This window comes from Meles meles, chromosome 11 (assembly GCF_922984935.1).
Source record: "Meles meles chromosome 11, mMelMel3.1 paternal haplotype, whole genome shotgun sequence".
NCBI classification, from domain to species: domain Eukaryota; kingdom Metazoa; phylum Chordata; class Mammalia; order Carnivora; family Mustelidae; genus Meles; species Meles meles.
This window is the reverse complement of record NC_060076.1, coordinates 97,181,644-97,242,591: the sequence shown is the minus strand read 5'-3', so window position 1 is coordinate 97,242,591 and position 60,948 is coordinate 97,181,644. Positions and strand designations below refer to the sequence as shown.

Genomic DNA, 60,948 nt, shown 5'->3' with positions numbered 1-60,948 from the left:
AGGCCAAAGGGAATGGCAGTCCCGTGGCTGAGGCTGGATTGATGGAATGTTTAGTGTCTCCGTTGAAAGTCACTGCATCAGTCCAAGCACGCCACCTTCGCTCTCCTAATAGTGACCGCCGCACCTGCAGAATGGGTGTCCCGGGCCTAGCGTGTCTACTTTTCCCATTGGCCAGGCTGACCACCTAGAGCTGTAGATCACATCACACACCTTCTCCTTCCAAAACCCTCCAAGGAAGACGGGCGTGAGGAGGACGGAGACGCAGGCCGGCAGGGACAGCAGGACACAGAACACAGCCTGTGTAGCCCGCTAGCCATGGAAGGACACTCAGCTTCACTGGGAGGTCACATTACGGCACTAAGCATGGGCCACTGCCCCTCAGAACAGCAGAACTGAAGTGACCATCACGATTATAGGTAAGGAGCGGGAGTGGCCCTGGGAGTGGCCAGGGACGCAGTGGTGGGAGACCGTCAGTAAAAAGCTGAAGTTTCCACGATTTCCTGTTACCTTAAAGAAACAATGGCAGAGAAATACTTTCCTTTCATTTTAAAATAATTTCCTTCTGTAAAATAAAATAATTATTTTAAAAATTGGACCTGTCCTGTAGGTGTGGGCACACATCTCGAAACATTTGTTTGTGTATAATTAGGTGAGCAACCAGAAATGTAAGAAAAGATACTCACCAGGTTATTAATTGAGCAATTCTTGCAGAGCACTGACTGGCGGCTGCTGGGCTGGGTGAGAGGGACACCAGTGAAATGGGCTCAAGACTTTAAGAGTAAACTTTCAGTCACAAATAAAGAACGGGGATGACAATGACAATCAATGTAATTGATAATATTGTCATAACGCTGTATGGTGACCGATGGTAGCTAGAGTTAGCGCCTGTGTGATTGTCAAATCACTATGTTGGACACTCAAATGAATACAATCTTAAGATAATTTTGTGTGTCCACATACTTGAATTATAAAAAAAAAAAAGGAAACTGCTCTTGTTTTTCAGAGAAATGATTGATTCTCAGATTCAAGAAGGAAGGACAAGAAGCTGAGGCAAAGGATCTTGGAGGGTGAGAAGGTGGTGAAAAGTACCCCAAAAAGCTGAGGCTACCAAGGCTATGCCTGTAGTCCTTCTGCTGCCACAGGCGCGCACAGCGGCCAGAGCTGGACAAGGTTCAGCAGTAAAGTACAATAAAGTCGTGTGGGATCATAACCCGAAGGACGTAGTGATTATCCATGAGCGTACACGGGTGTAAGTGGTCTCGTGAGAAGCAGATGAGCAGACACACCCGTCCCGTGTGGAGTTCCGGGGATTTGCGGGGACCTTGAACTCTGGAGGACGTGGAGGGGTCGCCGTGAGTCTCAGGAATGGGCTGCACACAGATGCCCCTACACCGTACAGCATGGGGAGTGGGAACCGGAGTCCCTTTAGGGCACAAAGGTCGGCCACACCGTGTGTCAGCTGGGGCATCGGCGTCACCGTCGGTGAGAGCGGGTCAGGTGCAGACCACGTAGCTTGATGTGACCGAAACACAATCACCCGCTTTGTTCTTTTGTCCAGATTCCGTCACTCTAGTCTACACGTGAAAGAAAGACAAATCCAAATTGAAGAATATTTTATGAAACACCAACTGGGGTTCCTCCAAGCTGTCATGTCCTTCAAAAGCAGCAAACCCAGAGACTGTGCCCTAGTCCGTGGAGGCTGGGACAGCAGGAGGCTGAGTGCCAGCTGGGAGAGCGAACAGTGTGTTAGCGGAGCAGAGAGCAGGAACCGGCCTTTGGGGCTCTGTCCACCATCAAGGTGTTGTTTTATAAATGTGCACCTGTTCAAAAAGGTTCAGTAAAATTTTAAAATTTATGTATGTATTATATGCACATTCATATATCTATGTATCCTCATTAGCATGTAACCATGCGAGTATCCGGACATCCTCGTTAGCACGTAACCATGTGAGTATCCACACATCCTCGTTAGCATGTAACCATGGGAGTATCCACACATCCTTGTTAGCATGTAACCATGTAAGTATCCACACATCCTCGTTAGCATGTAACCATGGGAGTATCCGGACATCCTCGTTAGCACGTAACCATGCGAGTATCCGGACATCTTCGTTAGCGTGTAACAATGCGAGTATGCGGACATCCTCGTTAGCATGTAACCATGGGAGCATCCGTAATCCTCATTAGCATATAACCCTCCACACATCCTCATTAGAATATGACCATGTGAGCAGAGAAAGTCAGGAGAAGATACTTAGCAGGTTATTAATTTAGTGCTGGTTCAGGGAAGGGGTGAGAGGGAGGGAAGATATGATAAGCGAGTAAAAAAAATTAACCTGCATGTTTCCAAACAATATAAGTGACATGTTATTTGGAAGTAGAAACTCTTTTCATTTGTCATTACATGTATCATAAATGTATAGTATATGGAGTATGAAATATAGCATATATACTATGCATGGATATATAAATACATAGTATAACCAGAATATAAATGTGTAGCCTAAGTATATAGTGTATACAGTATAAATACAAGGTATAGATACTATGTAATAAGCATGTGAATATATAGTATGAAACACTATAAATATACAGCATAAGTATATATGTAAACACATCGAACATAGAGTATAAATGTATACATGTGTGTGCACACGCACACTCATGTACACACACGTATACACACATACATATATGCATGCACGTGTGTGTGTGTGCAAAAATGTGTGTTCTACCATTAGAATCTGGTACAAGTGATACTGGGTGACTTCTGAAGGCAGGCCACAGAAGGTCAGGAAACCTTGGCCTGGCCGTCTCGGAAAACGCACCCTTAAGCAGCTTCCTCCTTGGGGTTCCCCCGCTTGGAGCGACTTCTGAGAAGCCGGAGTCACGTGGGACACCATCAGCATCCAGGGTCCCGGCCCAGACTCCAGACCCGTGAGCCGCCGGCTCACCCCAGCTTAGGCCCAGAGGTCACGCAGCCGACAAGTCGCCTTCGGGTTCGTGTGAAGTCTGAGCCCCAGGGTCCGTGGCACGCTACAGGGGTGCACGTTTGGTGCCCCTGAGCGTGGACTGGTTTGTTTCACGGTGATAATGACAGGTGGAACTGGAGAGGCCACGTGGACAGTGAGTGTGCAAGCCTGGCGCCCGGCAAGTGGTCAGGACCGGGATGTTAAAGGCATCAGGGGACACGAGGCATTGCACGCTGTGAGGGGAGGCGCGCTCGCCCAGGGAGCGTGCGGTCAGCCTGGCGCTCCTCGAAGACAAGCCTCTGGAGGCCATAATGGGGGCAGGGGGCAGCGAGGCAGATGTGAACTGCAGGAGGGTGGGAGGTCAGCCTTCTGCAGGTGCTGGAAAGCAGGTAAGATGCCTTGATGGGATCAGCACCGTGGGAGGTCCCAGGAATCCCAGTGGCGGAGTCTCAGGGCCCCAGTGAGGCAGCATTTGAGAGACGGCAGACGAAGCGTGCACAGAACACAGCGGCCCGGGGGCGTCCCTGGAAAGAGGTTTCCCACAAGGAGAAATGGTGGGTGAGAGCGGACTGTGAGCGAGGGCCAGGGGAGGACTTGGGGTCTGAGCGGAGGGCTGGATCGGCCGCAGCTTCCACCCAGCAGAACCGGTGGGCACGAGTGTGCAGTCCTGCTGGGCTGAGTGGGCCGCAGCTCCCTCCTGCAGGCTGTGCTCTGGGGCTGGGCTGTAGGCACCGACACAGGGCCACCGGCTCTCCCGGGACAACCTGCAGGTGGGCGCCCCCTTCTGTGGTCGGGGCGTGTCCCGTCTCTGCGGCCCCCCAGCTCTCCCCTGCTACCGGAGAGAATGAAACCCTCCCCAGCTCTCTCCTGCGGACGGGAGAGGGTTCAGGGCTCCAGGGCCCTGGGCCGCCAGCACGCCAGCCCCCACGTTGAACAGCTTTCTGAAGTTGTGGGTGGGGTGCGGACTGGCGCTGTGCTCAGGCTGCAGAACTCTGCAGAATTGATAAGGGGTCTTCCTGTACCTCGTGGATCTTTTGCACTTGCCTTCATCCTTGCTAAGAAGCCCGCTGGAGCTACCTCGAGAGCAGCCTCTCCAAGGGCTGGTTCCTCTCTACTCTCAGCAGTCACCCCAAAACCCTCTGCCGCCTCTTCATAGCATGCGTCCCATCCCCCGTTGCCGCACCGCCATCAAGGCAGCTGAACACAGCCAGGGGCAGAGTGGGCGTGCAGAGCCAGCGCCCCCGAACCCAGGAGCCCTGGAGGCCCCCATCTCCCACCCGCATCCCGCGCAGAGGCGCTGCTTGGAGCCATAGACCATCTGGCTGTTTGCACCTGCTCCTGTCTGTCTGTCCTCACCTCCCCTTCCTCACCGCCCACCGCCCAGATCAGAGATTCCTACTCGAGGCGCCGAGCCTCCCTTACATCACACCCGGACTTCGTTCCTCCTCAGAGCTTATGAGAAAAGCCAAATTCAGCCTTTCATGATGAAAGGGCAGCTTTTACAGTTCAAAATCCCTTTCTTTCTGTCTCAAAACTTTGTGGGGCCAAAGAGCTAGTTACCAAGAAGAGCCAAGCTGAAGACCCGCTCTGTCCACTGCGAGTTTGTGGACCTTATGAACATCACCCCCTTTCTCTGGACCTTTCCTCTCTTTGTAAAATCCCATACCTGGACTCACATGGAACTCACTGAGCAAATCGAGTGTGTAAATTTGTAGTGACCTATAGCTGCGCAAGACTCCACGTGACTCCTTACGGCTCCGAGGAACGCTTTTGACAGTAAATCAAAGGTAAATTAAGAGAAGCCAGGGAAGCTGTTCTAAGTTAGGAGAAATCTGAATTATTGAAGAATTGTATAGAAATAGGGTGAGGATACAGAGAGCGGATGTTAAGAAAGATACAAGTTTTGGTGTTAGTTAAAAAAAAAAAAAATCCTTTTAACAGTCGGCTGTGTCCAGAAATGGAGTGAGCGGTCCCCGCGGGGGGTCGAGGGCCCCCAACTCAAGACAGACTGTCCTGACCTTGGCACACACTGGGCCAGAGCACAGAGGCCCACAGGGCGTATCTTTGCACTTAAATATTTAAAAGAAATAAATCAAGCCGACAAACTATTAAATAGAGCACGTTTCGGCCTCCGACCTTGAAAACGAAACCCCTGTATGCTTCCAGACTCGCGCTGAGATTGAGAAATTCTTTTGGGTCCCCCTTGGTGGATTTTTGGCACAGGGACTGTCATGGGCCCCTGCTCGCACCCGTGTTCCTCTCTGCACCCTGCCTACCCGGGGAGTGAGGTCCTGGGGCTGGGGGCCCCCGGACATGCCGGCTCCCTTGTCCGAACTCTGCACAGATGCCCTCAAGAAGCTGCTTCTGAAGGATCACAGCCGCTTGTCAAAGTTCTCACAGGAGAGCCTTGTGCGCAAAAGAAGGGGCTCAAATAATTAATTGACCTTCTGGGGCCTCTTCCAGCTCGGGCTTTCTATGAGTCTGTTATTCGCAAACATTGTACAAAATGTGAGCTAAGGTATAAGTGGGTTCCTAAGAACTGAACGAGTTCCATTTTCAATTTACAGCTCAGAGTCCTGTTATCAAGTCAGGCGTCCTTCACGCAAGACAGGCGTTAAAACACCTCCCAGCTGAAGCATCGCCCCTCCTGAAAGGACAGGGCTGAATCCGACCAGCTATGAGGGACCAGGGCAGAACATCTAAAATTCATGCTAATATTGATCTTAAAATCATCGTAAGTAGATCCGAGTTTCCCCAGGACGGTTCTGGGTTTCACCTCCTGTCCTGTTGTTAATATCACTCTTTTCAGCCTCAGAAGTGTCCCAGTTTGGTGATAAATTATGTGTCCGCCTCACTCATGGACAGCAAGGGACACCTTCTAGCTATCTTTTCACTGCCGTGAAGGCACATGGCAACCAGAAATAAAGATTCGCATATAATCAAAGGATTGTTTTCAGTGAGACTGTTTCTAAGGTCAGCCTATAGGAGCTGCCCCCTCGCCCTAAATGAGGATTCTCAGGCCCAGGGAAGTTACCCAAAGCCTGAGGGTTCAAGTAGTGGATCCTTAGAAGGTCCCCAGTCAACTCCCGGGGGCCTCCAGGAGAGCGGGGTGCCGTCGGCGGTCAGGAACCCGGGGTTGCCGAGTGAGGCCAGCACCCGTGGAAGCCGGCAGGGACAAAGTCAGGAGAAGAAGTCACACATCAGTGGGGTCTAGTCCCCATCCAAGACCCAACCGGCTCAACCTCTCTCTCTCCAGGACTAGTGGGACGCGAGCAGACACGTCTGTGGAACCCGGCGGTCATCGGAGCGCACCTATAACTTACCCGGACACCACACGGGAAAGAATGGTATCTAGAAACGAATCCACGTTTTTCTCCCAGCCTGGAAGCATCTTTCCTTCACTATTTCTGATCTTGGGCACAACCAAAGGTTTCAATTCTGAGAGCCCAGGGTCACACAGATTCTTAGATGCTTCAGAGCTGGGCCATTCCCCGCTAGGTGGGCCCTAGGATGGACTCCCAGGGCTGTTGAATATCTCTGACTGCTCTCCCTGGAGGAGTGGTCCTGGAGGCTCTGCAGGGAGGTTGGTTGGGCTGTGTTTACGGTCCAGGTGGGCTGGGCGGGCCGTGTGGTGCAGCTGCCACAGTTCTGTGGCCGTGTTTCCCAGAAGGGCAAGACAGAAGGCTATCCTCCAAGGTTGGGTGGAAGTGGGCAAATTTGCCCTCCTGGCTGGGCAGGGCGGGTAGATGGACTTCATACCTGTACGGGCCATTGGCTGAGGATTCACATCAAGCAGAACTGCTGGCCAAGCCCTCTGTGCATGTGCTGGGGTCCCTGATCAGCCACTGCTGAAAGCCACAACATGTGGACCCCAAGATCTGAGCACGGATTTCTATAACTCGATCTCCCCGCTGCCGCTGTCTGGTCCTAGTGCTTGAACTTGGCACATTCTCCTGGTGGTCCTGGTGAGGTGAGACCCCAGGGGGCCTCCCAGGAAGAATCCCATAATTCTGGGGAAGCCAAATGGACATGGGGTTCTCTTTTTCCCGTTGGAGAAACCAGAGGCCAGGGGAGCCCTCTCCTTCTGTCCCTGGGCCAACCCGGGGGAGGAGTGATGCGGTCAGAAGGTCGCTATTTCTCCCCCTTCTACGAGGTTTGTCTTGGTCTCTGTTTTCCAGAGGGAAGCTTCGGCCTTAGCCACAGCTTCTGAAATTTTCACAGTCTTGCCTAGTGGTGAGCTGGTCTCTGGAGATGCACTGCAATTGGCAATGTCCTGTGCTACCACGTTGGTGACGCCCCTCCCCCATCTCTGAATGCGACTCACTTCCGGTACATCAAATAACTGGGATCATGCCACAGATGCTTCTGGGTCGGACTTGCCCCATTAAGCATAATGCGCCCAACGTTCATCCATGCTGTAGCATAGAGCCCTCTTCCTTTTCAAGGACGCACAGCACTCCATTGCATGTATATATCATACCTTCTTTGTTCATTTATTTGTCATGGACGTTTGCATTCTTTTGCCTTTGGCTACTGTGAATAACGCTGGTGTGAACTTCAGTGTACAAATATCTGTTTGCGTCCCTACCTTCAAATACTGGGGCATACATACGGAGGTGGGACTGAGAGAGCATTTAATAATTCTGTTTCTAATTTCTTGGGATCTGCTCTGGGTTTTACATTCCCACAAACACTTGCCCACATTTTCACGAACACTTGTTACTTCTGTTACTAGCCATGTTACCAGGTGTGAGGTCATCTCTCTCTGTGGTTTGATCTGCATTTCCCTAATGACTAGGGATGTTGAGCATCATTTCATGCCGATGCTGGCCCTTTGTATATCTTCTTTGGTGAGGTGGTTATTCAAATCCTCGGTCCATTTCTTTTTTTTTCTTTTCTTTTTTTAAATTTTTTCTTTTTTAAAATTTGTAACAGTATTCATTGTTTCTGCACCACACCCAGTGCTCCATACAACATGTGCCCTTCCTAATACCCACCACCTTGTTCCCCCAACCTCCCACCCCCTGCCCCTTCAAGACCCTCAGGTTGTTTTTCAGAGTCCATAGTCTCTCATGGTTCACCTCTCCCTTCCAATTTCCCTCGGCCCATTTCTTAATTGGGTTGTTTTGTTGTTGTTTTTGATTTGTGGGAGTTCCTTATATTTTAGATAGTAACCCCTTATCAGGTATATGGCTTGGAAATATTTTCTTCCATTCGATAGGCTGCATTTTTACTATTTGATTGTGTCCTTTGATGCACAGAGATTTTAAATTCTGATGTAATCAGCTTTCCTGTGCTTTTGATGTCATATCTATGGGTGTCACTGGCAAGTCCAATATCATGACAGTGTTCCCTATAGTTTCTTCTAAGGATTTTATTTTTTTTAGATCTTCTGTTTAGATTTTTGATCCATTTAGAGTCGACTCTTACATATGGTATAAGTTAAGGTTAAACTTCATGCTTCTGCATTTGGATGTCTAGTTTTCCCAACACTATTTATTACAAAGACTCTCATTTCCCCAATGCGTGATCTTAGTACTTTTATTTAAAATCATTTGACCACACCTGTGAGGTCTATTCCATTCTCTTAGCCCATGTGTCTACATGTGTCTATCTTTATGGCTGTGCTACATTCTTTCAATTGTGGTAGCTTTTGGAATAAGTTTTGCAATTAAGAAATGTGAGATCTCCAACTCTGTTCTTTTTTTTTTTTTTTTTTAAGATTGTTCTGGCTATTCCTGGTTTTCAGGGGACCTTGAGGTCCATACAGATTTTAGGATTGATTTGTGTGTATTTTGAAAGGAACCGTACTGAAACAGTGGATTCCTTTGGGTTAGTGTCAACATCTTATAATATTCATTCATCCAGCCATGACCATTCCACTTATTTGTGTCTTTAAAAATTTTTGCAGCAACGTTTCATGGTTTTCAGGGCATAAACCTTGCCTCCTTGGTTAAGTTTATTCATAAATATTTTGTTCTGTCGTATGCTATTGTAAATTGAATGGTCTTCCTTAATTTTCCTTTATAGAATTTGCATCCTTAGTGTATAAAAATGCAACTGAATTTTTTTAACTGAAGTATAGAAAATGTAACTTTGTGTATTGATTTTGTATCCTGAACTTTGCTGAATTCATTTTATTTATTTACTTCCTTATTTATATTCTATATAAATAAGCTTCATTCCCAGCGTGGGGTTTGAACTCATGATCCTGAGACCAAAATTAGCATGCTCTACCGACCAAGCCAGCCAGGCACCTTGGCTGAAGTCATTTATTAATTCTAAGGTTTTTTTCTGTGTGTGTGTGTGTGTGTGTGTGTGTGTGTGTGTGTGTAATTTTTAGTTTAGTTTTGTTTTTATAGATAAGATCATATTTTCTGTAAAAAGAAATAATTTTACTTCTCCCTTTCAAATTTGCATTTGATTTCATTCTCTTGTCTGATTGCTCTGGGCAGAACTTCCAGGACTATATTGATAGAAGTCATCAAAGCTGGTATCCTTTTCCTGATCTTAGAGGAAAATCTTCCAGTCTTTCCCCTATTAAGAATGATGTTAGCTGTGGGCTTTCTGTGTCTGGCTTTTGCCATGTTGAATTATCAGGGGAATGTTGGCCTCATAGAATTATAATTTGTCTCAGTGTGAGTCTCTGGATTTATTTTACTGAGAGTTTGCTTTGCTTCTTGTATTTATATATTCATGTATTTTCTCAAATTTGGGAAATCTTTGTCATTACTTCTTTGAATAATCTCTCTGCCCCTTTTTCTCCTTGCTCCATCTGGGACTTCTCTCACGAATATATTAATCTGCTTCCTGGCTCCCATAGGTGCTGTTCACTTTCCTTTTTTTTTTTCTTTTTACTTCTCAGTCTTGTTAACTTACAATGACATCCCTTTAGGTTTGCTAATTCTTTCTCTTGTCTGTTTGAGTTTGTAATTGAAGCTCTATCATGAGCTTTCAATTTTTTAATTGTATTTTTTAGGTCCAAAATTTGTCTGGTTCTTTTTGTAATTTTGATCTCTGGTGATATTCTCATTTTGTGCATAGGGTGTTTCTGTGATTTCCTTTAATTCTTTGTCCATGTTGTGCTTTAGTTCTTGAGTACTACAAGGCAGTAGTTTAAAAGTCTTTGTCTAGTAAATCTGAAGCCTTATTTCTTTAAAGTCTATATCTGGAGATTTATTTTAGTTCTCTAAATGGGCCATCTTTTCCTAATTCTTTTATGCTTTGTGAACTTTTGTTGAAAATTGAGCATTTGGAAAAAAACAGCTATCGTTCCCACTCTTTGCAGACTGGCTACGTGCAGTATCAGACCTTTACTAATTAGCCTGGTGCAGGCTTAACACCTTCTCGGGTCTTTTCTGGGCATGTGTCTTTCCTGGGACCGTGCATGTACTTTATCCTGAGTCTGCCCTATGCCTGACTGCTTTTAAATGCCCCAGTTTCCCTGAAAGATTTACCCCAGCGTTTTCCCAAGGCCATAGATGTTCTACCATGTTCCTCTGCCTCTGATCTCAGCTCCCAGGCACTCTGTATCTGTAGTCTCCCTGCAGTTTTCAGGTGCTGTGACACCTGCCATGAATTTCAGCATCCTCAGACCTGATGTATGACCTCTGTTGCTGTAGGGGATGAAATTTTGCTTCTATATTTCTATGTTCTGCAGCTGGTCTGAGTATTACATGGAAAGAAGCCAGACTCATGGAGAAGAAAAAAAAAGTTTTCATTATACATGTGTGCATGGGAGTTTCACAAAAATATAAAATTTGAGGTGGAAGCTAGGTGACTGAGACTTCTCTATCAGAGATTAGGGAAGGCAGGGGTTTGGAGTGTCTAGGTGGGAGTGAGGAGAAGAAGTTATGGGAATGTGAGGGAAGAAAATGTAAGTAATAAATATTGCACTTTTATGCAATAAGACTCTCTCAGGAAAAAGAATTGTCTCTGAGAATAGCTCTCTTCCTGGTACAGGCTCTTTTTCTAATGGGAATTTCCCTTATAGATTTCCTTTGCAAACAGGGAAAATTTAGACCTTACTTTAGGCAGGTAAGGGGCAGGTAAGGATGTTTTCTTGAGTTTTCTAGTTCTTGATTGCCTTCAGTTCAAAATAATCCCTATGTCAAAGTGACCTGTTTTGGGGTGCTCTGAACCCTTTCACCATAATTCCCATATGAGTCAGGCCAGACAGAAGCCTTGTCCTTCAGGCAGCCTGCCAAAAGTTGAGAACACAACAACCAAACAGCACTCATCCTTCTGTCCCAGGGGAGGTACTAGGAACTGGGTGGCTTCCTCTGGACCGCAGCCTGCTCAGAGGAGCTGGGGTCAGGGTGATCGGAACAACAATTCCTGCTGTTTCTAGTGTGGCGTTTTCTTGATTGGGCATTCACTGGGTTGCCACAGATCCTCGACTGGTTTCCAGAGTTCTCACAGAGATATTTCGCTCAGACTGTTGTCGTTTACTTGGTGTTTCGGAGCGGAACAAGGGCCTGGGGCTCCCCGGTTTGCCATCTTGCGTGAGTCTTTGGACTCACGTATCACCCTCACTCGTCCAGAACTGGGTGGGGCGGAGGGGGCATTTCTGCACTCGCCCACTCAAGTCTGTTTCGGCTTAAGGTACTGGGACTGCGATGAATGAGACGTGCATGCTGCCCTCCTTCGTCTCGCTTACGAGCTAAGGGGGAAGGGGAGATGAACGAGTAAAAGAGCTAATAAACACAAAATGGAGACTCATTCTGCTCTAGGTTGTGGAGGAAGCAGGATCTGGGGGCTCGGTGATGGGAGATGTCAGAGTTTACTGTAACCAAATGCTCCAGGCTGAGAGATCAAGAAACAGAAATCTGTTGCCTCCCAGTTCCGGAGGCTAGAATTCTGGAAACTGGAACGCACAGGTCTGGGGGCTTCATGCCATTGTCAGGACCAGGCTCCGTTTGAAACCCGGCGGAGTGATCTTGCTTCTGGTATTTGCTAGAAATTCTTGGCATCCCTTGACTTGTCGATGTGTCACTCCTGTCTCTGGCTTCATTGCCCCACAGCTGTCCTCTCCCTGTGCTCCCTCCTCTCCTTAGAAGAACACGAGTCAAATGGAAGTAAAGCCCACCCTCCTCCAGTACGAGCTCATCTTAACTATTTCTGCAATGAACCCATTTCCAAGCAAGGTCACACTTTGGGTTATTAGTAGGAGTATGTCACTTGTATTTTGGGGGGAGGGCACAATTCAGCTCTTAGCAGGGGTTGCAAGTTTAAATCGGGTGGCCGGGAAGGCCTCCTCGGAGAACACATTTAGCCGTGGGTTTGAGTGGAATGGCCTGGGCCTGATGAGCCCACAGAGCCGATGAAAACACGTGCAGCAGCCTTGATGGGAGGAAGGCCTTGAAGCATTTGGGGAACTGAGAGGAGGCCAGTCAAGCTGACCCTGAGAGCAGAGGAAGAGGGTAGGAGAGGAAGCTGCAGTGCCTTGTGAGTCGACATCAAATCCGGCTGGAGTCTAAAAGCTCTGGGTTGCCAGTCCGGGGTCTGCCTGCTCCGCTCCTCCTGCCTGCTGGCGGAACAGACTGGAAATCATGACCAGCGAAGAGGAGTGGCTCAGGCTCACCAGGGCCATCTTTAATCTTTTTGGCTCTTCAGAGAGGACAAGAGTGAGGGGGGACAGCAAACTTGTTTCTCCACATGTTCTGTGGGTAGAAAAGGGAACATGACGTGTGGGAAAGGCGGACACTTACAAGGAAGGGGACACAAGGAAGGTGATCCTGAGCTCAGGGCAGGACGGGGCCTCCCGAGGAGGAGGGAGGGCTGACAGAGGCAGAAGGGGGTGTGCTGGAAGCTGGTTTCCTGTTGTCCTGCGATTCACCCCCGCACCCGGCGGGCAGGATGCGGGAGAGAAGAAAGTCACTGGAGACAAGGAGACCAGGGACATAAGAGAGCAGAGAGTGGGGTGACCGGATGGTCCTGGATCCACACGGAGAGGAAGCCCACTAGACCCAAAGCATGACAGGTGACGCAAAGGACAGCAAGATGAAGGGAAAAGGCTGATATAGTCCAGAAGGAGGTGGGATCCTGCAGGTCCAAAGCTACGGCTTGGGAGACACGGCTCTGGGATTAAGGAGCTAATGAAGCACGGAAGGAGAGACTGTCTCTGCTTGAGAGGCTACAGGAGGTGCGGAGACGGGTCCACAGCCAGGGCTTCATGAGGCCAAAGGCTGGCCGGCTTCTACAAAGAAGTCTGGAGTGCAGGGAAGCTTGATGGGTAAGACGCAGGTGTCTCAGAAGACGCGGTGGAGGGTTTGGGGGGAGGGAAAGCTTGGGTGTTGGTGGGCTGCATCCAGGGACAGGCAGGGCAGGTTAAGAGCACAGAGCCACATTTCATGGCTGTCCTCATCTGTGTGTGTTCACTAGTATTTCAGGAGACCTAGAGAACGAGGTCAACCTTAGATAAGGCAGGGATGAGAAACTCTCGAGATTACAGGGAACAGACGTCAGCTTTGGCATCTCTGTAGCCTCGGGAGGCTGAAAAGATTAGGAACAGATAGGAAGCGGGATGCCTGGGCCTGTCACAGCAGCACTGGGGGTGGGAGGAAGAACAGAGGCAAAGCCTCCTTAGACTTAAAAGCACCCAGGACAGCTGGGTAGAGCCTAAAGGGGATGAAATATAGGGAACCAAGGTGAAAACCAAGGGAATAACGAAGGAGCCTCACCCTCTGTGAAAAAGACCTGCCTTTGAAATTCTTCACTCACAGAGAGGGGACGCCCGTCTCTGGACATCATCCCTGGATGCTGAGGTACTGCTGCAGTGCGCAACAATAGCCACAGTCCAGGACTGAAGCCTGGCGCTCCCGCGTTCAGCGTCTTGCTCCGGAAGGCTCTCAGCTGACTTCCTTCCTGGGAATGGCCTCAGAAAGGGCCTGGAGGAGGACAGCCTGTGATGACTAATCCCACAGCAGTTCTGGATGTGGGACATCTCTCCGAAGGGCCAACCCAATGTCAGGGCCAGTGAACTCATGGACAAAAATCAAAAGAAAACTTCATTTTCTTCTTGCCTTTTGTGGGAAGACTTCATTTTCTGGGGCCCAGGCTTCCCTTTCTCTGAGTAGATATACAAGGCTTTTTACACTGCAGGGCTAGGGACTTAGTAGGTAAGGTCTGGCCCGCTCAGGGATCAGGCTTCATGGGAGGAAGTCTGGATTGGAGAGGGCCAGGTCTGCACGTGGACGCCCTGACCACTGGCATGGCCACTGGGAGACATGGTGTCCTCCCTGCGGCGGTGTCCTGCACCCCACCCTTATGTGGTAAGCCCTTAGAAGGGACAGCTGCATGGACCGGGGCCTGAGGGCTGCGACCCTGGGAGACCCCTGCAAGGTCAGAAACATCAGGGGCGGAGGGCGCTGGGCTAGCACATTCCATCCAGGCGCCCCCTTTTCTACAATTTTAAGGAGATCGGTTGACATGGCGCTCGTTAAAAATATGATCAAGCGCGTACGTTAGTGCAGCAGGTTTCAAACTACCACTGGCCCCGGGGGCCCGGCTCGTCTGGTAAGCACGTGCCGCAGCCCCCACCTTCAGCTTCTGGGTCTGCGGGGGCTGAGATGCGCAAGCCCCTTACCTTCCCAGCGGCCCACACTGCTGCGCCCCGGCCGGTGTCTCAGAGAAAACAGGAGGAAAGTGAGCCAGTGACACACGGAAGGAGCACTGTCCCAAGGTGTGTCTTTTCATTTTCATTAGTGTGCTTGCCCAGCAGCCAACCCCTGGGACATCAGCTCCTGGACGGAGCCAGGCTGGCTTGGGGGAGGAGCAAGGGGGTGTGGCCCCTTGGGCGGTTTGTGTAATGCACAAAGGTGACCAGCAGAGGGCGACAGTGAGGTTGGGTTGGGTTCAGCGGGTGCCCTGCGCCCACCCTGCTGGGAGCCTGGCATGGCTGGCACCGGCTGCAGGACGGTTCTCTGCAGAAAGGTCTTCTGCCCCTCGAGTCCTGCATTGTCTTGGGGGCAAGGGGAGAGTGTGTCCACCCAGAGGGAGGGTTAGCCAAGACTTAGGTGCAGAGTGTAAAGTGGGGCCATAGCTGAAAAAGTTCCTTTTACAGCCTCCCCCAAAAGGTCCTGGGGGCTCACGTGTGATTCCGGGAGAAGGACAAGCCTTCCTCTAACTGAGGGATGCTGGGCTGGCTAATCCGGTTTTTGCTTTAGAAAATAGAAGTATGCATGTTTCTCTGACCCAAACGCATCACCAACTGTTATCAGTCTCTGCATTACCTAAATGGCCGAGCTCAGTGGGTCCCTGCTCGAAACAGTCTCAGCACGACAGGGAACCTGTTGGAATTGCATGCTGTGGAACCCCACTCCCGCTGACTTGGAAAACCTGGGGTGAGGCTCAGCTGGCCGTGCTGAACATGTGAAGCGTTTGAGAGACACTGGCCTGATGCTGCCCACGTCCAGCAGGCTTAGAGAGCTCATGGAGGACCTCACAAAAGTCAGATTTTAGAAGCGAGCTGCTCCTTCCAGCCAGTGGAAAGTCAGGGCTTGTGGAATGACAGGGAGGGCAAAGACATCATTTGAAGCGTGCTGCTCCTGTTTCAACAGGGCCCTGGGCCCGTGCGGCACATTCTCAGAACAAATAATGATTGTAGGTGGCGAAGTGCAGGTTCTCCGGCAGCGTGCAGGATGCCCTGGCTCGTTCCCCAGCTCCAGATTCTCGCTCCTTCCAGCCCTGGGCTCGGACGGGCTCTCTGCCTTCAATACTTCCACACTGTTAAATTCCTTTGCCATTCCCTACTTAGTCCTCAACTTTATTTTTACCATTTAACCTGGTAACCTACGTTTCAGGTTGTTGTGGAAAACAACATCTTGATTTGTTAGCCTGTGAGGTCCTTTCGGATTCCAGAAATCATCAGCATCCCTGCACTGTCCCCTTGGGTAGCTCAGGGTCTCCCCTGAGGAGACCCTGCTGAAATGGCCACCCCACTCTCCTGCATCATTAAAAAGGGGGTAGATTTGCCCATAGCAACCTTCAGTGACTTTGGCCCCCACATTCCAATGGCCTTAGCTCCTAGGTCAAGATGAGGGTGAACCAGTGGAAAAAACAGATTTTCTTGATTATAATTATCATGCTAAGTAAGATTTTAAAATCATGTATTTCCTGTGAATAATGCAGGAACATGCTTTGGAAATGAACATCAAAGGATAGGGCAATTTGAAATGATACAGACATTCAAGACAGGTTTAAACAGGTAAATAGGATTCTATGAGCTAAATCAAATTTTAAGAACAACTGAACACCGCCTGAGTCTCTTGGGAAAACTGGTATTAAAAACAAAAAGACTGAGTTATAATAGGGCAAAGGACTGTTCCTCAGCTGCAGTTTACTGCCTATCAGTGTCACAGGCAAGCGCTGAGAACTTGTCGGCACCAAACTGTTGGCCATAAATCTTACATCCCGCTGATTCACCCGTTTCCGATCAATGCCTCTCAGAGAACACGGCTTATCCACACTAGAAGATAAACCGGGTAGTTTCCGCCAAGCGCTAATGGGGAGCTGCTCAGTGGAAAGGCAGGTCCAGCCCCAGAATGCCCATGGAGCTTTTGTCACAGGAGCCTATAAATGAGAACGTACTAACCTGCGCCGTGTGGGTGGCTCTGGGCACGGCCCGGTTGCACCTGCCCTCTCGCTGAGCAGGTTTCTAATTTAGTATCTGGATGTTGCAAGAGAAGCTTGGGTGGTTCGTAGCGCGTACAGCAGCAGATGCGAAGGATCTAAAACAAAAGAACCCGGCGCACTTTCAACGGAATGATTTTAATTCCTTGAATTCTCAGAAAATCCCAGCCCTGGCCGTCTATTCCAGGAGCATGCAGTAGGCGGCACCTAAAAGCTCTTGGGAGGCGAGCAGGCGCCATTTGAGCAAAAGCAGCGGCGGCTGCAGCAGCTGGCAGGGCTCAGAAGTCGGCGATCGAAGAGCGAGCGAGAGGAGGAAGGCGGGAGGACGGCCGGCCTGGGCGGCGCAGGTGCGGGGTGTGCGTGGTGTGCGGGGCGCAGGTGCGCGGGGGCGCGGGGGGCGCAGGGCGCAGGTGCGGGCAGCCCGTGGGGCGCAGGTGCGCGGGGGCGCGGGGAGCCAGTGCGAGGCGCGCGGGGCGCAGGGGCGGGGGGGGGCGCGGGGCGCAGGGACGGGGGGCGCGGGGCGAAGGGGCGCGGACGCATGGGCGCGGGGGCGCGGGGCGCAGGTGGCGGGGCGCGGGGCGCACGGCGGGCGAGCAGCTGACAGCAGCGTCACGGCGGCGGCGCCGGGGAGCGCGCGCCCCGCCTGCCTCGGGAGGAGCCCGGCGCGCACCGCCTGCGCTGCCCTGTCCTATGCGAGGCGAGCTCGGGAGAGGCTCCGGGCAGAGTTGCGCGGCTCCTCAGGTAAGGATCCCCCCTCCTTCGCTGGGGCCTCGCTGCTTCCGCAATGGGGCGCCGACGGCCCGGCCATCCTCGGGGCGAGCCCCAGGGAAAGGGATCGCCGCCATCTGGGAGGGCGAGTCAGCAGTCGGGCTGGCGGAGTTGGCCCGCGGGGGGAAGAGCTGCATTTCTGTATCCGTGTCCGCGAGGGCTTGCGTCCCGGCCCCCTCGTCCATAACGTGTTCCTGCAAAAAGAAAACCCGTCTCGTACACGTTCCTTGGGATTCCTTCCCAAACAGGAGTTAGTGCTTGAGGAAAGCCTGCGGTGCAGGTGTTCTGTTGTGGAAGTTGATTGAATGGGTTTGCAGAGTCCTCAGAGATGGGTCCGAGGGGAGGAAAATGCAGAGCACGTTGGGACTGCTGTTGGCTCAGCACGTTTTCCCACCGCACCGCAGCCCTTGTCTAAGCTTGCCTGAGACCTGGCGATATATTTTAATTCTCCTTTTAAAGAAAGGAGCTCATAAGAGCTCTCCTTTCTCATGAGCTCTTCCTGTGTGCCCCCTCGCCCTGTGCCCCGGGGGGTAAGGGCAGGCGCAGGGAAAGTGCTGACCGAACCCCTTCTGTAGTTGTAAGAAGGTGGCTTCCCGGGGGATGACAATGACTCCTTCCAGCTCCAGCTCCCGGGCTCCCTGCAAAGCGGGGCTGGCTTCTCGCCCTGGCTTCGCGCCCTGAGTCTTCCATCCATCCCGGGTCTGGCCAGAAAATTGCTGGTTTTCTCCTTTAAAACCAGTTCCCGTTCTTGGGGGTTTGGGAGACTTTTAAACTGGAGGCTCGGTGCACCCCCCAGTTCCCTCCATTGGCCACATAAATACAGCGTCGTGGTGGGATTCCGTCCTTCCGACTGTGAAGTGATACAGCTCGTCTCCCTTGTGGGTCGTTCTGCGTCTCTGCCCTTCTTAACGTCAGAACGACCCCCTTCCAAGCGAGAAGCTCCTCATAGCGTAGGAGACCTTCCCTGCTTTGAACTAAAAACCTATAAAGTATTCTTTTTAAGGAAGATTTTCTAGGTAACAGTAGAAAGCCAGAGCATTTCACATTCTCGATCAGTCCAGATGCACTTCTTTCCCAGTGGCATTTGGATTTGAAGGGGTGGAGTGGGAGGGAGAGAAAAGGGGAGGGTAAAATTAGGATAAATTTAACAAATTTGGGGGGAATAATACTATTTTTTGGAGGGGGGGGTCATTGCCTGAAATTGCGAACTGTCAACAGTTCTGCCTCTGGAAGTGCAGGAGCCCAGCGTTCCTGTGGGCTGGGACGCTGGAAGCCCCGTGGCTCATCTCAGAGAGCCAGGAGGGACAAGGCAGGGAAACCTTCTCATCCCCCTTAACACATGGCGGTTGGTTTGGTCAACGGGGCGATCGTCCAGGTGGTGAGCACAGGGAAGGGATCCGGGAGAGGTGATTGTCTCAGGGCACCTAGAATCCCTGCCTCCTCCTGAGCTACCCCTGCAGACAGCAATTAAACGTGCACGGTTATTGCAGAAACCTCCAGAATCTTTTCTTGTTCCAGCTCTAATAGTTGTTCCTCTCTAAGGAGAGACTCAGAAAACACCCAAATTGAATTCTGAGTTGTGGGAGTGCTTTCATGCTTGCGGCTGGCAATCTGGCGTGTCAGCAATCAGGGAATGCTGTCTGCACTCGCCTACCTGCACGTCTTACTGAAAAATTAGAACCTTTGAGAAATAACCAGTGTTCTTTGTCAAAAAGAGAGCGTGTCTGTGACAGGAAATGCATGTTTGTTCTCCTAATTTTGTTGCCGTAGCTGATATGTAATTAACCTACAGATGTGGACAACTTCGTCATTTCTCGCCGCTCCCTCCCCCAAATGCAGGGAATTTTTGCACTAGAGAAATGTCTTTGTTATAGAGGAGCATTCAGTTTTCTGGAGTGAGGACATTGCCAGCACACGGTTCTAAGTCATAAGGGGTGCAGGGCCGACCTGCAAGTTTCCAATTCAGATAACCACCGGGTCCCACTCTCTGGTGGGTGCGATAGCTGCCTGCCTGTGGATCACTCCAGCGGGTATGGCTACTCACAAGGAGCACGTGTCTCTTTGAAGACACAACGGATTTCTAGGACGCTGGTTTTGGTTAGGATTTAGCTAGGAAGATACCTGCTCTTGACCAAAAGGGAAGGCGATGGCTGTCACACCGTCATGATGGGCTGATGCGGTTTTACAAGTTACATGTACACACGTATTCAAGTAAGGGTGAACCTGAAGTCGTTTAACGGACGTCACGTCGGGCTTTAGTTTTATTACGAGCTGTGCAAGTTTCTCTTCCTTCACCAGTGACGTATTTTGCTATAAACCAGTACTGTCCAAAGTAAGTAGAGCGTGGGAGCCACGTCCAAAGAATCACATTAGAAAAGTCAAAATAAACAGGTGAGGTGAATTTTAATAACATCTTCTCTTGAACCCAGTCTCTCAGAAGTGACATTTTAAAGATATAATTGATGCAAAATACTGATGCGATATTTTACAAGGTTTTTTGTTTGTTTTTTTTTTCATGATAGGTCTCACATGTAGGGAGCATCTCAGTTTGGAGTCGCTCCATTTAAGAGGTCCATAGCCTGTGCAGCTAGTGGTTATTGAACTGACCGGCAGGGCTATGGAACGCTAACTTTCTGAAAAGCAATTTAAAAGCTGAAAGGTGAGGAGCCATTAAGCCATTGCATTGAACCAAGTAAACACTATCAAAAATAAATATACAGATAATCTCACATTGCTATAAGACCAGTATCCTACCCTTCCCTACCACTAGCTAGCAAGAGATCTTGAAACCTATTTCCACTTCTTTATCAGCAAAACAGGAGAATTGGGTCAGTTCATGGGCTGGGTCAGATACCTTGAGTCGAATACCTGGTTCTCTGAGAATTAACCAGCAGAGAGACTTGTGGTTTCAGCCCAGCCGCAGCCTGGGGATCTGCTGTAGCAGAACAAAGGAAGCCGGCCTAGGGTGGGTGTTGCCATTTTGCACAAGGACTGTCTGCTTTTGTCCAGTCCCTGACGGCAGACGTCAGGAACTCAGTCCCCATGTCCCTTGGGAGATCTTTCAGTTTTCATATTTAAGTTCCTTTACTGGGCAGGCACGGCAAACCCACCGTAAAATCAGTAAGTAGCGCGTATGTGTGTATTTACTGCATGATATTTTCAAATTATCCTTCGCTGGTGTGCGTGTGCATTTTCGATGTTTCTCTCCCTTTTAACACCATTAAGTCAAGTTTGGTGAAGTGCAATGCTTTATAATCGACTGACCCATGAATACTGACTTCTTGAAGACCAGAAATGAGTGACCTTAATGAAAAGATGTGAGTTTCTTCACCCTGCCCCGGGATGGCCTTGGTGATTGGGGATCAGCGAGCAAGGGAGGGGGGCGGGGGCATTTCTATCACTGGGCTGGCTGTCTCCGAGCCAGGATGAGTTTAAAGAGAGCAGCATCTTGTGAGAAAGGAGTCTGTGCCATGTTGTTCTAAAGCTAATTAGCGTCTGGAAAGTGATTGTTTTCTGAAGTAAGGGAATACAGAGACTGCCCAGCTCTCCTCCCTTCATTTCTGAAGCTGGTTCCAGAAGGGTCCATGGGCTCCCGAGAGCTCGGACAGAGGAGCCCTTGGAGGGGGACGCTTTCCTCCCTGTGTCGTCTTCACCCTCCGACTGTCTTCCAGGCACAGGCCTGTGACTTTCCATGTGGACTGTATCTTCAGTGGACACTCGGCAAGGGGGGACATAATCAGTATCCAGGTCTCTGTGTCTAGAGCGAAGCCAGCAGCTCGCCCAGCTCTACCCCAGTGAGAATCCAGCTCGATGGCACTCTCCTTTGTGTATGATCTCGGACTTGTCTTCCTAACTGTGCTAGCCAGCCATCAGCCCTGGCTGCACACACGCGCACGTAAGACCAGGGGGCTCTCTCACAGTGCGCCCTGCTCGTGAGCTGTCCCCTGAAGCTCACAGAGCACTCATGTCTGTGAAATAGTCTCTGGACTCTGGGGATACGACCCAGCAGTTTATCTTCCCGGCTTTCTCCTGCATCGGCTATCACCTCATGCCTGTCCCTCCTTGACGAGATGCCGCTGTAGCCACACCCGGCGGCAGCAGGTTTCTTACGCCGCACGCTGCGTATGTCAGTACCGACCCTCCTGTTCCAGCAGGTCTCCGTCCGGTCTCTGCTCTTGGCAAGGAGCTATTTCTGGCGACTGAGTCGGAAACCATACGCGGCCATCCGTGATTCGCTGCCCAGCATGGCTGTTGCATTTTAAAGTAACATGAGACCATTCTGGAAGGGGCTTGGCCGTAGTGTATGTTCCTATAGAAAACCTCCTTCCTCACGGTTCTAGCGTCCTGAGCTCTGGTTCTGTTGTGGCGGGTTGGGACCGGCGGGGACGCCTTCCAGGGCTGGCTAAGCCTCAGCTGGAGTGCGGTTCAGCCACCTCCTCACTGTGCACCGACCGCCGTCCTTCCAGCCCCCGGAGGCTCGGCTCCCGCACCTGAACGTTGAGGCCAGGAGCGCCTGGATGGTAGGAGTTTCCGAGATGCAGCTTGTCTGGGCCTCTCCGCCCCTGCTGGAGGGTCCGGACGCTCGGCTGCACAGGCTGTGGTCGCCGTCTGGTCAGCGTCGAACGGTTCTGCTCTCTCTCCAGGTCGGCTTTGTTCCTCTCCTGTGGAGGCCGTTGTGGAGCCCCGGTCTGACATTGAACCTTGCTTCCGGAGGGGCCTCTGGCCTCGGCCCCTTCTAGCTCACCTGGGAGATACACTCTCCAACTAATCTTGAAAGATTGATTTTTTTTTTCTTTGTATCTTGCTCTTTGAGCGGGACCTGCAGGGACTCCGTGTTCTGATTCTGGTTAAATCCGTGCTCCTCTTTTTGCCAACTCTTTCCTTCTGTTCCTTGACTGAGCTCATCTCCCCACGGGCAGTCCCGCCTCTGTCCCTGAATTCATGCTGTTTTGTGTCTGTAAGCATGTCCCCTGCTTGACGTCTTTGTGGCTCTGGTCTCTTCACCTCTGTAAGGCTCCTGGGGGTCCCGGTGCCGACCGGAAGCCTGCGGAAGACAGGTGGTGCTGAGGACTGTCCGGGGTCACCTGTCATTGGATTCCACACGCGGTGGCCGCCGCAGACTTCTGTGGCACATTCTGCTGCCCCGCATGGTGGCTGTGGAGAGGACAAATCAATACAGGTCAGTGGTTCATGGCTCCCGAGTCCACGCCCTTGTCCTTGCCTTTGCTCACCCCGTCGGCTCCTGACCTCTGATGCTCGTCGTCCTTCTCCAAGAGCATTGGCCCCGCATTCGATGTCTGTCCTCGGGGCACGTGCAGATATCACCCGGGAGAGCTCTGTGGTTCCCTCCTCCCCGCCCTGCCCCCTGTGGCTTCCATGACGTGGCCCTTCCGTGCAGCTGCTCCCACGCCCCGATGCTCCCGAGAGCTTTGCAGACTCAGGTTCCGAGCTGGAGTCTCTGTTGTTTCCTCATGGGTCTTGCAAGACATGTTGTCCACTCTGGGCTTCAGGCCCGATGTCAGCGTGCCTCCAGCTGCACGCCGTGGTCCCGGGGCCACAGAAGGTGCCGTGCATAGCATCCACCTGCCCACATGCCGTGAGCCTCGACGGTCCCAAACATGCTCACAGCTCATGGTCTCACGATCTCCACTACAACCCATCCTTTGCCCAGCAAACTCTCGGAGAGGGTCTGGTCCCGTCTCTCTGGCTCTGCCACATGGAAACCTTACCAGTTTCCCTGACGCTTTACTGCCCTCCGCTCCCCATCTGACCTCCTTCCCCAACCAACCACCATCCATTCCTGTTGGCGGCACTCTGCCTGTATTCTGTCTTCCCTATCACCTTTCTGGTCCAAGATGCCTGTGTTTGGGCCCAATTTATTGTAACAGACCTCTTGTCCACTTTCTCCGCTGCAACCGGCCCCCTTCAGTGGCTGTGCAGTGTGGTCTGAAAGGCATGTGGCCATGACCATGCCTCTTGGCCCAGCCTCCCCTCACATTGCTGCCCCCCTGCGGTCAGGGCTGATGTCGTGCACTGAGACAGTCAGGGAGACTGTCTGAGAAGGGGATACTTGAACATAGGTCTGCAGAAGGTGAGTGGGGGAAGAGTGGTCCATGGAGAGGGAACTGCCAGTGCAAAGGCCCTGGGGCAGGAGCTTGCAAGCTGTTGTCCGGGGAGCAACAAGGAGACATGTGCCTGGAGTGAGCTGGGGAAGTGCAGGGGGAGGTGAGGATGAGCGTGGGGGTGAGCCCTTTAGCTGCTGTTCTCGGAGACAGGGGGGTCAGTGGAAGGTTTTGAGTACAGAGGTGACAAGGTCTCGTACCTACCGGGAATTGATGAGAGTAGCTTGAGGATGAAGCCCGCTCTCTGCTTAGGAAGCGCTTCAGGGACCTGGCTGAGAGTCATGGGACGTATGGGGGAGCACGGGTGTTCCGCAGCAAGGTCCAACCGTGTTCGGGAGACATCACCGGCACGCTCTACTGATTGACCGGGCACGAGGTGCCAGAGATCAGGATGGGTGCGGGAGGGCTCTGCAGGTTTAGGCCCGGACAGCTGGAAGGGGATATTGCCATCAGCCAAGACGAAGCAAGTTGCGAGGGGAGATGTTGAGGGGTTATAAACAAATCAGTTGTGCACCTGTTATTTTGGGATGTCCCCAAGGCATCCAAGCAGAGAGGTCCAGCAGGGAGAGGGCCTGTAAGGCTGCAGTGTAGGGCAGAGGCCTGGCCATGGGTACACCATTGGGCATGGCTGGCGTGTGGTTGGCATTGGTGGTCATATACCCAGCGGGTGAGCTGAGCGGGGACGGCCCTGACCGTCTCTTCTACCGTCACCTGGTCCAAGCCGGGACCTCCTGACTGCCTCCTGCTTCCACCCTGCCCCACTGTGTCCGCACGGAGGCCCCCCACAGCAGGAGTCACACTGTCCTCCTCTCCTAAAATCCCTCAGGGACCAGCTTCCTTCTCATGGTAAATGCTGCCTTAGCACCATCGCCTGTCCCCGCCCATTACGTGTAGGCCTCATCGACCTTTCCCCCGTCTCCCTCCCTGCATTCTGGACTCCTCCGTGGTCCGAAAATGGGTCACGCTGGTATCTGTGCTTGCACCCGACGCCCTCTCTGTCAGGGAGCTCTTCCCCGGGTACCCAGGCTTCACACCGTTGCCTCTCGCAAATCTTTGCTCAGATGGCCACTTTGCAGGGAGCCCTTCTCTGACCTCTGTTCCCCTCTGACGTCCGCACCACATTCTTGAAATGGGACTGATGGGTATTGCATCCATGCATTTTTATCACGCGCATCCACGCCCATGAGAATCCTTCGTCTGGAAGACCTTTACAGTGCTAGGAGAGAAGTCTGATTTTCAGGTTTTTAGTTGTGCAGATGGGAGAGCTGTTTAGGGACACATTCACCTTGCTTCTGACCAAGTCATGTAATAGTAGAAGCCTCGTTCTTCCCAATTGTTTAAAAAAAACAATGGACATACTGATTCACTGTCTAGGTTGAGGGCACACAGCATCGTCATTTGATGTATGTACATTGTGAAATGAGCACCCGAGCAGGTTCATCTAATATCCATTTTCTTATATAAATATAGTAAAAAGAAAAGAAAGAAAAAAGATTTTAAAGAAAAAAATATTCCCCTTGCGATGGAACTCCAGATTGACATCTTCACGAGCGTCCCCGCGGATCTCAGGGCGGCACTGCCTCGGTCAGCGTTGCCGCACAAGGCAGCCCTATGACTCACACATCTTAGAACTTAGAGGCTTCTCTGTTTTGTCCACCTTCCTCTAACTTTCCCTTTCCCACCCTGTGCCTATGGTAACTGCACGTGCAAACTCTGTTTCAATGAGTCTGAAAAGGGTTTTTGTTTGCACGTTTTCAATTTCACGTGTAGATGGAATTGTGTAGTATCCACCTTTTTCTGACTTATCCCACTTAGAATCGCACCTTCGGTGTCCATCCGTGTTGTTACAAATGGTCAGAGTTCCTTGCTGTTGTAATGCCTGCACCATATTCCGTTGTGTAAATTTACATGACCCCTTCATGCCCTCATTCATCATGGACACTAAGGTTGTCCCTGTGTCTTGATTACTATAAATAGGCTGCAATGAACATTTCCTTTTTAGAAAATTTGTTGAAAGTGTATAGAGATGTTACTGATTTTTATGTAAGTTTCATATCTTGCAACTCTGTGAAATTCATTGATTAGCTCTAACAGTGTTTTGGTAGAGTCATTAGGATTTTATCTCTATAAAATCGTATTATCTTCAAATTAGAGACAATTTTGATTCTTCCTGTCCAATTCTAATGCCCTTTGTTTCTTTTCTTGCCCAATTGCTCTGGCTACAATCTCTAGTACCATACTGAATAGGAGTGGTGTCAGTGGGTGGTTTGTCTTGTTCCTGATCTTAGAGGAAAAGCTTTCAGCCTTTCTCCGCTGATGGCGTTGGTGTGGGCTTGCCATACATGACCCTCTTATGTGGAGATAGGTTTCTTCTGCGCCTAATCTGTTGAGTGCTTTTATCATGAGTGGATGTTGGATTTCGTCCCATGCTTTTCCTGCGTCTGTTGAGATGACCGTATGATTATTTTCTTTCATTCTGTTACTATGGTCTGTCACAGGGATTGATTTGCAGATGTGGAACCATCTTTGTGTCCCAGGGATAAACCCCCCGTGGTTAAGGTGAACGATTCTTACGACGTGCTGCCGAAGTCAGTTTGCTAGTGTTTTTTGGAGAATTTTTGTATCTAAACTCATCAAGGTATTGGCCTATCATTTACTTTTCTAATAGCGTCCTTTTCTGTTATGGGTATTGAGTGTTCTCTCCTTTTCTTTCTTTCTTTCTTTTTTTTTTGGAAGAGTTTGAGAAGGACTGGTGTGATTCTCCTTTACATTCACTAGTGAAGCCATCAGGTCTGGGCCTTTCTTTACTGGGAGATTTACTATAGCAGGGTCAATCCCCTTAGTAGTAATTGATTTGTTCAGATTTTTTGTTCACAGGTTCCCAGTGGTAAGCCCTGGAGGTTCTGCTGCAGGTTTCATGGTGTGAATCAGAGTAGGGACTCCCACAGAGTGGCCCACAGTGCTGGGGCTGGCTGGTTGTCCCTCCCGGGCTCTCCTTCCCCCCTGAAGGAACCAGGGGCTCAGGGGAGGCCTGTCCTCATGGACTACGCTGGCCTGGGGAAGGGGTGATGTGGTCTGTATGTGGTGGTTCCTCTACCACGGACTGTCTTGGGCTCTGGGGTGCAGGCGGGGGGTGTTTCCACCTCACCTCCGTGTTCTAGGATTCTTTCAGTGGTGTCTTGTTCTTTTTATTTTTTAAGATTTTGTTTATTTATTTGAGAGAGAGAGACAGAAATAGTGAGTGAGAATACAAGTGGAGAAGCAGGCTCCCGCTGAGCAGAGATCCCGAGGCAGGGCTCAATCCCAGGACCCTGAGGTCATGACCCTAGTCGAAGGCAGACACTTCACCAACTGAGCCACCCAGGCGCCCCCGTCTTGTTTTTGACAAGATGTTAGTTGTTCTGGTCAGGGGGAACAAAGTCAGGAACAGCCCATGTCACTATCTCAGTGACATCTACGTGACTCTCCTAGGAGTGGTTTTATGCATCTCTCTCCAAACTGCGCTCTCCATACGGCAGTTGTGTTCCCAAAGGAGGGCCTGTGTCTCTCTCTCTCTCATGCTTATACTTTCATCTTTACATCACAGAGATGGAGAACGTCTGCTTAGTTTTGCATAATACCTGCTAGATGGCCGGCAGCTCAAAGCCATCTGCCATACAGAAAATGGCAATGAATTTAGAACAGTTGCTTGTTGTATGAAAGATAAACGCATGACTTGCCTTTTCATTTGGCAACACTTATCTAGTCCGTGCTACAAGGTAATTAGTAAGCCATTCTGCTGCAGTAGACGGCGTTTTTCTGGTTGCTTCTTATCTCTTTGTAAAGTGTTTCAAGAATTTGAACCTTATCTTAAAGGTTTTGTTTTTGGGGGAGCCTGGGTGGCTCAGTGGGTTAAAGCCTCTGCCTTCGGTTCAGGTCATGATCCCAGGGTTCTGGGTTAGAGCCCCACATCGGGTTCTCTGCTCAGCGGGGAGCCTGCTTCCTCCTCTCTCTCTGCCTGCCTCTCTGCCTACTTGTGATCTCTCTCTCTCTGTCAAATAAATAAATAAAATCTTTAAAAAAAAGGTTTTATTTTTGTGTATTACATATTGTTATATATTATTTATATATATTAAAATACTTGCCTCATATATAATATAATGTATATATTCTTATCTCTTATAAATTAAAAATATTTATTTTATATTTAAAAACACAGTTGGAGACAGGTATATAGAAAAGAATGGAACTGGACCGCTTTCTTATACCATGTACAAGAATAAAGTCAAAGAGATAAAGACCTAAATGTGAGACCCGAAACCATAAAAACCTAAAAGAAAACGCGAGCAGTAATCTCTTGGACATTGGCCCTAGCACCGTATTTATGACATGTCTTCTCAGGCAAGGGAAACAAAAGCAAAATCAAACTATTGGAACTGCACCAAAATAAAAAGCTTTTGTACAGCCAAGGGAGCCATTGATGGGACCAAAAGGCAACCTAGTGAATGGGAGAAGATATTTGCAAATGATATATCCAAGAAGAGGTTAATATTCAAAATATGTAAAGAACTTATATAAGTCAACACACAGACACACCAAAAAACCCCTCAAATAATCTGATTAAAAATGGACAAAAGACCTGAATAGACATTTTACCAAGGAAGACACGCGGAGAGCCAACAGACACACGGAAAGATTCTCAGCTCACCTGTCATCAGGGAAGGTGAATGGAAGCACAATGAGGTATCACGTCAGAGCTGTCACGATGGCTGGAATCAAAGAGACGAGAAATCAGTGTGGCTGAGAATGTAGCGAAAAAGGAACCTCGAGTACTGTTGGTGGGAACCCAGGCTGGTGCAGCCACTGTGGGAACCAGTATGGTGGGTCCTCAGAAAGTTACTGTAGGATCCAGTAATCCCATTATGGGGAATTTATCCAAAGAGAATGAAAACACTAATCGAAAAAGACACATGCATTCCTGTGTTTATCGCAGGGTTGTTTGTAACAGCCGAGATGGGAAAGCCCCGAGGTGGTAGGTGTAGGGGAGCGGACGAAATAGGTCAATTTAGGGGTTAATAGGTTAATAGGGGGAAATTAAACCAAGTGTCCAGAATGCACGACCGCCGGTGGCTCCTGCCTATGTTTGGTTCATGCGTCTTTGCTGTAAGAACTTACTGAACGGTACAATAGATTCCGCACACTGGTTCTCTGTCTTACAACATTAGCACATCTCCTTTTGGAAATTTTTATTTCACTTGTCATTGTCAACTATGATTGGTCCGTGTTCTGTCCATGTTTCACAACTTCATTTTGCTTCTTTGAAGGACTCATTTATCTTCTCTGGTACGCTTTTCCTTGTTTGGCTCACAGAAATGGATTCCAACAACAGATAATCACTCGGTACGTGCTGAGGGTTCCCGATGAGGCAGTTGCCTGATGAATGAATTCAACAGGGCCCCTGTCTTCACGGTGCCGATACTGGGCAAGGAGTGGGGAGAGAACACACACCAACCAGCCAGCACTGACAGCAGAGAGCCCGTGCCGGAGTGTCTTACTGAGAGAGAATCGATAGAGCAAATACTAGATGCACGGAAGTGTGTTCGAGACCTTTGTACTTCGGCTCAACTGTAGCAAATCTGTCCTCTGAAACTTCTCCTATGGGTTCCTTGCCTCCTCATGCATTATTATTTCTTATTTATCTTCCTATAGGATTCTGTATATCCTGTATTTCAGATACATTACAGATTTTGTAGGACCCTGAGATCATGACCTGAGTTGAAGGCAGAGGCTTGACACCCTGAGCCACCCAGACGCCCCAGGTGAGGTTAATTTAAGTAATGTATGCAATGTATATGAAATAGCATCATCTTACTTTGTCAGTGATCTCACAGCTGTGAATGGGGTATGCAGCATCTTTTTTATACTAAGGTCCAAAATCCAGTGCAAGGCTTCTCCCTTGAGTCTCGCCGCAGCTCACGTGGAGAGTGGCTTCCATGTTGGACACAAGTCTCACGGGGTTTGGTGTCAAAGACCAATGCCTAACGTCACCTTCGGTGCAGTAGGAGAGTGGGTCCAGGAAGTAGGTGCCAGTGTTAATTGGTCTTCTTGGGAAATTAGATATTTGTTTGGTTTTGCCAGATCAGATCAGACCCTTAATGCTTTTACTGTGCGGCGTGGGTGAGCAGGGAGAGGGACTGTCTGCCTGCCCCTGCTGTCCATTGTGCTCGTGTCCTGCATGTGGTCTTTAGGGCCCAGTTCTGTGGTTGCTAAAAATGTTCACCCTTACAATCAGACTTTTCTTGTGCTAAAATACAGGCGACGTAAAATCCACCGCTTGCATCACTTTCTTTTTTTTTTTTAATTTAATTTTACTTTTTCGGTGTTCCAAGGTTCATTGTTTATGCTCCATACCCCGTGCTCCATGCAATCTGTGCCCTCCTTAGTACCCACCACCAGGCCCTCCCAGCCCCCTCCCCCACCCTCCAAAACCCTCCGTGCATCATTGTCAAGTGTACAGTTCGGTGGCCTGGCGCACGTTCACACTGTCCTACCACGATGTGTCGGCGGAACCCGTCACCTCCCCACACTGAAACTCCGACGCGTCAGACACTGACCCTCCATGGTCTCCTCCCCCCAGGCCTGGCACACCCCTGCCGCGTTCTGTCTCTGCCCATCTGAGTACTCTGGGGACCTCACGTAGGTGGGATCTTATCCCTGTCCTTGTGTGACTGGCTCATTGCACTTGGCGTGCTGCCCTCGGTGTTCATCCGTGCGGTAGCAGGTGTCCGGACTTCCGGCCCCATTACGGCCGAGGAATGATGCATCGCCTGTGTGTCCTGTTGGGTTTGGAGGTCCTCCGTGCGCGGACCCCGCGTCGCACCCCCTGCTGGCTGTAGCGGTCAGTGCTGCCACGAACGCGGTGTGCGAGCATCTTTCCAGTATTTTAGCGGCATGTCTGTGTACTGTTACCTATCAGTTGTTTGGGGATGTACACCCAGAAGTGGACTGCTGTGCCAATGTTTGTTTAATTTCTCCACGGTCTTCTCCGATTGCCTTTTGGTCTTTTCTTTGGGTTTCAGAGAGGGCGCATCCCGCGGGTGCGAAGGGTACTCCGTGTGGCTCTGAGCTGCGTTTTCCTGGTGACTGACGTGGAACGTCTTTCCCTGTGCTTCTCGGCCACAGGTGTGTTTTCTTCGGAGAAATATTTAGACAGGCCCTTTGTCCGTATTTTGGTGGGTTTGTTTTTCGTTTGGCTGCTCAGTTGCGAGTCCTCTGTCTTTTCCTTATGATAGCGTCTTATCAGAGTGTGGGACATCTTTTCCCTTGTGAGTTTTCTTTTCTCACTTTCTGGATAACGTGTTCTTTGCAGCACCTAAGTTTCTAATTTTGCCGAAGTCCAATTTACTTATCTGTGTGACACTCCAAGGGGCCCCAAGGAGTCAAAACAATCTTGAAAAAGAACATCAAAGCTGGAGGCTTCACACCTACGGATTTTAAAACTTACAGCGAAGCTGAAGCCGCAGCAGACCAAGCAGCGTGGTGCTGGCCGAAGAAGACAATAGCCCGACGGAGTGGGATGGGGGGTCTGGAAATAAACCTTCACCGGCTCGGCTGATTGATTTTGGACAAGGAGGATCAAGATTGTTCTTTGGGGGAAGAATTGTCTCCTTAACAAGTGGTGTGAGACAGCGGGATAGCCACAGGGGCATGAACTTGGGCCCTTCCTCACACCGTATACAAGAATTAGCTCAAAATGGGTCAGCGGCCTGACTGTAAGAAGGAAAGTCATGAAACTCTTAGAAGAATTGATGGGGCTGAAGCTTCATGACCTTGGACTCGGCAGTGCTTCTTAGCTAAGACCTTCAGGCCTGAGTAACAAGTAGCTCATATCTGAGGGAGGCCTCTGTAGCCACTTGCCGATTTTGTCAGCTTTTCTTTGGCTCAACCTAGAAGCCCACCTAAGGACATACACCTACGCAGAGGCCCGTTTCAATAGGCTGACAGCGAAGGAAGGCCCAGGGCCGCATGGGGCTGTACACTGAGCCTTCACGTCTGGCCCCGGACGCTTTCTTGCTCCTGGTCCGCAGAGTTCCCTTGTTCCCTCTGCCTTCCTCCTTCGGGATCCACTCTGTCGCAGGGTTAGCTCTCACCATCGGGCTTGGCGGGTCCGACTGGTAACTGATGCTCTGGCCAGGGTGATGATGGTATTTTTATCCACAAGATTTGCATTTTCATTTCCCGTACCTGCCTGGGAAGAAAAGGAGGCAAGTGGAAAGTGCCCCAAATATAGTCAGGCTCTTGGCAGTCTGTAAAGCATTACAAAATGCATGTTACTTTGTTCCATCGCGTTTCTGAGCACGGAGTCCAGGGGACAGCATCAGACGAACACCAGTGGACGCTTCTTCTGTGCCTCAGCTGTGGGGCATGACTTGCTTCTAATAATGACAGCCTTAAAGAATAACGTACCCCAATCCAAGCTGCGTCTCCGTGTCTCTCCATTTGTTTCATTCTTGTGGATACCGTGAGTCTTGCGGGGGTACCTGAGAACACACTCCTCCTGACACCCCTCAGGGGTGGGGTCCCCATTATCTTATGTCTGACAAATGTTTCCCACTAACAAATCAGTCATTTTTTAGGGTCCACAAAGAAGGGACATGAAGTGAATGTTTAATTAAATCAAGATTCTAAAAATAAATAAAGTTACGCTCTCCTACATGGAATTTGTTTAACAACAAAGTGTAAATGTTGTGATAAAGACGATGAATGTGTTTGAGGAGAAGGCATTGTGGAGAACCAAGGCAAGGATCCAGCAGAGATCACCCATGTAGTCTTCAGGAGAGGCACGTGCCTTTGATCTCAGACCATCCGTGGGGATTTGTGGCAAGAGAGCACCCAGATGGTCAGGCTTTTCCAAATGCTCACACTTCATGAGCTGAATTCTTCTAATCTAGGAGATTAGGTTTGAATGATTTATTATATATATGTTAAATATATATATTTATACACACACATATATATATATATAAATATATAAAATATATATATATATATTTTTTTTCCAGCAAGCTTAATTCAGGCTAGAATGCAGGTGAAGACTGTGGTTTTACCGACATGCTCCTTTTTTCTCACTCCTAGGAATCTGCTGTTTCTCCCACAGGATGTTTGGATGGGCAACTTCTGTGACTCAGGAAATCGAAGTCCATTTCCCCCTGACTCTGAGCCCTGTAGGCTAGGCTCGCCTCCCGTCATTCTGCACCCTGTGACAGCACCTGTAGGGCCCGTGTCCCCCCACACCCCGCCACACCCCGTACTTCTCCAGGTACCAGCTGGGCGTCCTGCTCATTAGCTCACTTCTGACACGGCACAGCCGAGAGGAAACGAGATCTCAGGCTGAGGGCTCAGCCCTGCAGGCAGCCTGCTCTCCCTTTCTGAGGCCCCTGGCAAGCCCCAATGGTTGCCTGGGCTTCTGACTGGCTAGAAATCGGAGATTTCCATGACCCCCTTCTTGGGTTTGATTAATTTGCTAGAACGGCTCCCAGAGCTCAGGGAAGCACATGGCTTACTAGGTCAGTGGTTTATTAGGTAGGGGATAGCTCGGGGAGAGCAGATGGAAGAGGAGGGGCTAGGCCAGGGATGAGGAAGGGGGTGGAGCTCCCGTGCCCCCCCAGGTGCCCCTCTCCCAGCTCTCCCTGCAGTCCCCCTGTTCCCCTGCCCGGGAGCTCTCCAGATCCTGTCCTTTTGGGGTTTTATGGTGTCTGCATTACATGGTCATGATCAACTAAATAACTGGCCATTGGCAGAGTCCATCCACCTCCAGGCCATCTCTCCTGCCCGGAGGTGGGGGAAGGGAAGCTGCAAATTCTAGGCTCTCTTACAGCTGGTTCCCCTGACAACCAGCCCCCCAGTCTTCAGGCACTTCTCAAAGGTCCCCTCATTAACATAAACCCAGTGTGGTGGGAACGGGCTCCTCCTCAGTAACAAGTCACCCATTTCCCCTTTATGGCTCTAGAGACCAGATCTTTTACTAAAAGACACTCCCATGGCTGTCCTCACTCAGGAGATGCCAAGGGTTTTGGGAGCTGTGCGCCAGGAACCACGATGAAGACCAAATATATGTGAAAAACGTCTTTTCATCATCTGAATGATCAAATGTGTATTTCTCATAAATCACAATACTGTACTGCTAACCTAAGTTTCAGTATTTAAAATGTCTCATTTTGAATTCTTTAGTATGAGACACGCATTTTATGGCACTTTGGGATGGCTCATTTCCTCCTTTTCCCTCATTTATCTATGTATAAGCTTTTCAGACGTCGAAGGGGCTGAGAGAGTGTTGAATCCAGACAAGTTCTGAAAAAGGAGAGTAGGGACGTATCCAGACTGTCGTCCTACTCAGGGCACGGGCTCTGGGGGACAGATCTGTGCACCAGGAGATCCCCTCTAGCTGCCCCTCCCAACCAACGTGGTGATTCTTTCGTAAACCAGGGGACAACCAGGGATTAGCAGACATTCGTGAAAACAACAGCCGTGAACCACGGACAGACAGAACCCGAGATAGCTCAGATATGTGTTAAGGACAGCAGCCAAAATGTCAGTTAGCGTTCTCATTGACAGGCGGTGTGGTGTGGCCTTTCTTGAGATAAAGAAAAGTGCTTCTGTGAGAAAGGAAGATCAGAGTGCCGGAAAGGTGTTTGAAAATAAGGGGAAAGATTCTAGAGAAATCAGGAATAGGTTACACTCCATCCGCCACCTAGGAGGAGTTCTAGAGAGAAAGGAGGCGTGGCGGCCCGGATGATGCACTTTTTTAAAAAGAGAAGAAAGTTCGGCCAGGCTGTGAGGGGATCGGGTTTTGAAGCTTCCCCAACCCTCAGAAAACCATTGAAAAGCATTTCTCCGTCCATCCCGGTGAGATGTCACTCCCAGAGTAGAGAATATTCTCAGCTTGCCAAAGAGAAGGGAAGATCCCAGCTTCCCTCTAGGAGAAGAATCTCCTACTGACTTGGCTTTCGCATGGTATCCCTGGATGATAAGGTTAAAAATCAGAGAATCCTTAAAATCTGAGGAAAGCATAATTTGAGCTTAGTATAGCTGCGAGTTGCATCTATGGGGTGAGAAAGGCATGCACTCAGAAATGTCAGTGGCGTCAGAATTTATCAGCAATGTTTCCACCAAAACAAAAATGGACCCAAGGAAGGTGATAATAGACTGAAATCCAAAACTTGGCAACTAAGAGTCACCGAGGTAAAAAAAATAAGAAAAGTGAGGAGGAAAAACCCAGCCGAACCTAAGACCCCCCATGATGCTGACACAGAAAATTACGTATCAGTCAGGAAAGTCTGATTGACAGTGACCTTTTCCTTAGTGGGTTCAATCCTACTCTCTACTTTGCCTTGAAGAATCTGTACAAACCCTCTCCCCTTTATAAAAAAGATTTTACTTTTATTCATCCGAGAAAGAGGACACAAGTAGAGGCAGAAGCAGACTCCCCACTGAGCAAGGAGCCTGATGCAGGACTCGATCGCAAGACCCTGAGCCTAGGGCAGGCGCTTAACCGACTGAGCGACCCAGGCGTCCCTACAAAACCCTTTTAATGCTGTTTATTGATAGGGTTTAGAAACATCCTGCAGGCAAAAGACTTAATATAAATTTTGGAATAAATTGTCAGTATTATACCTGGAAAATTGAAATACTGTACTTTAAAAATAGAGAACGAACAAAGCCTAGGCAGCTGAGGAAGGCATTGTGCTAATCCCACAGAAGGACGTGGTCCAGTCAGTAAGTCACGACACTGAGATCTATGACTCAAGCAGCGTGTGCATTATTTAAAATTATAACGGTGAACATCAGCAAGTGACAGCTGAGTGTCCGTTCTTTTCAACAGCGGCTATTTCTGGAAAGAGAGACAGGCGGCCGAAGGACAAGGATGGGGCCTGCGTGTGGACGAAAGCGTGTCTTACAATCTCCTTTATCTTTTAAATCAAGTCATCCTTCATTTGTTTGTTTGAAAGTTTTTAAGCTGAAACACCACAGGTGGTTGGGGTTGGTCTGGGGTGGGAGTCTTGTGTCTCCAGGAGACCCATCCAGATACCCTTTCCCCAGCAGTACCCCAGGCTGAGTGTCCCTTCCCCTTCCCTTAAGCCCTGAATCTCCAAGGAAATCCATGCTTGTCTTTCTGGCCATCTCTTTAGTCCTGTGACCCCGAAAGGCACTGAAGGATGGCTCTGGCTCCCTCCACGGCCCCTGACACACCAATTTCATGAAACGCTGTCAGTCCTCCTCCACCTGCTACCGCCCCACACTCTGTCAGTAAGGATATTTTCTTTGAACTTGGGTCTGCGATCCAAACTTACGAGGTGTCCCGGTTTTTATGATATCTAAAAATTTTTGATATTTCATTCACAGGATAGTTTCAAAAGATGAAGTTCTCTCAGAACAATCTGGCTGATCACCCTGTTAACACTGAACATGTCATTTCTCACGCTGGGGTCTCTGGACCTCTTCCTCTGTATCTGTGAATCCGTTTCAGAATCAAGAGATGAGCGCACACAGTGGCTTACTGCCCCTCAATGAGTTTGGAATCAGGAAGGATGTGTTCTCCAACTTCTTCCTTCCCTCCCTTCCCCTCTCCCTTCTTTCTACATTCAACACTGTTTCACTGTTCTGGGCCCTTTAAATTTTCCTGTGAATTTTGGAATCAGCTTGTCAATTTCTGTAAGTAGCCATTTGGAATTTTTGTAGGAATTGTATCGAATCCATAGGTGATTTGAGGAATATTGTCGTTTTAACAAAATTAAGTCCTCTGATGTTGAAACATGGGTGCCTTTCCACTTTTTTAGGTTTTTAGATTCTTTCAACAATATTTTTTAATTTTCGGAGTGTAATGTTTATGCTTCCTCATTAATTTTATTCCTGAGTATCTTATGCTTTTTGATGATCCTATAAATGGAATTGGTTTCTTAATTTTGTCTCAGATTGTTCGTTGCAAGCATGTAGAAATACAGTTGAATTCCATATGGACACTCAAAACCCTTTTAGGGGTAGTTTATTGGTTCTTTTTTCTTTGTGGAAGATTTCTTAAAATTTCATATGGACGAGGTTATGCCGTCTGCCATAAATGGTTTCGTTTTGTCCTTTATGATCTGGATGTCTTTTATTTCATGTTCTTGACTTTGCTTCTAGTCAAATCCTCCTAGAAAATGGTAAATAGAAGCTCTAAGACTGAGAACTCTTTTTTTTTTTTTTTTCTGGTCTTTGGGAGAAAACTTTCAGTCTTTCATCATTAAGTATTTTCTTAGTTGCCCTGTTGCATAATGTGCCCTTTTTCTGGTTGGGGAAATTCCCTTTTATTCTTGATCCTTTTTTTTTTTTTTTTTTTTAAATCATGACTGAGTGCTGAATTTTGTCGACTTCATTCTTTTTTGTAGCTACTGAGATTTATCAATTTTTTGGTCTTTTATTGATAATAGTATGTTATAGTAATATTTGAATGTTAAACCAAATTTATATTCCTGGTATAAATCTCAACTTTGTTATAATGTACGATCTTATTTATATATTGATGGATTCAGTTTGCTAGTATTTTGTTGAAGATTTTTGTATATATTCATAAGAGATACTGGTGTGTAGCTTTATTGTGGTATCTTTGCTTCAAGCTGGCATCAGGGCTTCAAAAACAGTGACAAGTGTTCTTTCCTAGTCCACTTTCTGGCAGAGTTTGTGAAGTGTTGGTATTAATCCTTTGAATATTTGCTGGAATTCACCAGTGAAGCCATTTGGACCTGCCTTTCCTTATGGAGAGTTTTTTGATTACTACTCTGCTACAGGTCTCTTCAGATTTTCCATTTTGGCTCAGTTGAGCTTTGATAGTTTGGGTCTGTCTCATCTGAGCCACTAGTGTTACCATGTTACCATGAGGCAGGTCACAGGAGGCCCTTATAACACTTCATATTTCTGCAAGGTCTGTAGTGATGTCTCCTCTTTCACTTCTGATTTTAGCAGCTGGAGTCTTCTCACTTCTTTGGTCAGTCTGGCAAAAAGTTTGTTAGTGTTGTTGATATTTTGAAAGAACCAGCTTTGAGTTTCTTGATTTCTCTGTATTGTTTTTATATTCTTTGTTGTACTAACTCTCATTTTTCTTACTTTGGGTTTAGGTGGGTGATTAGGTTACTAATTTACAATCTTTGTTCTTATTTAACAGAGATATTCATAGCTACAGTTTCCTTCTAAATACTGCTTCAGCAGCATCCCCTCCCTGACTTTTTTTTTCTTTTGCCTTCTTGGCATTTTGTGCCTTCTCTCCAGTTTGTGCCCCTGACCCTACTGCTCCTTTGTGATCCCTTTTGCTGCCCATTCCTCACTAAATGTAGCCAGAGAGTTTGGGTTCCCAACCACACCAGGGCTGGGTCTTGTCTTGTCTTGCTAGTGCCCCTAGCAGCTCTGAAAAGAAGGTGCTATTATTGCATCTATCTTCTGTTGCAGGCAACTGTAGTGCAGGGAGTGTAAGCAGATAACTCACCAAGCTCTCTTACTTCAGATTTGGCATTTGGTCTTCTCTCTTACTACCTGCCTTCTCCTTGGCCAATTTTAATTTTTATAGTGCTATTTCTGTGTAGATGAGACCTACACATTCATCGCTAGGCTAGACTTCTCTGCTGACCTTTCAGACTAAAGCCCAGTCACCCACAGATACTATCTCTACCTGTCTATCCTACAAACCTGAAGCAATCACAGCTGCTTCCTCATCATCTTCTTCAAACCTGCCTTTCTTCTTGACTAACACGCCACCGCTTACCTGCCTGCCCAGCTCTGCCCAGATGGCAGCACTGGCTTAGTGCCCAGCATGAACATTATCTCTACTCCCACCCTTGGACATCGGCAGGAGGCACTGTCTCCTGGATAATGTGCTGTTCATCACTCCGCATCTTCACCCAGCCCTTGGTGGCATCTGTCCTGAGGGCTCCACCGGGCTCTCCTCTTGCCTTGGCTCATGATTTGACCACTGTCAGATTCCTGCTTCTATGCCACCACCTTAGGGCAGTCGTGTCTGGAATCCCAGGTTGGATGTGTTGCCCTCAGACCTCTCTTTTGTGGCACCACTGTGATATAATTTTGTTAATTATCTGTGACGTCATCTTCTCATTTCTGCCTGCTTCACTTAATCCTACAACCCATGGGAACAGAACCCCTGCCTTAGGTCTGCCCTCTGCACATGGCTTTTCTGACCCCTGGTCTTTCCAGGAAGCTCAGTCAATAGCTCTCGGGCAAGTGCACAGCTGTAGTGCTGGATTCTTCCTGTTTGTGTTTCGTGTTGGCTTTCTCCATTTCAGTTGCCAGTGGAATAATGGAGATACCTTAGCAATGCCAGCTGCACACTCAGCTCACACAGAGCTCCTACAGAGATTTTGGGATACGGAGCTTAAGACACATTCCCTTCCAGGCAGATGCTCCCAATCCAGACTGGAGCTCAATAGCCATAGTACAAGGCAAGGCTGAGTGTGGACACGGCCTCCCAAGAAGAGAGAGTGGCTTATTCTGAGGTTTCAAGCCAGGTCCCAGAGACCATTGCATTTTTTTTTTTTAATGTAGAACAGTGTATTATAATTCTGCACTCTTGAGTTGATTGCAATGATCTTGTGAGCATTTAATAGATTGTCCAAACTCCAGAGTGGGCTTTCCTGAAGCCTTTTGCTGTCTTTGAACTACCTGATACCTCTCTGTGTTTTCCTGGGACATTTGATGCTTCTTCAGCCTCCTGGTTGGTGAGGGATTCCCAAGTGTTCACAAGTACGGCTGAAGATTTCATTGAGCTGGTTTGGAGGCAAACACTGAAGCTCGGAGAAAAACTGGAAGACAGAATGCTGGCATCCTGGGCTTCGATCCGATGCCCTGCCTGCCACTGGACGTAGTTACACCTATTCATTTCCATGGAAATTACGCTTAATCGTTTGCCTCTGAAATTGACTTTGCTGAGCGGTCCCTTTTCTTATGGTCCATGAGTTACTAGAGATGGGAAGCGTGACCAGCAGCACTGTGGTTTCCTGGAGGAAATGGGTTCCATGCTTCACATTTGCACAGTCTTGTCCACCTGGGGGGAATAAATGGATCTTGCTTAATTCTCTACTTCTTTGTCTGTGATATGTCCTTCCTCCCCGAAGAAGAGACAGAACGAAAGACAGTTGGTCATCCATACGTGAGGGCAGCGCACTTCCTCCTGGGCGGGAGGCAATGTTTGTAATGAAGAAAAACCCCATTCTGCTCCATTTTAGCAACCACTTGTGGCTGTTTATTCTGTTACCTCAATAACATGACTCCTGGTAATTCTTAAAAAGAAAGTACCTATAATCATTTTAATTTTGATTGAAATTGGATTTGAATGAGTGGGCCCTCCAAGCGTGTAGTTACCTGTCAATGCTTGCTGCTCAGTGACCCAGTCCACACCACAGCCTTGGTGGTGGCCAAGCCACTGCCGCCAGCTCCCGGTACAGGTGGCCTGGGGCGCGGGGGGCAGGGACACTTGGTTTGTATGCCAGGCCCACCTGTCTCCAGCCGCGTGAAGTCTGGGAAGTCACACTCCCTGATGCCTTCTGTGTTTCTAGTGTTCCCACTGCACAGCGGGGACAGTGACACCAGGGCTGGAGGTGGTGAGGATGTCATGGGTTAATATAAACATGAATAAATATTAGCAGCATTCTCCTCCCCACCCCTGTACTTACAAAAATCATATATTATGACCTGAGTGTACTTTGGGTCAAACAATAAGGGTCCTCTGTGGTTGTATGTGTGTGTGTGTTGTGTGTGTGCATGTGTGTGTGTGTTGGAGGGTACTTCATGCCCGTCTCCCCTTTCCCTTCCCTTCCCTTGATGCCACCTCCCTTGGACTGACTTGGCACCTTCTCCCTGGACACAGGGATGCTCAGGGCCATGGTCTAAGAAGGAGAAACCGACTGACTCTAGTTAGCTACTGAATAGAGCAACGATCCTATTGAAAATTGGAGATTGACCATAATTACTAGAATTCTATACTTTTTAAATGAAATTCAAATTATCTTATGTCGGGAGCATGAAAGCAAAACATATCCCTCCTATTCTTTTTAAGCTACCAAAGGAGAGTCATGTGCTCCTTCTCAAGATTTTCTTCTTTTTCTTTTCTTTTTCTTTTTTTAAACGAACTGTCTCCCACGTCTGGTTCCACGGCTAGGTGCTTCCTGGTGACAGTCAGAGGTCCCAAGCAACATGCCGGAACAGAGCAATGACTACCGCGTGGCCGTGTTTGGGGCCGGAGGCGTGGGCAAGAGTTCGCTGGTCCTGCGCTTCGTGAAGGGCACGTTCCGGGAGAGCTATGTCCCCACGGTGGAGGACACCTACCGGCAGGTGATCAGCTGTGACAAGAGCATCTGCACGCTGCAGATCACCGACACCACGGGCAGCCATCAGTTCCCGGCCATGCAGCGGCTGTCCATCTCCAAGGGCCACGCCTTCATCCTGGTCTATTCCATCACCAGCCGGCAGTCGCTGGAGGAGCTCAAGCCCATCTACGAGCAGATCTGTGAGATCAAGGGAGACGTGGAGAGCATCCCCATCATGCTGGTGGGGAACAAGTGCGACGAGAGCCCCAGCCGCGAGGTGGAGAGCGGCGAGGCCGAGGCCCTGGCCCGGAAGTGGAAGTGCGCCTTCATGGAGACCTCGGCCAAGCTCAACCACAACGTGAAGGAGCTCTTCCAGGAGCTGCTCAACTTGGAGAAGCGCAGGACCGTGAGCCTCCAGATCGACGGGAAGAAGAGCAAGCAGCAGAAACGGAAAGAGAAGCTCAAGGGCAAATGTGTGGTCATGTGAAGGCCCGTCCGTGGGAGGAGCCACGGCGCATCCCCGTCCCCACTCCCATCCCCCTCCCCACCCCACATGACACCCGCCGTCGTCAGGGTAGCATGTCTGATGCCCACGTGTGCAACATCGCCTTTGGACTGAGCTGCACGCCCTGTCCTCCCCGAGAGGGCCCTTCATGCCACCACCAATAAGCACCCCTCTCCAGAATCAGGGACTCTGCCCAGCCCTGCGGACAGAGGCCCTGCCTTGCCCGGCCTCGTGGGGGATGGAGAGGTGCTGGCCGTCTCCAAAGGCGGCTTCGCCAGGAAGGGATGGTCTGGGTTGGCGGGAGCGGGTCCCATCTGCATGCGTGCGACAGTGTGGGACCCCAGCCACAGCCTACCCCGACCAGGACATCCCCCGCAGCTCGCTCAGAGCTGGACACCCTTGGGGCCGGGAGGGGCGGGAGGGGAGGAGCCCAGGCCAAGTTCATTCCATTTCAGGTCCTTTAGCTGAATCACAAATAACATGTCACAGTGGCCCCTGGAGGGTGCTCACTGCCGGGTCCCTGATGCGGGAGCCTCGCTGCTCGAGGGGGAGGCACTCCCATCACCAGACCTCGTTAGCGGGTGTCCCTGTCAGCCTTGGGAGGATTTATTTCACGTACAGTGGTGGCCCTGCTGGGTCAGACACCCTGCAGGGTGGGAGCGAGGGACCTGGACCGACTAGCGCAGTGGCCTGGCACTCGGTGACTTCCCCTCGAGAGCTTTAGAGATGTGCTTTATCTTACCTTTGACCCAGGAGGGGTCTGCCTCTTCCAGCCCCCCAGGTTTTAAATAAAGGCAATTAAAGCCGCCATTATTTTTAGACAGCTGTTTGCCCTCCAAGATGGTTTCCTTCTTCTCAGCAACCCCATCTGGATGCCGCGGGCACAGCGGCGAAGGCGTCCGAAGACCAGAAGCACATCTGTTGTCCAAGTCACACGGACACCTATACGCCATACTCTGCCCCTCGACGAAATACTTCGAATCAGAAGTCGCTCACTGTGTTTTTGATGATCCGTCTGGAACAGAAGCGTCTTCACGGAAAGCGTGTTCAAGGAATGGGCTCTCTGGCTCCGTGACCCCAGTGTCTTCTCATCACTGTTCGACGTGCTCTCCGCTCCGGAAACAATGATCTTTTCCTCTTAATGAGCTTGTGGGCATCCTTAGCCCTCCAGACTAGATCAGGGCGTCTGCTGGTTCCTGCGTGCTGGCGAGGAGATGGGATGGAGGCTGGAGGCAGGCTCAACCTCCTCAGCTTAACTGCTCTGTCCAGTCTGGTTTGGCTCTGCTTCCAGAAAGTTCCCACCGACAGAGCCCGTGAGCCCTCCTGCTTGTTCCAGTCGGCGTAGCTCACACTGGCCCTGATTCCAGAATCTTCCTTTCAGCAGGGCTTCCTGCCTGGCAGGTGGAAGAGGCTGGAGGTGGAAGAGTCCCTGGGCTGGGACGGGGAGCCCCCAGCTGTCAGATGGCCATGCCAGCCTCTGCAGAGTGGTCAAGTTGGGGATATTTGCTTTCAGCCCCTTTGGTTCTGCTCTTGTCTGGACAGCTCCGTGCACTGGGCGCGCCCTTTATCAGCCCTTTCCGGTTCAGCATCCTTGCCTTCCTGTCCTTCTGTGCTCTGCCAGCAAGTCCCCAGGTGGTACGTGCCATGTGTAGGAGACGCCATTGAGAACCAGCTGCCCCACTGTCTTCCCACAAGTTGGTCTCCTAGTGGCACCCTGAGCAGAGACGGTGCGGACGCCGCCTGCACGCCAGCAGGGTTGGGGAGCCCAGAAGGATGCCTCAGCCAGACCTGGTCCCAGCAGGTCCTAAGGGAGGCCCCCTACCCGTGGTGGCTCCCTCACAGCCTTCACAGCAACTCCTGGCTGGTGAACTTCCTAGAACATTTATTTTTCGACCTAGTCCTACTTTTTCTTTTTTTTTTTAATTTGTTTCTATTCTTTGAGAGATGCGATCAGTTTGTCATTTGGACGTGGGTTAAGTGGAAGAAGAAACAGGACATCACGGCCACCGTTGGAGGCTGGGGTCTAGCAGGGGCTGCATGCGTGTCCCCAAGGCTCCTGGCCTGAGGCCTCCCTGCAAGGCGCCCTGTCCTCACAGTCACAGTTCCCGTTGTGCCTCTCACGTCCCTGTCTGCCACTGAAGCGTTTAGAGCTTCCTCAATAGAGTTGTGTTTTTTTTATTAACATACAGTGAATTATTTGAGGGTGCAGGTCTGTGAACCATCAGGCTTACACACTTCACAGCGCTCACCACAGCACACACCCTCCCCAGTGTCCATCCCCCAGCCACCCAGCCCTCCCTTCCCCCTCCAGCAACCCTCGTTTGCTTCCTGAGATTAAGAGTCTCTTATGGTCTGTCTCTCTCTCTGGTTTCAAGGCAGAGGGTCATAGGGGAAGAGAGGAAAAAATAGAAGAGCTTTTAATGGTTGAAAACTGGACACATTTTTTTCCTTTGTACTTTACCCGTGAGTTTCTGGGAAGGCTACTGACGCCTCCGTCACAGGTCTTCGTTGGGCGATCGTTGTCCATGAACCACACTGAGGGTTTGATGATGATCTCAGTACGGTCTTGGAGGAGATCCCCAGTTGTCTCAGGACTCAAGGGATTGCTTTCCCAAATTGGATGTGTTTAGTATTTAGGCGGCCCTGTCCTGAGTATGTCCCTGCTGTTCTGAAGGACCCTTCCAGACACTGCACATGGGCACCGAAGTGGTTGACCTGCCACAAGATGTCACGAAACTCAAAATATTGTTTTGAAGATGGCGTTCCGGGGCTAAGCCTGGGGCTCCATGAGTCCCCTTGTGTCCCTCCCGGTCCCTCCTCCATCTGGTGACAAGCCATGGGCGTGCCCCGGGCATGCATGCAATACAAAGACCAACACGAGCAATATTGAATTGTTCCTTAGATCTCACATTATATATACATTTTATGTATATATATATAATTTATCTTCCTGCACTTTTGAGGTATAAAGCCGTACATTGTACATATCTATAAGCTAACGTACTTGTTTCACCATTTCTAATATCGAAGAAATGCTGATTCTTTGTAGAACAAACAACTGTTAAAGATTTTAAAAACTGCTCTGTGATACTTAGTTTCCTTTTCAAGATTTGTAACGTGTTGCTTGTACATAAGCTCTCTGAAAGCATCCATCGCTACGGGACCCACGTAAGCCCTCCAAGCTCCAGCCCGGAACTCGGACCTCCACGGGGACAGTACGTGGACAGGAGTATTTACAGAGCATGACTTTTCTACGTGTGGGATATCAACGTGTCTATTTATATTTACGGGTCTGTTGTTACATTTCCATGATCGATTCTGTTTTATTTACTCTTCAGTTACAGAATCCACCCTTGCATACCAGTTTCTAGTTGCCAGTGATGTTTGGAAAATAATGAAATCTGTTGAAATAAAGCTTCCGTTCTGACCCCCTGGAGGTGGTGGCTGTGATTCTTTGCGGTGGGGCCTGTCAGGGAGGGTCTCAAGCTAGTTCTCCTGGACCTGCTCCGTGGGCTCACCGCTGGACAGGAGGCCGTCGGGCTCTGCGTGGGGCTGGGATGGGGACGTTTCCAAAGGTTTCCTTCCTTCCTCGCTACCTCCCTCCCTCCCTCTCTTTCTTTCTTCCTTCTTTCCAAGATGTTATTTATTTGTTAGAGAGAGAGAACAGGAGCAGGAGGGGAGGAAGCAGAGGGAGAGGGAGAAACAGGTTCCCCACTGAGCAGAGAGCCCGATGCGGGACTCAATACCAGGACCCTGAGACCGTGACCTGAGCTGAAGGCAGAAGCTTCACTGACTGAGCCACCAGGCACCCCTCCAGAAGGTTTTCCCAGGTGGTCCCTGGTGTGGGACATGAGGGACAAGGAAGGACCAAGACTCCCTGCTACCTGCAGGCCACTGGCAGGTGGTGGACTCGGGTGGCCCGGCATCCCTCTGGGAGCTTGGCTGCCTGGGTGTTGGTACTTTGCGGGGGCGCGGAGCCCTGCGGCCCTGTGCATCTGCTTTGGCAGTAGACGTTCCTCTGGAGACTTCCTTTGTCCCTAAACCCCGGGAGACCCGTGTTGTTGATCATTCCCCAAGCATATGACCCACCGATGTACATCCGGGGCCTCAGGGCTGGGCCCTTGTTAGGCAGTAATGAGTGGCCTTTTCCCCACAAAGCCTAGTCCGGTCAAGGTCCTGCCTTCCAAAATTCCTAGAGACTTACACTGCCCTTGACTCCCTGCCCACTTGAAAGTGGATGGTCGGCCACCCCTCTCTTCCTGGCATCCTGTCCCCGTGCTTTAATAAAAGCACCTTCTTGCATCAAAGGCGTCTCAAGAATTTTTTCTTGGCTATCGGATTCAAACCCTAGCGTCTTCGGGATATCAGTCCCTACCAGCCCCGTCCCGGGCCGCCCCACTCAGGCTTCAGGAGCTGAGCTGGAAGGGACAGAGTAGAGGCAGGGTGCTCCTTGGCTCCAAACAGGAATCAAGAGAATTTCCTTTTTAATCCTGTGTCTCCCGCTCCAACCCCCTCTCAAGGGCAGGCTGTTAAGTGGGTTTGCTATTGAGAACCCCAGAGCTGTTTCTGGGCTCAGTTCCTGCTGGGCACCCTCGGTCCTCACTCCTCCTTCTCAACGCTGATTATAATACAAACTCGACTTCTGGGGACACGGGGAAAACAAATCAACAGCTCTAAACCAGGTAAAACCCTATGTCTGCCTGTGAAAAGCCAGGCGAGCCGGGCAGGGCTGGATTTTAACCTCTGATCTTCTGTAAAAGGGGAATTAGCGTCTGCCGCAGGGGCGGCCTTTAGGGTTCAATTAATAAGTGCAAAGCACGGAGCGCTGTCTTGTCACATGACGAGCTTTCCGGAGACACCGGCGACCATGTGGGACTCGGCCTGGAAGGGCTGTACAGTGTGAAGGTGAATCTGTGCGGCCACGACCAGCAGCCAGCAGCCAGCGTGCCTCCCTTTCCTGAAGCCTCTTTGATGGCGTTCCTGCTCTGGCTCTGCGGCCCTCGTTATCGCTGCATTATTCAGGGCTTTCTGCAACGTAACAGATCACTGCAATCAGCAGACCCCATTCAGCCCCATTAAAGGGCATCCCATCTGGTGCTTATCAGGCTTCAACCTGCAAATAAAGCTCATGGAAGACATGGTGATCCCCGAGCTGGAGTCTGCAGGGCTCCCTCGGGCCTGGACATCTGCATTCCTAGGAGGCTCCCGGCCACCACACTCTGCTCCTGGTCACTGACCGCTCCTGGAGTGGCGACGTGGTCTTCTCTTTGCATTCCAAGCCCGCTGCAGGCTGGAGCCACCTGGAGGAGTTCTGAAGCCGCCTGATCCCCGGGCCCCGACGCAGAAATCACTATGTAGCAGGGCTCCAATGCGGCCTTAGCTCAGGATGTGTGGGGGGAATCCAAAGGTAGAGTAAGGTCGGAGAGCCCCTGCTGGATGCCAGGGTTAGCAGGGAATACCTGCCGCTTCCCTAAACCTCACGGAGGGGGAGCATTGTTTATTGAGTCAAGATTCTCTTTTGGGCAAGTATCCTAGGCCGGCCGGTCCAGGTGCACACTCCATTCCTGACAGCCTAGGTTTCCGCGGACCCCGAAGCCCGACAGCCCCCCATCCATCCTCTCCGGGCCCTGCTGACCTGCCACTGCCCCCAGAAAGCTTGGCTGGGGTCAGAGGTCCGTGCCCCTGGCATCTGCACTCCCCTGGTCCGTCCGTTCCTTTGTCCCAGGGCCACGGCTCTGCCCTGCCGTGGGCCTGCGTCCTTCAGACAGACGGGCCTGAGCTCCGGAGCCTCCCTGTTTGCACATGTCCAGACAGCTCTCCGTCGCCTCACCCTCCCATCATCTCCTCTGGACTAAAAGTAGCTTTTGTCCAACCTAGAAGAGGCCGTCACCGGTGGGCCCAGAGAGGCCGCCCCCGCCTCGGAGATGGGAACTGACGCGGGAGCGGGGCCAGCTGTGGACAAAGCACCAGCTGACATCCCGCACCCCACATCCCGGGGGGCCTTCCCCAGGCCCTCTGGCCGCTCCAGAACCAAGGGAAGGGAACACAAATGGCTCACGGACGGAGATCACAGGCCTGCAGGACAGGAGTCGCCCTCCCTTATCAATGTCTTAGCGACGACAAGGAAAAAGCGTCAAGGACCCGACGTCCAGACAAGAAAAAAGCACTCATGTCAACGACCCGACTTCCAGAGACTCATGGACTCCATTTCCCGGAGCCCCAGCATCACCTCCCCTCCGTGGGTGATGTGGGGAGCCGAGGCAAAGGGAAGATAAAGTCGTTTCTTCATGACCTTCAGCCCGTTGACAAGGTCCTGGAGAGGCCGAGCATAAGGTTCCCCCAGGAAGCTCCCAACTGTCTTCGTGTTAGTGTCTTACTGGGAGCACAACGACCTTAACGGCCGGGCCTCCGCTATCCTGAGAGTCTTCTTGAGCACGAGAAGTCCTGTGGGACGCTTCCCTCTGTTCTGGCCTCCCCCAGCTCCCCACTGCAATCAGTCCCCCCTCCCCCGACTCCCCAGGGTAAAATCAGGGCACCTCTTTCTGCCCAAGGGTCCTGTCCCTGGGCTTTAATAAAACCGGCTTCTGCACCAAAGACATCTCAAGAATTCTTCCTTGGCGGTGGGCTGCGGGTCCAAACCCAGCTCACACCCCCGCGCGCACGCACACGCTCACTTTATAGTCATAAAGCAGCCCTCAGAGTTCGACGCTGCAAGCACCCCCGTAGGCAGTGTGACAACCACAGCGTGGGGTTCGGGAGCAGAGAGCAGGACCAGGGCATAGGCTTCGTGTAAGACACCGTCGTCCCGGGGAGACAGAGACCTACGGTTGTCCATTTGTGTGTCGAAATCCCCTGCTGCGGCCGGACCCCTCATGCTTCCACTGCTCCAAGGTCCACTGACGGTGACCCCGTCCCATCCTGCACGTTCGGACGAGTCCCACGTCCAGGCGGCTGCCCCGCGAACCCCTCCCCCGTCATTAAAACCCAGCGGAATCTCCCCACCGGCTGAATCCCTCTTGGCTCCTGTTTTCTGTCCTTTGGGGCTCTTACAGGAGTCTTCCTTGTGCTGGAAAGATTTTTGCCCGCGTCCTGATTCGTTCCCACTCTCTAACCTACAGTCCTTGCTGAACCTTCTGGGAACCGGAACTGAACTCTGCACCAGTGAGAGCCCCGCAAGCCCTGGTCAGGATGAGCAGCAAACCCCACCTCACCTTCTGGGGGCTTCTGTGTGTGTCCAAACTTCCCGTTCTGCACCGCGGGGCTTCCCGGCTGTAAAATATTTTATAACCCATTTGACCCTAACATTCCACTTTAGGCATACCCGAAACTAATTTTTTTTTCAAGATTTTATTTATTTGAGAGAGAGAGAGACTGTGACAGAGAGCACACAGGTGGGGAGAAGAGGGGAAAACAGACTCCCCGCTGAGCAGAGAGCCTGATGCGGGGCTCGATCCCAGCACCCTGAAATCAAGACCTGAGCCGGAGGCAGACGCTTCACAGACTGAGCCTCGCAGACGCCGCTGAAATAGATCTGACGTATAAAAGAAAAAGTCTTATGCCCCGAGGCACCCTCTGCAGCCTTAATTAGCAGACTAGAGAGCAGAACAGTCTGATCCCACCCAGAGCAGCGGTGAGAAGCCAGTTTCCGCCCGGTTGGCCCAAGGGCACTGTCAGTGACTTCATTATCAAAGAAAACTTAAATCAGGTTCACTAAGTTAAGAAAGTGTGTCTCATACACTTTGGGGGGAAAAAAAACATGTGTTAATGGAAAAGTTTTTCTGGTTAGTGCTCAATTAAGCCAGGAAATTAAATTACCCGGAACACTCCATTAATTGAAGATCCTCTTAATTGAGATTTTACAATCACATTTAGAAAGAGGAGCTGTGGGGTGTCTGGAAGGGGGCCGCTGGTGCTGTGTTTCCCGTAGCTAGGAACATGCTACCTGCACTGGGCTCCACTCTGACCGTGACCGTCACCGTGACCCAGCTAACGGACACCCCGCCGACCACGGCAGTAACTAGAAGTCACAGCCGCTGCAACCACAGATGTGAAGGGCTTGGCGCCCTGGCGTCACGGGGGAAAGGCTGGGACTGTCCCAGGGAGGACGACTGTCTCCATCAGCGAGCGCCGTCCCAGGCAGGACAGCCAGAGCTGCTCACGGCTCACCTGCCACCTTTCCTGAGCATCTCCAGATGCTTCTCTGTCCTCCTGTTCTCAGTGGGGGGCACACTTACCACCAGTCCCTTAGACGGGAACCCAAACACAGCGATCCGAACCACTAGGGCTTGTCTTCTACTTACGTTTCCTCTGCTTTCTTACACACTCTCTCCTCTTTCAAATGCCGCTGCCGCTTTCCTTCACACCCGACTCAAAAATAGCTACTTTCAGGAAGTGCTAAATATAGGTAATTGGAAAAAGCCAGGCCCCTCTTCAAAGCTTCCTTTCCCTTGGAGTTGCGAAGAGGGTTCGTAGGGGTTCCTGCTCCCCTTTCCCGATATGGACCCAGTGGCCCCTTCTGGTGTCCCCAGGCTCCCTCCGGCTGCCAGGAAGAGTCTAGGGAAAGGGTCCCACCCTCCACACATAGTGCAGGCCGAGGACAGGGCTGGGCCGGTGTCCTTCTCCTGAGGCCGGTGCTGGGCTGCCTGGCATACAGTGACCTTGGCTTGCACATGGTCTTCTCCTGGGTCGTTCTAGGAAATGTGTGGGGGTGGGAGGATGTTCCCACTCACCCTGCTCTGCACCCACATGGAAAGCAGTGTGCAGGAAGGCAGGAGAGGGGACAGGCCCGGCTTGTCCCTTTGCTGTCTACATTGTTACCCGGCATGGCTCTGTGTCTGCCAGACATCCTGGTTGTGGGGTAACGAAAGGGGATTGCACCACGTCTGTATCGTTGGCTCCCAGCCTGGTCCTGATACCCTGTCAGGACGCCTCCACCGACGGCCCCCGGAACCTCCCCCTGATACCCTCGTGCCCTAGCGGTGACCTAGAGTCCCACTGTCTCCTCTGACTTGAGTAGTGAACGGAAAACTTGGAGAAAAAAAGATATGTGAGCCTCTGGGTAGTGAGCTACATGATGTGTGTGTGTGTGTGTGTGTGTGTTTTAAGATTTTATTTATTTATTTGACAGACAGAGATCACAAGTAGGCAGAGAGGCAGGCAGAGAGAGAGGAGGAAGCAGGCTCCCTGCTGAGCAGAGAGCCCGATGCGGGGCTTGATCCCAGGACCCTGAGACCATGACCTGAGCCAAAGGCAGCGGCTTAACCCACTGAGCCACCCAGGCGCACCTTAACATTAACTAAATTAATTGTAATTTAATATAACTATAATATAAAAATTAATATGTGCACCCACAGAACTTGGTTGAGCTTCTGAAGCTTGTCATTTGTATGCATCTTTAAAACAAAACCAGAATTTTGCAGCAATTTCAAGAAAAACTAGGCAATCAGTTAAATTAAATTAGCATGATTCATTGGTGATTTTCCCTTCATGGCGTTTCTTGGGAGAACCTACCTCCAAGGCCTGTGGTGCACCGGCGAATGCTCGCCCTGGGCCGTACTGTGCCCTGTGTCGGGCCGCCCTCCCAGCTCTCTCCTCGAGCCACGGCAAAAGTCATGATTTCCCAGGGTACCACGTGCACTGTGGCCTCCCCTCCTTTCTCAAGAATGACACAGGAAGTTAATTTTCCTTGGTCCGGAGGGAATCGCAGGTGGGGGTCAGCTGTCACGGCGGGATGTCACGGCAGGCGGCACTCCGGTTGCTGCCGGCTCTGGTAACCATCTCTCCTAGTTCCGTCTCCACTTTCCCGCTGCGTGTCACCCCACACTACTACCTGAAACCAGAAACTCTCTAAGAGTGTGGAAATTGGGAAAAGCAATACTTTCGCTTATAAGGTTTCGACGGGAATCTCAAGCAGGTTCTGCCGTCTACCAGGAACGGGGCTGCGGTGGGGGAGGGTGACACACGCCCTTTCCGTAGCATATCAAGGTCTTTTGTATTTTCTAGAGTAACATCTCTGCCCGCGTGCCCCAGCGCTTTGGGCCTTGGGCTTTAGCCTGTCATGGTCACTGAGTATGAAGCAGGTACAAAGCGTCGCGGCAGGTGGGGTCCTGCTCTCTGGTCTGAGTCAAGTCTAAGGCGACTGGAGAGTTTGGAATGTTGGAAAACCAGGCGCACGTGGCACGGAGACGAGATGGGGTTGCCAGGCCCTTGGTGGATGCTGCTTCTGTTACATAACTTCTGCTCTTACAGTTTTGCTCTCCCGTGTAACATCACAGCAGCTGATTCAGCTCCTTGAGGAACGTCTGCCCACACGCCATCCTGGCATCTTATTCTGGGTCAAGGTCTCCACTAGAAAGCAGGGGCGGGGGCTGGGGAAACATTGGAGGTAGCATTTCAGGATCACTGGTGGTTACTTATTTATTCATTTGGGTGTGGGGGAGGGGGCCAAACGGCATTGTTCCTTCTCCAATCCCATTAAGACATTTCCTTTCATGCCCTGGAAAAAATGGGTCACCAGAGCCGTGAGCGCCCCTAGGCCACGAGGCACCGTTGTTCTAGATCTTGACTAAGCCACCGCATCACCTACCAGTTAAGGTGGCTCTCCCTATTGAGTGTGATGTGAGTGAATTTCCTCTCTGATTTCTCCAGCTCCTTTGAACGAAACCAACTCTTCCGTGTCCGCAAATGGCTGAAAACGGGTTCTGAAGAACCGGGTCTCCCAACCATGTTAGTCAGGACGGGCTGTGTTACCTGCAGTAACGAGCGGCCCCAGAATCACGGAGCCTCGGAGCACGTTTCTCTCCAAGGTGCTGCAGGTCCTCTGCCGGCGCTCACGGGCGTCCCCTCCAACAGGGTCCAGGACGTGATGGAAGCCGGGGCTCACGTGCAGTGAATCCTGCGACCGAGGGGAAGAGAGCTCCGAGGGTTTGAGAAAGGGAACGGAGTCCTCCGGAATAAAAGGGACACACGTGATCTCTTCCCAACGCCATCAACCCGACGAGCCACATACTTCCAGCCTCCGGGGAACCGGAGATGCCGTTCCTCCGTGTTCCCAGAGAGGAGATGCCAGGGAGAAAGGAAGCTGCTTACGGAGAACATGGATGACCCCCTGCGAATCCGTGTTCTCCCAGGGGTGAGGGCCGCACTGAAAAGCAGCGAACCCACACTGGGAAACTACAGTTGCCCCTTCGGCGGGTCCCTTCATGGTTCTTCCTTCCACAGGAGAAGGCGAACGCCGCTGTCGGAGGGTGGGAAATGACAGCACCAGCCGTGCAGGGACGAGGTCGCCCGCCTCACCAAGCCCTCTTGCCATTTTTTTTGACTTGGACGTTGCTCCCTGCTTTTGTCCTTTTCAGTTTGTGCAGTGTCCACCTGTGTGTGAATTGAGACCAAGGCGTAGATGGGGTCATGGTCTCAACAGGGAAGCTTGCTGAAGGTGGTCCTGTGGGGCAAGGTTTGGGCACTAGCTGTGTGAGGTAGTCCCAGGGAAGGTGTTTCAGTTCCTGTTAATGACAGGACCAGTGGAGGCGGGAGAGGTGCGCTGAGCGGTTTCAGTGAGGCCCAAGGGAGCAGCCAAAGCTGCTGTCCCACCCAAGGACTGTTACTACTCCCTGAGAGTGAGTTCTGGGTAGTGGAAGTTGTCGCCATGGCGATTAGCTGGGGGATGTTGGGGTTATTTTTAAGAAGAGGGATTCCAGATCATCTGGAGGGAATAAGGCATCCTCAGCCTCTCGGTTGTCTAATTCTGCAGGGAAATGTAAATTTAGATGGCATTTAAAATTATTTACATAATGTCTGTTTTATTATGTGCTATCAGGGAAAAAACTCAGGCTTGTCATTGGCAGCCATGGAAACACTGGCAAAATCTGACAACACTTGCATTTCTGCCTCTTCCTCCCCCAGCCAAAAGAGAGAAGAAAAGGGAAACTGGGAACAGATCACAGATAAACTACAGAGAAACACACATTTTGGTTAAAAGAAAATTGCCCTGGGCGATATACAATGTTTGCAAGCTCCCAGAGTACCATGAGCCAGGGAAACGTGCCCCTGCCCTTCACAGAGCTCAGTTCCACCTCTACCGAAAGGACCAAACACCGAAATCATCGGGTCACCTTGGAAGACAATGGGATGGCTGATCTCATCATTAAACTTGTGATTGAAAATTCTGTGTTCGTTATAGTTCCTACGGAACGCAGTTGACATTGTATGTGATAGGGATTGACTAATTCCTTGAGAAATAGGTGTAGTGGACAGAGACATCTGGTCGTGAATCTCGGCTGGAGACCGTAGCTCACGCCGCCAAGGTGGAGAGCAGGCTGGAGTGATGCAGTTAGGAAGGGGCCTGGCTCCCTCTTGGTGGTGAAAAACAGCGCTCTGCTTTTTAGGACATAGACTTTTCTTTTATGTCACTCACAGCGAACATCTATGCTTTCTACCTCCAAAAAGCTGGTGATAAATTAAAAAAAAAATAGCAACATGTAGGCAAAACAGGAATCTCAAGACAATGGAGAAGTTTGTTTGTAAGCTTTGAATCTTCACCAAATGCTGTGGATCTTGCAAAGAAACAGGAAGCCAGGGGCTTCTGTCCTGGTCTGTACTGGGTTTGGGTGGAGGACCCCGAGGGTTAGAGCAGAGGATATCAGTGTTCCAAGGAGAGGGAAGAGGTCTGAATCCAGGCTTCTGTGATCCAGAGGACAGCAGAGTGCATGGGTGGTGGGGGAAGGACTCTGATCTTGAGGCACAACCAGAGACCCAGAGACGGAAGATGGAGGATGCCAAGAAGGTTCTGGACAGCAGCACCTGCGAGCACAGGGCACACAGATAGAAACACCTGGGCTTTTTTTTTTTTTTTTTTTTTTTGTAGGAGAAAATGATGGTTCTCTTTCATTTTCCCAGAGTGATTAGGCCTAGATTGTCCTGTTCTTGGAGCCAGGACCTACCCGAGGTCACCTGCAGGAGGAAAATCCAGCCAGGGAAGGAATTCATGTCATGCTGCCCAGATCTGACCAGCTTCTCAGCCTGGCTTCTGACGTGTGTTGTTCCAAGCTGCTAAGTGTGGTAGTTCTTTACGCAGTCATAGGAAACTAGTACACTGCCTTTTTATTTTGAAAAAAATGGCAAACCTTCCAATTAGTTGCAAGAAGGTATGAGGCCATACACGTGCCCTTCTCCTGCATTGACGTCCGCCATATTTGATTCCCTACGATGCGTGCGTGGGTCTCGTGGAGCCATCAGAGCATGAGTCGTACACATCACGTCCCGTTGTCCCCTAAGTATTTTGGCATGAACTAAACGAGGGCATTCTCCTCTGTAACCAGCAAAAGTGTCACATTCAGGTGCATTACCATCGACGTGGAACTTTTATCCAATATTGAGTGGACACATGAGTTTCCTCATTACCCCCACGATGTCTCTTATTTCTGGGCTCTGTGTCTCCTAACTCAAGGCCCAGTCAAGGGTCCCATGTTGCATCAAGTTGTTCTGTCTGTGTTCAGACTCTCAAATCCGAGCCGTTTACAGCCTTTTTGTTTTCCCTCTCACCATATTGATTATTTCGCAGAATCTAGGCGAGCTGTTTTATAAACTGTCTCAGTTTGGAACAATGGATCTTTTCCTCATGGCCAGATTCAGGGTAAACATTTTGGAAGGAGTATTTTATGGTGATGTTATGAATTTTTCAGAGCTTCTCATCATCTTTGATACATCTTTTTCTTTTCTTTTTTTCCTCGTGTGTGTGACTTTGAATCTTATTTTAAAAAGTATTGTACAGTAAAAACGAGTCATTTTTTTACAGCACAGTTCTATGAATCTGAAGACATGTACAGATTTATGTAATCCCCATGACAATCAAGATACAGAATAGTTTCATCCCCACAAAAACTCCTGGACTCCATCCCAGTCCTACTGATTCTGAATTTGCATCTTAACAAGATCCTCGGGGACATTCAATTTGAGAAGCACTGGTTTAGAGGACTTAAAACAATATTTACACATTTCTTAGCACATAGCAGACCATCAGTAAATCATGGACACTTTAAATCCAATTGTCATTGCTAGAAGGTTTTGCAAAGTGCCTACCTTTCTCTTGCCTTAGAGGAAGAGTGACTGGTTTATAGTTTCAGTAAAACAGAGAAGACCCCAGTCCGAGAAAGGGATCGTCTTATTGTAATCACCACAACTGTGCCATTCCAGGGTTCATACATACACAAAGCCTCACACACCAGCCAGCGTTCTAATAACTGAGTTTATTAGAAATACCTTTTCCCCCCTTATTGACGCTGCTACAAAAGCTAATTCCCTCAGCTTCCTACTAAGGAAAGCATCTGCTAAAACTGAGTGGAGTTTTCCGGGTCTCCTGCCCATCCTCACTCGTCTGGTAGCTGATACAAGAAGACAGTGCAAAATGATATGTGTATGCACTAGGCAGACGGGGCGGGGATGGGCAGTGGCTCACGTTGCTAGTCTTTGTATCCATCTAGAGCCCAATAAAATTGACTCAACTTTTCTAAATCTTGCTCGGTGAAGACCTCCATGTCTTGGGAGTGCCATGAACAACGTAGGGCAAACCCCGTGGTCCCTCTAACATGATGTTAATGGCCAATTTCAAGATCATTTTAATATGTAAATCCATTAAATCAAAGTGAGTTCTCACATACGTGTGTGATGTCATGGGAAGGGCCGGGATTGCTTATAGGTTGACAGTCCTGAAGTGGTGGCTGCCAATTCCTGAGAAAAAGATCTCTCCCCAATGTCCTATTGATCAAACAAAACTAACTTGACTGGTTTTATGGCAGTATGGAAGACCAGTCAGTGTCTCGAAGCGGGAATCATGGGAAGACATTCCTAAGATTTTAGAGACGTGGATGGGTGATTTGAAGCAAACTTTCAAAGGGAAATCTGGTTGGGATAGGGCACAGTGTGACTTGGGTTGGTGTGGATGGATGGGGAAGGTCAACTAGAAAACGTTGATGATAGGAGATGCCAGTTTTGATAATAAACTACTTTAATAGTTGGCTCAGTGTTCTCTCTCCAGCAAGTATTTTCTGGAACAAGTAGCCCTAGTCCCAGTATTATTTAGCACAGAAATGGGATCTCCGTCTGACAAATCTTGGAAAGAGGGACAGGAAACTTGTTGGTTTCAGTCCTTGCAGGCAAGTCCTTGGATCTGGGTCAGTGTGGGGCTGTCCTGAGTGTCTGTGGGCATCTAAGACCTGGGAGTGATGTTCTATCCTCCTGCCCAGGGTGTCCATTGCCCTGACTTCTTCTGCCCCTTCTGCCTGTGCTCTGGCTTTGTTGGCTGTTGCCATGCCTTTGTAGGAACCTGAAGGGAGCTGTGCATCGCAGTGGGGACTGAGGCTAGGAGACATGATTATGAAAAATGTAAATCGAGACAAGCTTTTGCATAACTCATGGTGAGCGGTGACGACATCTGCACGTCCCATTTTCAGTTTTCACGAGGCACTAGAGCAAGGCTGTGCAAGAGAGGACGCTGCCGACCAGCGTTCTGGAGATGTGGTGCACGTGTTCCCGGAGCGCTTCTGGGCACTTCTCGGTGCCCTGCTGGTAGAGCCCCTCTTGCAGAGCCCCTACAGAACTCCACGTAAGTCACCGACACCTGTCTGTAGTCGACGACGGACGTTTTTATTTACCAGGTACGCCATCCTGCAGAAACCCATTTCTAGTTAAACGCGGCAGCGTCCTGATGGTGGAGAGAACACGCAGCCATCGCTATCTGTCGACCAGAAAGACAGCAAAGTGAAAAGGACAGACATGTTTCTGAGGAAGGATTTTCATGGCGACGAATGAGGACTTGCGGACAAACGATTTCTGCGTTCTAGAACCAGGTTTCCAGCACCCAGAGTCATCGTTCACTGGTTCACTGGTGCCCACGAGGTGCGATCTTTGGAAATACAACCCATTCTAAACCAGGGCCAATCCTGTTAGCCTAGAAGGATCTGTGCGACGTCCCGCGAGGCAGAAGGCACGCCTGCGCTGAGTGTGTAAGCTGTGTTGGACCATTGCCGTGGCCGACCACGGGTGCCCCTCGGGGCTCATTGAACCTATAGCTCAACTGTGATCCAGGAATAAAGAACATGCAGGGTTCCTTCTTCCTGACTGCACGCTTGTTAAAAACTGTGTTACGTTTGTAAAAGGAACACATGGTCACCATTACATATTACGACAGTCTGGACAACATGCCGCCAATCTCCTCCGGCCCTGCTTTGAACCCCTACCGTTTGGAGTCCATTCTTTCAAATTTAAAAAATCTACACAGAAAAAAAATCTACGCACATAGTCCCAATCTTTATTTCTTCCCCCTGTGTGATGGGAGAAAAGAACAGTAGTCCCTTAGTGTCTTAATTTTGTTTTTCTTCAACTGACTGGGGATCTGTCAGCTGGTATATTTCACTGTAGGTTAGAGCTGCATTTCTGAAACGTTAACTATTTGAATCAATCGTGTTTTATTTTTCGTGTCATAATATTAAGACGTTCCATCTTTGCGATCGTTCTTTGTCATCAGGTGACTCCTTTGAAACGGCGCTCTAATTAGGTCTAATTAGGAATCCGAAGAAAGGAAGAGTGGATTGGGATGTATTTGATGGAGTCTGCTGGTCTGAAGGAGGGCATCAATGGAAAGGACCGTGAAGAAGTGTTTGCTCAGCCCGGGAATTCCGTTCATTCTTTATGTGCCTGTCTCCCTGCTCGCTGTGTTAGAGTTGACGGCTGCTAGGGTGGCCCCTGTGACCGGCCTCCCAGGGGGACCCCTTCCTGAGCTGGGGCTGGACCTGTGACCTGCTTCTAACCATCAGAAAGTGGCAAATGTGATGGGGTGCAGCTCCCGAGGGTGGGTCGCGGGAGACCCTCCCTCCCTTGCTCGCGCCCTCCGTGGCTCCTTTGACTCCCTCTCACTGACAAAGACACAGTGACAGACCTGAAGCAGCCCCACATGGCAAGGCCTGGGAGGTGCTTCCAGCCAGCAGCCTGCAGGGAGCGAGTCCTGCCCACAAGCACACCGGTGGGTCTGGGAACAGAACTTCTCCTGTGGGCTTTGCTGTGGCTGGGTGACCGCAGCCTCCCCAACACCTTGACGGCAGAACCCTGAGCCAGAGCGGGGCCTTGGTGGGCCCTGGACCTGCAGAAACCAGAGATGAGAAGCCCTCTTTCAAGCCACTGAATTTTGGAGCGATTTGCTACGCAGCAGGAGACAGCGAATACTCGCTAATTGTTCCTTGATAGCCCCCTTCATGATGTATAGATCTGCTGTGTGTGTTTCTTCCAAACACAACATTTTCTTTCCCTGTCTTAAAAGGAAAATCATGTATCTGGGTATAATTTAATATATTTAACACGTGGAAAATAGCAAGACTCCAAAAATATCTTTTTGTGCCTCACCACCACAGTTGTGATGAATAGAATGATTAGCCTTGAAATGACACGTCTGGGACTTGCCTCTCTAACCCTGCAAGGCTCCTGTCTGAGTTGCCCCGTCTAGACTGACGTGGTTAGACTCTGCATGGTATGTGTTAACGAGGGTGGCCAGAAAGACCCTCTACCCACTGGTTTAGAAAAATGGGATGATTTTGCATTCCGTCCCAGAGTCTTGACCTTAAGGACCTACCTTCCCCCATCTTCAATCAGGTTAACCGCCGCGGATGAGGACCGTCCTTCCCTCGGAAGCGTCCAGTCCCTACCTCCAGCAAAAATCCAATTACAAGCAAAAGGCTGCTTGACTCGAGAATGTTCTAACAAGCTTTAGTGAGTTTCTCTTCGTAATAACTGCCTTGTCTACCGCATAATAGCCTCTGGTCCCCTTGAGGGCTCCAGAGCAAATATTGTAAAAAAACCCAAGCGTTGTGTCCAATGGTGGCAGCGGGAAGCCACCAACTATCAATTTAATTACAACTTTATTACGTACCATTCAATTTGGTTCCTACAGAGTTTGTGTTCCTTCAGGGAATACAAAAAAATTTGTTCTAATTAAAGTATAATTACACATCCAGGCCAGAACGGCAGGAATCCTTTATTTCTGGACGTTCTCATGTCTGAACGGACACGGAGAGGTCCCACTCGACAACACCCACACCCAGGAATCCCACAGGATGCGTGGTTCTCCACGGACACACAGGCTTTTGCCAGACACTCGTACTTCCAGTTAAAAAAAGTAAAATCCCAGGAGATGCAGAGTGATTGAAATTGGGTGAGGTTTTTGTTGGCCTCAAAACACTGACATTTTCCACTGGAATGCATGTTTTTCGGGTTTAACACGTCTTGTTTCATTGTTAAGTAAGATCATGCGTTCAGCGTGATTCAGTCATTAGCGACTGAGCGTAAACACACGGGCTTTGTCCCCATCCACTCGTCCCCCTCTGGCCGGACTGTCCCAGGCTCCTCTCCTCCCCGTCAGGACTTCTGTGTCCTTGGCTCCGTGCTCCCCTTTGCTCACTGGCCCTCATCCTCTGCTCTATTCTGGTGTTTTCACCTTACGGAGCGCTGTCTCTGTGCGTTCCTCCCTGTTGGCGCTTCTGTTTTCAGTTGGCGTTTGGCGCCTAGTGGACGTGTGGATCGCGGTCTACACCCAGCGCAAGTCTGGAGTCAAGAACATGGCGAGATGTCCTCACGGTCAGCAGGCAGTGTCCCGGGAAGCTCTAACTTCTGGGCATTGTTGTATTTTCACTGGTTAGTTTATGTGCCGGATCTACATGTTAGAATTCTTATTTAATACTCAGGTGAAAGGGAAATGCCTGTAGGATGGACAGGTTTCCCACCGGACCCGTGTCTGCCTCGGGAAGTGTACAGATGGCTGGTGTCGCGTGCCCTCCCGTGTCTCGGTGAGAGTGGAGAATTAACCATGACATCTGGTATCTGACTCATTTCCCGCCTCGGTCGTCATGCCCAGGGACATCTATGTGGCCAGATTCTAAGTCCAAATTCTTTGATTTATGTTTCTTTTGTGTTCAAGAGTTTTAGTCCTAATTCTGTTGGTTTTGTTGTTCACTGTGTTTTAAAGTTAATAACATATGTATTCCGCTTAAAACTGTACAGGGTTGATGGAATGAGCACGGGATGTCCTATGCAACTGATGAATCCCTAAATTCTACCCCAGAAACTAATAATACACTATATGTTATTTAAATTAAGAAAATAAATACGACTATATAGGGTTGCATATTTAAAAAAAAATGTTAGTGAGACTCAGACTCAGCTGGTCTGAGGTTGACTGACTCCAGTGAGAATGTAAACAATGGGCTTAACGAGAAAGAGGAGGGTAACCCCAGAGCCCGAGGAAGCAATGCCATTGGGGGGCCTTCCCTTCTCCCTCCGTGGTGTTTCTGAGCTCTTCCTCTGGGCAGGGCAGGGAGGAGGCTGCCCATATCACGGGTAGCAGGTGAGCCTTGTGACGGGAACTTTCTGGATAATAGAAAATAAACCTTGCACTATTTACCAACAACTGAAGAAAGAACAGGCCATCAGGTAAGCTGTGTGCAAGGAGAGAAGCCAACACCGTCTGTCCCCCACCACACGCCCCTGTGGGGAGCGGGAGGGGCAGAGGAAACACAAGAATATCCAGTGCTTCCAATCTATGATGCCATGTGACTTCCAGAAAAAAGGAACCGAACATTTGTAGC

The 60,948-nt window shown here is 50.1% G+C and overlaps 1 protein-coding gene across 6 annotated transcripts; it reads left to right on the top strand.

Moving 5' to 3' along the window:
- The first annotated feature begins 16,503 nt into the window (after positions 1-16,503).
- On the top strand, positions 16,504-43,564 carry DIRAS2 (DIRAS family GTPase 2). Of its 6 annotated transcripts, XM_046023650.1 has the most exons (4): positions 16,504-16,951; positions 25,993-26,132; positions 29,183-29,292; positions 40,671-43,564. In XM_046023650.1, the coding sequence occupies exon 4, from the start codon at positions 40,706-40,708 to the stop codon at positions 41,303-41,305; it is 600 nt and encodes a 199-aa protein (XP_045879606.1). In that variant the 5' UTR covers positions 16,504-16,951; positions 25,993-26,132; positions 29,183-29,292; positions 40,671-40,705; the 3' UTR covers positions 41,306-43,564. The 6 variants fall into 6 exon arrangements, with proteins under 6 accessions (XP_045879606.1, XP_045879607.1, XP_045879603.1 ...); XM_046023648.1 differs by lacking the exons at positions 16,504-16,951; positions 25,993-26,132; positions 29,183-29,292 and adding exons at positions 17,233-17,345; positions 22,386-22,551; XM_046023651.1 differs by lacking the exons at positions 25,993-26,132; positions 29,183-29,292 and having other exon boundaries at positions 16,504-16,982.
- Positions 43,565-60,948: the final 17,384 nt, after the last annotated feature.

What these genes read in the sequence shown, in the direction of transcription:
- DIRAS2 (XM_046023650.1), top strand. Translation starts at nt 40,706, where the DNA reads ATGCCGGAACAGAGCAATGACTACCGCGTGGCCGTGTTTGGGGCCGGA.